The 72,089-nt window shown below is 37.4% G+C and overlaps 2 protein-coding genes across 2 annotated transcripts; one reads left to right on the top strand and one right to left on the bottom strand.

The window, feature by feature from the left end:
• The first annotated feature begins 32,954 nt into the window (after positions 1 to 32,954).
• Positions 32,955 to 40,358, top strand: LOC107785490 (auxin response factor 4). Its single transcript, XM_016606813.2, has 12 exons — positions 32,955 to 33,943; positions 34,043 to 34,099; positions 34,511 to 34,696; positions 34,801 to 34,885; positions 34,953 to 35,043; positions 35,296 to 35,460; positions 37,262 to 37,381; positions 37,469 to 37,544; positions 38,418 to 38,577; positions 38,662 to 39,407; positions 39,490 to 39,680; positions 39,929 to 40,358. Exons 1-12 carry the CDS (start codon positions 33,563 to 33,565, stop codon positions 40,110 to 40,112), a joined length of 2,442 nt encoding a protein of 813 aa, XP_016462299.1. The 5' UTR covers positions 32,955 to 33,562; the 3' UTR covers positions 40,113 to 40,358.
• Positions 40,359 to 41,379: 1,021 nt separating this feature from the next.
• On the bottom strand, positions 41,380 to 51,614 carry LOC107785489 (isovaleryl-CoA dehydrogenase, mitochondrial). The gene is made up of 15 exons (XM_016606812.2): positions 51,413 to 51,614; positions 49,776 to 49,859; positions 49,634 to 49,691; positions 47,747 to 47,871; positions 47,614 to 47,658; positions 46,421 to 46,469; positions 45,980 to 46,089; positions 44,696 to 44,772; positions 44,450 to 44,500; positions 44,293 to 44,357; positions 42,597 to 42,751; positions 42,461 to 42,501; positions 42,306 to 42,360; positions 42,130 to 42,186; positions 41,380 to 41,728 (listed from the first exon to the last, which is right to left on the bottom strand). Exons 1-15 carry the CDS (start codon positions 51,527 to 51,529, stop codon positions 41,582 to 41,584), a joined length of 1,236 nt encoding a protein of 411 aa, XP_016462298.1. The 5' UTR covers positions 51,530 to 51,614; the 3' UTR covers positions 41,380 to 41,581.
• Positions 51,615 to 72,089: the final 20,475 nt, after the last annotated feature.

Here is a 72,089-nt window from a genome sequence, read left to right as displayed (position 1 = left end):
ATGGTGAAAGTTGTGACCTTGAGACTCTTGTGTTGGCCGATAATCATCAAGTGGTTTTTCGGGACCATTGTGTTGCCCAAATCTTAGATAAAGTTGTTGTGGGCCCCCGACTCGGTCTCTTTAGCAATCCTATAGCTTATGTGGTGAGAATTTGAATTGCAGTCCAAGTCCCGAGCCATTAGTCTAGAACTTGCCCTTAATATTTGTCTAGGCAAAATTCTAAGTGTATATTGACTTGAGATGTTATTATAGGCTCTCCTTGATCCGAATGATGTCTTGAAAACTTCCATGGCCTACCAATGTTAATACCCCTAGTCAACCCTTTTGAGCCATAGACTTTTTTCTTTCAAAAACTACGATACAAGCCTTTACCCGTTCTAAAAATACCCTCTCTTGGCACCCGATATTTCCTTAGCATAAGGCAAAAACATAAGTTTGGGGAGAGAGACGAGGAATGCAACAAAGAGGTAAAAGGTACGAAATGAAGAAAAGGAAAGGCAATGAAAAAGAAAGAAAATCAAAAAGACAAAAAGAATGATCAATGTAGAAAAAAATGAAAGGGTTCAATAAAAGTAAAGAGATGAAAGGTGTGGAAAGTTGAGAAAGGAAAAAAAAGGTTTGAAATGAACAAGAAAGATGACAGTGTGTCTCTCTAACCCCCCCCCAGAAAGAAGTTAATGACTCAAAAAGTCAAGAGAATCTATGTCAAAATGAAGCAAATGAAGTGCTTAAGGGAAGATGGAACCTACCTAGACCAAATATTTCCTACCCTGAACCAAAAGCCTTCACTATATCTCCACAAAAACCCTATATGATCTTGAGTTGAATGAAGCTTACATTAGTGGTGACTCACATAAGGGGCAAGCTTATGGCACTTAGAGTCGGACTTGTGACCTTTCTTTGAAAGAGATGAGTGTGTTTCCACTAACCTCGTTCTGAGTGCTAAAATCTAAAAGTGAGGTTTGCTTAGGGAGAGTTGAGGAGTATGAGTTTGGATTCCACAATGACCAAAGTAGTAGAAAGAATTTCTTTGATGAGTTGAGTCAACTCTTGATGCTCTTGTGTCGCACTAAATCCATGGTGTTTAGAAGGCCGAATGTTGTTAATGATTCATTTAAATTGAGGGCAATTGTTAGTCCTAATTGATGCTAGATGAGGTCACTTTAGGTCAGCTGAATTTTCTTGGTTTTACTCTTAAGGAGGTGGGTCTTATTTTATTTGATTGAGGACAAGCAAAAGCTTAAGTTTGGGGGAGTTGATAACTAGGGATTATAGTTCATTTTACACTCCTTCTTACTTGAGTTTTGATTAAAAATGTATACAAAATAGTCCCAAAGGCTTACATGTTGTACTTTGTTGCAGGGTTTGATAAAAAAGGTGACAATTAGTCAAAACCAGCTCAAAAAGGAGTGAAACATGCACAAGTACCAAGAACAAGTCCAAGCACAGTTAAAACAGATCCACTACGGCCGCAATCCATTTATCGTAGTTCGCAGTGAGAAGAATCAGAGAGGTGCACTTTTTAAGCCTAAGGCAATGCGGACCGCGGAGGATTTAGTGCGGTCACAGTGGCCTCTTTGCGGCCGCAACCCATTTTCTGCGGTCCATAAAGATGGGGGTTCAGAGAGTTAGGAGTTTGAAGATGAAGGCCAATGCGGTCCATGGTCCTTTTTGTGCGGACCGCAATTGATGCTACCGCGGCCGCGGTGCATTTTATGCAGCCCGGGGTGGCCAGATTCAGAGAATGCATTATCAAGCTAAAAAGCCTCAGTGCAGTCCGCGGTGCATTTTGTGCGGACCGCACTACCTCGTCAGGGGTATTTTTGTCCAGAAAATTTGGCCTAGTATAAATACTTTCTTTTCCTATTTTTTGTAATCTACGAAAGACTAGAGCACATGAACAGTTGTGTTTAACTATTTTGAGTAATTTTATAGTGGGTTTATCATTGAATCTTCAATTCTTAGCTTGTAATTAAATCTTGTAGGTTATTCTTCATCTATTTCTCTGTTTTTTTTCATTATTATGAGTAGCTAGACCCATTATCTAGGGTTGTGGCTCAACCCTAGTGTGGGTATTTGATGGGTCTTTTGATTTAAGGCTTAGATGTTTATGGGTAGCTGATATTTGGACTGGTTTGTGTTGTCCATGTTGAATTAGTTGTTGCAAACACTAATTTGTGCCTATTTGACTTGGGTTCTTCTTGAGAAAGAGAACTTAAGTCTAGGAAAATCAGTCCAACAAGGAATTGGGGTGTAATCATGAGATTGATAGCCCCAGTTAAAGGGTTAAACCTAGAGATAGTAATACCCGACTTGAGCCTATATTGCTTGCACAATTTTGACACTCAATTGGTCTTGAGAAAGTCAATTAAGGCAAAGTCACTCAAGCTACCAAGAGGTATAGAGTGAGTAAATCCATGCATTGGCTATATCACAATCCCCAACATAACGTCTTTGCCTTAGGCTTTAGATCCCGTCAAGAATTCACCTAGGAGAAAGTCATTTCCCTAGTGCCTCTTTAACTAATTAGAAAACCCTACAAGCAATCATTCTTAGTTTAATATAGCTTATCATTAGCATAAATATTAGAAGTAATATCCAACAAAAAGATGATTGGATGAGTAATTAAGAGCACTACGCATCTCTAGTTTAGATAGGAATCCAATTCCCACTTCTAACTCCCTATGGATTCGATCCCGACCATCTTGGGTAAAAGTTGTTTCGACCGCTCTAGCCACTCCGTAGTGGTGTAGGGTTAGCTCTGATCACGCCCGGATGAATAGAGTACCGGGAACTATGGGCTTCCTCTAAAATCAATTCTCGGAGCCCATCCACATTAGGCACACAAACTCGACCCTGCAGCCTCAAAACTCCATCATCTCCTAATGTAACCTGCTTGGCACCTATGTGCTGCACCGTGTCTCTAAGGACACACATATGAGGGTCATCATACTGTCGATCTCGGATACGCTCCAATAAAGAAGAACGAGCGACTGTGCAAGATAACACACGGCTGGGCTCAGAAACATCCAACCTCACGAACTGATTGGCCAAAGCCTGAACATCCAAAGCAAGAGGTCTCTTACCGACCGGAATATACGCAAGACTGCCCATACTGGCTGACTCCCTACTCAAAGCATCATCCACCACATTGGCCTTTCCCGGATGATATAAGATGGTGATATCATAGTCTTTCAACAACTCCAACCACCATCTCTGCCTCAAATTTAGCTCCTTCTACTTAAACAAGTACTACAGACTCTTGTGATCCGTGAACACCTCACATGACACGCCATACAGATAATGCCTCCAAATATTCAATGCATGAACAATGGCAACTAACTCCAAATCATGGACTGGATAGTTCTTCTCATGAATCTTCAACTGCCACGAAACGTAGGCAATGACCTTTCCATCCTGTATCAATACCGCACCAAGTCCAATACGAGATGCATCACAATAAACTGTATATGGAGATGAACCTATGGGCAAAACCAACACTGGTGCCATAGTCAAAGCTGTCTTGAGCTTCTGAAAGCTCGCCTCATACTCGTCCGACCACCTGAACTGGGCACCCTTCTGGGTCAACCTGGTCATCGGGGCTGCAATAGATGAAAACCCCTCCACAAACCGACGATAATAGCCTGCCAAACCCAAGAAACTCCGGATCTTTGTGGCTGATGCTGGTCTAGGCCAGTTCTTGACTGCCTCTATTTTCTTCGGATCCATCTGAATACCCTCTGCTAATACAACATGACCCAAGAATGCAACTGAACTCAACCAGAACTCACACTTCGAAAACTTAGCATATAACTAACTATCTCTCAAAGTCTGAAGAACCACTCTTAGATGCTGCTCATGCTCCTCCCGGCTGCGGGAATAGATCAAAATATCATCAATGAAGACTATCACGAATGAATCCAAGTAAGGCCTAAACACTCAATTCATCAAATCCATAAAAGTTGTTGGGGCATTTGTCAATCCAAATGACATCACCAAGAACTCATAATGCCTGTAACAAGTGCGGAAAGCTGTCTTAGTGACATCGGATGCCCTAATCCTCAACTGATGGTAGCCAGATCTCAAGTCAATCTTCAAAAATACCTTGGCACCCTGAAGCTGATCAAACAAATCATCAATCCTCGGCAATGGATACTTATTCTTGATTGTAATCTTGTTTAACTGCCGGTAATCTATACACATCCTCATCAATCCGTCCTTCTTCTTTACAAACAACATCGGTGTACCCCAAGGCGAGACACTAGGTCTAATGAATCCTTTATCAAGCAAGTCTTGCAACTGCTCCTTCAACTCTTTCAACTCAAGCAGGGCTATACGATACGGCGGAATAGAAATGGGCTGAGTGCCCAGAGCCAAATCAATACAGAAGTCAATATCCTTGTCGGGTGGCATACCCGGCAGGTCTGAAGGAAAAACCTCAGGAAACTGATGAACTACAGGCACAGAATCCATAGAAGGAACCTCAGCACTAGAATCACGAACATATGTCAAATAGGCTAAATACCCCTTCTCGATCATACGCCGAGCCTTCATATATGAGATAATACTACGGGTAGAATGACTAGGAGTCCCTCTCCACTCTAAACAAGGTAAACTCGGTAAGGCTAAGGTCATAGTCTTGGCATGATAGTCCAAGATAGCGTGCTAAGGTGATAACCAGTCCATCCCCAATATGACATCAAAATCAACCATGTCAAGCAGTAATAAATCTACACAAGTCTCAAGACCCCCGATCACAACTATACATGAATGATGGACACGATCTACCATAATAGAATCACCCACCGGTATAGACACATATACAAGAGCACTCAAAGAATCACTAGGCATGACCAGATACGGTGCAAAATAAGATGACACATAGGAGTACATAGACCCTGGATCAAATAAAACTGAAGCATCTCTACTACAAACTAGAATAGTACCTATGATAACTGCATCGGAAGCCTCAGCCACAGGCTTGGCTGGAAGAGCATAACATCGGGGCTGGGCCCCACCACCTTGAGCTACATCTCTGGGATGGCCTACTGTTGGCTGGCCTCCACCTCTAGTGGCCTGACCTCCACCTCTAGCTAGATGAATGGGCTGTGGAACACTCGGTGCCTGAACTATGGCACGAGAACCCTGATGCTGAGAGCTACTCGATGCTCGAGGGCAAAATCTAGCAATGTGCCCCATATCACCACAAGTATAACAAGCCCTCGGCTACTGAGACTACTGACCCTGATGACCTGAATGACCACCTCAAAAACTCTGGAGCGGCGGTGCACTGATTGGAGCTTATAGTGTACTGTAGGACTGCAAATCAGAATACTGCAAATGAGAACCACAGCCACCTGAAGCACCGTGAGAACCTGAAGTGCTGACTGAAAAGGCCTAAGAGGATGGCCTCTACCATACGAATCCCTACCTCCAGACGAGGCGCCACTGAATCTGTCTGAATGACGAGGCCTCTTATCAGACCCTTGACCACCTCCCTGTGATAGAACCATCTCAACTCTCCTGGACACATTGGCCGCCTCCTGAAAAGAAATCTCACTCCCCGTCTCCTTAGTCATTTGAAGTCGAATAGGCTGAATGAGTCCCTTAATGAACCTCTTCACTCTCTCTCTCTCTCTCTCTCTCTCTCTCTCTCTCAGTAGGAAGTATAAGAAGAGCATGATGGGCCAAATCAATAAACCTGGTCTTGTACTAAGTAACAGTCATAAAACCCTGTTGGAGACGCTCAAACTGCCTCCGATAGATCTCTCTCTGAATGACCGGAAGAAACTTTTTCAAAAATAGTTGAGAAAACTGATCCCAAGTCAAAGCTGGTGACCCAACTGGTCAAACCAAACAATAATCTCTCTACCAAGTCTTGGCGGATCCAGATAAGCGAAAAGTAGCAAAGTCGATCCCATTGGTCTCCACTATCCCCATGTTCCTGAGATCCTCATGATAGCTGTCTAAATAATCTTGGGGATCCTTAGAAGATGTACCGCTAAAAGTGGTAGTGAAGAGCTTGGTGAACCTGTCCAATCTCCACAAGGCATCAGCAGACATAGCTGCTCTATCACCGGTCTAAGCTACCAAATCCGGCTGAACCGCTCCAACTGGCTGAGCTGCTGGAGTCTGAAACTGGGGAGCCATCTGCTTCAGAGTGTGAGTAGTAGGAGTCTGGGCTCCTCCTCTAGCCTGGGAGATGGCTGGTGCTACAGGAAGCAAACTTGCCCGGGTGACACTCTCCATAAGGCCCACTAGACGGACCAGAACATCCTAGAGTACTAGGGTAGCAATGAACCCCTCTAGGACCTGAGTTGGGCCCACCGGAACTACCTGGGCCGGAACCTCATCATCAAAGTCAACTTGAGGCTCCGCCGCTAGCGCTGATGCTCTGGGCTGAGCTCTTCCCCTGCCTCGGCCTCGCCCTCTACCCCTCGTGGGAGCTGCTGCTGGGGGCTCGGGCTGTTGATCAGTTGATGAGGAAGCGCGTGTTCTCGCCATCTGCAAAAGAACAGAGTAGAAATTCAATTAGTATTGAGAAACCAAACCGTACGGCAGGAAAGAATAGATGTGAAGTTTTTCCTAACTCTGTAGCCTCTAGGGGATAACTACAGACGTCTCCGTACCGATCCCTCAGACTCTACTAAGCTTGTCCATGAATTGTGAGACCTATGTAACCTAGAGCTCTGATACCAACTTGTCATGACCCGGATTTCCTACCCTCGGGAGTCGTGATGGCGCCTACTAGTGAAAGCTAGGCAAGCTAACCTTTTGAATAATTTATCCTTTTCCCATTTTTAATCCTTTAACAATTAAGAGTCAACATTATATAAATAGCAAAAATTTAAAAGTAGAAGACTGAAACGTAATATAATATTAAAGATGCCAACACCAATTCATACATAAACTACCCAAGACTGGTGTCACAATTTCACAGACTGTTGAGGAGTACTACAAATAAAGTTCTGAAAGAATTATTACAACACCGTCTCTGAAATACATGAAAGAAACAGAATAAAAGGAGTGAAGGAGACACCAAGGCCTGCGGACCCTGGCAGGACTACCTCGGATCTACAGATGGACTGAAGGCAGCAACCCCAAAGCTAAGGTCCAAAAGCTACTGCACCGGGATCTGCACATAGTGTAGAGTGTAGCATCAGCACAACCGACCCCATGTGTTGGTAAGTGCCTAGCCTAACCTCAGCGAAGTAGTGACGAGGCGAGGACCAGATTACCAAATAAACCTGTGCAGTTAAATCATATACAATGGAGAATAAATGCAGGATGTACATTTAAGAATGGGATGGGGAGACATGTTGCGGGGAAACATCAATGATAACAGAAGGACAACAGGTAAATATAAGGAACACCATAACTCAATTATCAACAAGAATCAGAAATCAAACAAGTGCACGGCATCACCCTTCGCGCTTTTACTCTCGTCCTCACCATAATAATCAATATAATCTGTACGGCATCACCCTTCGTGCTTTTACTCTCGTCCTCACCATAAAAATCAATATAACCGGCACGAAATTGTACATCGTGCAACACGACATCACCCTTCGTGCTTTTACACTATTCCTCACAAAATCATATACGGCATCACCCTTCGTGTTTTAACACTCTCTCACCAAAATAATGCACGGCATCGCCCTTCCTGCTTTAATACTCCTCCTCACCCAAACAACAATCACAAGCAATAAGGGCAAGAAAATAAATAAATAAAATTACAATAAAATCCCGGCAAGAGAACAATAGTACAACAATCAAATCCCGACAAGGGAACAATATCAAAGCATCAACATCCCGGCAAGGGAGATAGCATTAAAAGCAACAACATCCCGGCAAGGCAGACAATATAATAATCCTCTTCTCTTTTTTACATTTACTTCACAACTTAAGCCAATGCTCTATAAGGTTCAATTGCCAATTATACTTCCACAATTTATTTTACAACTTGAGCCAACGCTCTTCAATATTCAAATACCAATATTACTTCCACAAGCTTTGCTCCACAATAGAAATCATCACATAAGGCATGAACAATACAAACGGAGTCACATTAATCATAGTATAAGACTCACGGGCATGCTTGACACCAACATATAGATACTCGTCACCATCCCTATTCGTCGTACTCAATAAATAACACATAGAAAATAGGACACAACTTCTAATCCCTCAAGCTAAGGTTAGACCAAACACTTACCTCGATTCCACTAACACAATTCAAGTCTCAACTACCGCTTTACCTCTTGATTCCACCATCAATTCGCTCGTATCTAGCCACAAGTTACTTAATTATATCAACAAATGTTAAATGAATCAATTCTAATGCATGAAAATAAGTTTTCTAAAGTTTTTCTCAAAAAGTCAAAAATCGACCCCGAGCCCACATGGTCAAAACTCGAGGTTCGACCATAACCCGATTACCCATTCCCCCACGAACCCAAATATATAATTTATTTTGAAATCGGACCTCAAATCGAGGTCCAAATCCCCAAAATTTGAAAAACCTAGGTTCTACCCAAAACACCCAATTTCCCCCATGAAAACCCTTGATTTTGATTTGAAATCATATGAAATGATGTTAAAGATTGAAGAAAACGAGTAAGAAATGACTTATTATCGATTTGGAGAAGAACTTTTCTTTGGAAAATCGCCCAAGAGAGTTTATGTTTTGAAAGGGTTTGAAAAATGAAAGATTTTCGGCTAAGTCATGAGTTTGCAGGTCGCAGATGTCGCAATTGCGACTAGGGTTCGCAATTGCGAACCCTTCAGAACATGCTAATCTCGCATTTGCGATCACTGTTCGCAATTGCGAACTCGCATTTGCAACATTTCTGGGCCTCTTCACATTTGCGATCAAGCCTGCCCAGGCCTTATCTCGCATTTGTGATGGTCTATTCGTATTTGCAATCTCGCATTTGCCTGCGGCAGACCTGCAACATACCAGCAATTCCTAAGTGCAAATTTCACTCTATGGCCTATCCAAAACTTGTCCGAGCCCTTGGGGCTCCAAACCCAACATGTACACTAAGCTAAAAACATCATACGGCTCATGCAATCAAATCACCAAAATAAGATCAACAACCATGAATTTAAAATCAAAATCAAAGAAAATTTCAAGAACTTTCAAAGTTTCAAATTCTACAACTAATGTTCCGAATCACGTCATATGACCTCTGTTTCTTAACAAATTTTACAGGCTCGACTTAAATCATATATAAAACCTGTACTGGGTTCCAGAACCAAAACACGGGTCTGATACCATCAAATTCCAAACACATTTCATTTTCAAAAACTTATATATATTCAAGAAAATTATTTTCTTTAAAAATTTATTTCTCTGGCTTGGGACCTCGAAATTCGATTCCGGGCATACGCCCAAGTCCCATATTTTCCTAGGGACCCTCCGGGACCATCAAATCACGATCCGAGTTCTTCTACCCAAAATATTGACCGAAGTCAACTTAAATTCATTTTAAATGTGAAATTCATCATTTTTACAGATTTCCACATAATGGCTTTTCGGATACACCCCTGGACTGCGCACACAAATCGAGGTGAGACAACAAGAGGTTTTTAAGGCTTCGAAATACTGAATTTATTTCTAAAACAATTAATGACCTTTTGGGTCATCACATTCTCTACTTCTAAAACAACCATTCGTCCTCGAACGGACATAAGAAGAAAGTACCTGAGTCGGGGAAAAGATGGGGATAACAGCTTTGCATATCGGAATCGGACTCCCAGGTCGATGCCTCAGCAAGCTGACCTCTCCACTGAACACGAACAGTAGGGAAACTCTTCAATCTCAACTGACGAACCTGCCGATCTAGAATAGCTACTAGCTCCTCCTCATAGGACAACTCCTTGTCCAACTGGACAGTGCTGAAATCTAACACGTGGGATGGATCGCCATGATACTTTTGAAGCATGGACACATGAAACACTGGATGTACAGCTGATAAACTCGGCGGCGAAACAAGTATGTAAGCCACCTCTCCCACTCGATCAAGAATCTCAAACAGGCCAATGAACCTAGGGCTAAGCTTGCCCCTCTTCCCAAACCTCATCATGCCCTTCATAGGCGACACCCGAAGCAACACCCACTCACCAACCATGAATGCCAAATCACGAACCTTACAGTCAGCATAACTTTTTTGCTTGGACTGAGCTGTACGAAGCCTATCCTGAATGATCCTGACATTGTCCAAGGCATCCTGCACTAGATTCGTACCCAATAACCGATCCTTTCCCAGCTAAAACCATCCAACCGGCGACTGACACCGCCTACCATATAAAGCCTCATAAGGATCCATCTAGATACTCGACTGGTAGTTGTTGTTGTAGGCAAACTCTGCTAAAGGCAAAAACTGATCCCACGAGCCTCCAAAGTCAATGACACAGGCTCGGAGCATATCCTCCAAAATTTGAATAGTGCGCTCGGACTGCCCGTCCGTCTGAGGATGAAATGTTGCGCTCAACTCAACCCGTGTGCCAACTCTCGCTGAACTGCTCTCCAGAAATATGAGGTAAACTACATACCTTGGTCCAAAATGATAGACACGGGCACACCATAAAGATGAACAATCTCCCGGATATAGATCTCAGCTAACCTCTCGGAAGAATAGGGGACTGCTACCGGAATGAAATGTGCTGACTTGGTCAGCATATCAACAATAACCCACACTGCATCGAACTTCCTCTGAGTCCGTGGGAGTCCAACAACGAAGTCCATAGTGATACGCTCCCACTTCCACTTAGGAATCTCAATCTCTGGAACAAACCACCTGGTCTCTGATGCTCGTACTTAACCTACTGACAATTCAAACACTGAGCCACATATGCAACAATGTCCTTCTTCATTCTTCTCTACTATTAATGTTGCCGCAAATCTTGATACATCATAGCGGCGCCCCGGATGAATAGAGTACCGGGAACTATGGGCCTCCTCTAAAATTAACTCTCGGAGCCCATCCACATTAGGGACACAAACTCGATCCTACAGCCTCAAAACTCCATCATCTCCTAATGTAACCTGCTTGGCCCCTCTGTGCTGCACCGTGTCTCTAAGGACACATATATGAGGGTCATCATACTGCCGATATCGGATATGCTCCAATAAAGAAGAATGAGCGACTATGAAAGCTAACACACAGCTGGGCTCAGAAACATCCAACCTCACAAACTGATTGGCCAAAGCCTAAACATCCAAAGCAAGCGGTCTCTCACCGACCAGAATATACGAGAGACTGCCCATGCTGGTTGACTTCCTACTCAAAGCATCGGCCACCACATTGGACTTTCCCGGATGATATAAGATGGTGATATCATAGTCTTTCAACAGCTCCAACCACATTCTCTGCCTCAAATTTAGCTCTTTCTGCTTAAACAAGTACTGCAGACTCTAGTGATCCGTGAACACCTCACATGACACGCCATACAGATAATGCCTCCAAATCTTCTACGCGTGAACAATGGCTGCTAACTCCAAATCATGGACTGGATAGTTCTTCTCAAGAATCTTCAACTGCCACGAAGGGTAGGTAATGACCTTGCCATCCAGCATCAACACCGCACCAAGTCCAATACGAGATGCATCATAATAAACTGTATATGGACATGAACCTGTGGGCAAAACCAACACCAGCGCCGTAGTCAAAGCCGTCTTGAGCTTCTGAAAGCTCGCCTCACACTCGTTTGACCACCTGAACTAGGCACCCTTCTGGGTCAACCTGGTCATCGAGGCTGCAATAGATGAAAACCCCTCCATAAACCGACGATAATAGCCTGCCAAACCCAAGAAACTCCGGATCTCTGTGGCTGATGCTGGTCTAGGCCAGTTCTTGACTGCCTCTATCTTCTTCGGATCCACCTGAATACCCTTTGCTGATACAACATGACCCAAGAATGTAACTAAACTCAACCAGAACTCACACTTCGAAAACTTAGCATACAACTGACTATATCTCAAAGTCTGAAGAACCACTCTTAGATGCTCCTCATGCTACTCCCGGCTACGGGAATAGATCAAAATATCATCAATGAAGACTACCACGAACGAATCCACTAAGGCTTAAACACTTGGTTCATCAAATCCATAAAAGTTGTTAGGGCATTTATCAACCCAAATGACATCAACAAGAACTCATAATGCCCATACCAAGTGCGGAAAGTTGTCTTAGGGACATCGGATGCCCTAATCCTCAACGGATGGTAGCCATATCTCAAGTCAATCTTCGAAAATACCTTGGCACCCTGAAGTTGATCAAACAAATCATCAATCCTCGGCAATGGATACTTATTCTTGATTGTAACCTTGTTCAACAGCCGATAATCTATACACATCCTCATCGATCTGTCCTTCTTCTTTAAAAACAATACCGGCACACCCCAAGGTGAGACACTAGGTCTAATGAAGCCTTTATCAAGCAAGTATTGCAACTTCTCCTTCAACTCTTTCAACTCAGGCAGGGCTATACAATACGGCGGAATAGAAATAGGTTGAGTGCTCGGAACCAAATCAATGCAGAATTCAATATCCCTATCGGGTAGCATACCCGGCAGGTCTGAAGAAAAAATCTCAGGAAACTCATAAACTACAGGCACAGAATCCATAGAAGGAACCTCGGTACTAGAATCACAAACATATGCCAAATAGGCCAAACACCCCTTCTCGACCATACGCCGAGCCTTCATATATGAGATAACACAACAGGTAGAATGACCAGGAGTCCCTCTCCACTCTTGACGAGGTAAACCTAGCAAGTCTAAGGTCACAGTCTTGGCATGACAGTCCAAGATAGCGTGGTAAGGTGATAACCAGTCCATCCCCAATATGACATCAAAATCAACCATGTCCAGAAGTAACAAATCTACTCGAGCCTAAAGATCCTCGATCACAACTATACATGAACGATGGACACGATCTACCATAATAGAATCACCCACTGATGTAGACACATATACAAGAGCACTCAAAGAATCACTAGGCATGACCAGATATGGTGCAAAATAAGATGACACATAGGAGTACGTAGACCCTAGATCAAATAGAACTAAAGCATCACTACTACAAACCAGAACAGTACTTGTGATAATTGCATCGGAAGCCTCATCCTTAGGCCTGGCTGGAAGAGTATAACATCGGGGCTGGGTCCCACCACCCTGAACTACATCTCTAGGATGGCCTGCTACTGGCTGGCATCCACCTTTAGCGGCCTAACCTCTACCTCTAACACCTCTACCTCCACCTCTAGCACCTCTACCTCTACCTCTAGCTAGCTGAACGGGCTGTGGAACACTCAGTGCCTGAACCATGGCACGGGAACCCTGATGCTGAGAGCTGCTCGATGCTCGAGGGCAAAATCTCGCAATGTGCCCTATATCGCCACAAGTATAACAAGCCCTCGGCTATTGAGACTGCTGACCCTGACGACCTGAATGACCACCCCGAAAACTCTAGAGCGGCGGTGCACTAATAGGAGTTGATGGTGCACTATAGGACTGCTGATTAGAATACTGCATATGAGAACCACAGCCACCTGAAGCACCGTGAGAAACTTGAAGTGCTGACTGAAAAGGCCTAGGAGGATAGCCTCTACCATACGAATCTCTGCCTCCAGACTAGGCACCACTGAATCTGCCTGAATGACGACGCCTCTTGTCAGACCCCTAACCACCTCCCTATGATAGAACCATCTCAACTCTCCTGGTCACATTGGCCGCCTCCAAAAAAGAAATCTCACTCCCCGTCTCCTTAGCCATCTAAAGTCGAATAGGCTGAATGAGTCCCTCAATGAACCTCCTCACTCTCTCGCTCTCTCTCTCAATGGAAAGTATAAGAAGAGCATGACGGGCCTAATCAATAAACCTGGTCTCGTACTAAGTAACAGTCATAGAACATTGTTGGAGACGCTCAAACTGCCTCTGATAGATCTCTCTCTGAGTGACAGGAAGAAACTTCTCCAGAAAATAGCTGAGAAAACTGATCCCAAGTCAAAGCCGGTGACCCAACTGGTCAAGCCAAACAATAATCACTCCACCATGATTTGGCAAATCTAGATAAGCGAAAAGTAGTAAAGTCAACCCCATTGGTCACCACTATCTCCATGTTCCTGAGAACCTCATGACAAATGTCTAAAATAATCCTGAGAATCCTCAAAAGATGCACCGCTGAAAGTGGTAGTAAAGAGTTTGGTGAACTTGTCCAATCTCCATAAGGCATCAATAGATATAGTTGCTCCATAACCGGTCTGAGCTACCACACCCGGTTGAACTACTCCAACTGGTTGAGCTGCTGGAGTCTGAAACTGGAGAGCCATCTACTCCGGAGTGCGCACAGCAGGAGTCTAGGCTCCTCCTCCAACCTGGGAGACGGCTGGTGCTAATGGAAGCAAGCCTTCCCGGGTGACACTCTTCATAAGGCCCACTAGACAGACCAGATCATCCTAGAGTACTGGGGTAGCAATTAACCCCTCTGGGACCTGAGTTGGGCCTACCGAAACTGCCTGGGCCGGAACCTCATCATCAAAGTCAACCTGAGGCTCCGCCGCTGGCGCTGCTGATCTCGGCCTCGGCCTCTGCCCCTGCCTCGGCCTCTAGCACGGCCTCGGCCTCGCCCTCTGCCCCTCGTGGGAGCCGCTGCTGGGGGCTCGGGCTGCTGATCAGTGGATGAGGAAGTGCATGTTCTCACCATCTGCGAAAGAATAAAGTAGAAATTTAATTAGTATTGAGAAACCAAACCGCACGACAGGAAAGAATAGATGTGAAGTTTTTCCTAACTCTGTAGCCTCTGGGGGATAACTACAAATGTCTCCGTACCGATCCCTCAGACTCTACTAAGCTTGTCCATAAATTGTGAGACCTATGTAACCTAGAGCTCTGATACCAACTTGTCACGACCCGGATTTCCCACCCTTGGGAGTCGTAATGGCGCCTACTAGTGAAAGCTAGGCAAGACAACCTTTTGAATTATTTATCCTTTTCCCATTTTTAATCCTTTAACAATTAAGAGTCAACATTATATAAATAGTAGAAATTTAAAAGTGGAAGACTACAACGTAATATAATATTATAGATGCCAACACCAATTTATACATAAACTACCCAAGACTGGTGTCACAATTTCACAAACTGACTAGGAGTACTACAAATAAAGGTCTGAAAGAATTATTACAACACTGTCTCTGAAATACATGAAAGAAGTAGAATAAAAGGATAGAATGAGACGCCAAGGCCTGCGGACGCCGGCAGGACTACCTCGGATCTCCGGATAGACTGAAGGCAGCAACCCAAAGCTAAGGTCCAAAAGCTGTTATACCGGGATCTGCACACAGTGCAGAGTGTAGTATCAGCACAATCGACCCTATGTGCTAGTAAGTGTCTAGCCTAACCTCAGCGAAGTAGTGACGAGGCTAGGACCATATTACCAAATAAACCTATGCAGTTAAATCATATACAATGAAGAATAAATGCATGATGTACATTTAAGAATGGGAGGGGGAGACATGCTGCGGGGAAACATCAATGATAACAGAAGGACAACAGGTAAATATAAGGAACACCATAACTCAATTATCAACAAGAATCAGAAATCAAACAAGTGCACGACATCACCCTTCGCGCTTTTACTCTCGTCCTCACCATAAGAATCAATATAATCTGTACGGCATCACCCTTCGTGCTTTTACTCTCGTCCTCACCATAAAAATCAATATAACCGGCACGAAATTGTACATTGTGCAACACGGCATCACCCTTCGTGCTTTTACACTATTCCTCACAAAATCATATACGGCATCACCCTTCGTGTTTTAACACTCTCTCACCAAAATAATGCACGGCATCACCCTTCCTGCTTTAATACTCTTCCTCACCCAAACAACAATCACAAGCAATAAGGGCAAGGAAATAAATAAATAAAATCACAATAAAATCCCGGCAAGGGAACAATAGTACAACAATCAAATCCCGGCAAGGGAGATAGCATTAAAAGCAACAACATCCCGGCAAGGGAGACAATATAATAATCCTCTTCTCTTTTTCACATTTACTTCACAACTTGAGCCAATGCTCTATAAGGTTCAATTGCCAATTATACTTCCACAATTCATTTTACAACTTGAGCCAACGCTCTTCAATATTCAAATAACAATATTACTTCCACAAGCTTTGCTCCACAATAGAAATTATCACATAAGGCATGAACAATACAAACGGAGTCACATTAATCTTAGTATAAGACTCACGGGTATGCTTGACACCAACGTATAGATACTCGTCACCATACATATACGTCGTACTCAACAAATAACACATAGCAAATAGGACACAACTCCTAATCCCTCAAGAAACACTTACCTCGATGCCACAGACACAATTCAAGTCTCAACTGCCGCTTTACCTCTTGATTCCACTACTAATTCGCTCGTATCTAGCCACAAGTTACTTAATTATATCAACAAATGCTACATAAATCAATTCTAATGCATGGAAATAAGTTTTCTAAAGTTTTTCCCAAAAAGTCAAAAATCGACCTCGGGACCACATGGTCAAAACCCGAGGTTTGAACCAAAACCCGATTACCTATTCCCCCACGAACCCAAATATATAATTTGTTTTAAAATCGGACCTCAAATCGAGGTCCAAATCCCCAAAATTTGAAAAATCTAGGTTCTACCAAAAACACCCAATTTCCCCCATGAAAACCCTTGATTTTGAGTTGAAATCATGTGAAAAGATGCTAAGGATTGAAGAAAACGAGTTAGAAATGACTTACAATTGATTTGGAGAAGAACTTTTCTTTGAAAAATCGCCCAAGAGAGTTTATGTTTTGAAAGGGTTTGAAAAGTGAAAGATATTCGGCTAAGTCATGAGTTTGCAGGTCGCAGATGTCGCAATTGCGACCAGGGTTCGCAATTGCAAACCCTTCAGAACCTGCTAATCTGGCATTTGCGATCACTGTTCGCAATTGTGAACTCGCATTTGCGATGGGAGATTCGCATTTGCAACAATGGGGATTTCTGGGCCTCTTCGCATTTGCGAAGAAATGATCGCATTTGCGAAGAAATGATCGCATTTGTGATCAGGACTGCCCAGGCCTTCTCTCGCATTTGCGATCTCACATTTGCAAAGCCTGCAGACCTCCAACATACCAGCAATTCCTAAGTGCAAATTTCACCCCGTGGCCTATCCAAAACTCACTCGAGCCCTCGGGGCTCCAAACCAAACATGTACACTAACCTAAAAATATCATACGCACTTGCTCGTGCAATCAAAACACTAAAATAACATCAACAACTATGAATTTAGCATCAAAATCAAAGAAAATCTCAAAAACTTTCAAAGTTTCAAATTCTACAACTAAAGTTCTGAATCAAGTCATACGACCTCCGTTTCTTACCAAATTTTACAGGCTCGACTTAAATCACATATAAGACCTGTACCGGGCTTTGGAACCAAAATACGGGCACGATACCATCAAATTCCAAACACATTTCATTTTCAAAAACTTATATATATTTCAGAAAATAATTTTCTTTAAAAATTCATTTCTCGGGCTTGGGACCTCGGAATTCGATTCTGGGCATATGCTCAAGTCTATATTTTCCTACGGACCCTTCGGGACCGTCAAATTATGGGTCCGGGTCTGTTTATCCAAAATATTGACCAAAGTCAACTTAAATTCATTTTAAATACAAAATTCATCATTTTCTCAGATTTTCACATAATGGCTTTCCGGATACACGTTTGGACTGTGCATGCAAATCGAGGTGAGCCAGGAAGAGGTTTTTAAGGTTTCGGAACACCAAATTTATTTCTAAAATAAGGTCATCACAGCTTAAAGTAAGGAGATCCTCTAGCTCCTTCCATGTTCATCATTGGAGTTGAACTTCTGTCCAGAATGCTCAACAACCTGAGTCATGATCAATTTTTTAATGGTTTCTATATCCAAAAGAGGGGACCTCAGATTAATCATCTCAGCTTTGTAGACGACATCATCATTTTTACCTCTGGAGACAGAGTATCACTTCAAAAAATCATGACAATATTGAGGAGTTATGAAGAAATCTTTGGACAAAAGATCAACAAGGATAAGAGTCATTTCATGACTTCACCTGGAGCATTACAATCTGCCATCATGAGGATCAGAACAGAAACTGGCTTTTCAAAGAGGGAATTGCCTCTAACTTACCTGGGATGCCCATTGTTGTAGGTAGGAAGAAGATCATTCATTACAACAACCTCACAGCTAAAATTGTCGGCAGAATCAAAGGTTGGCATGGAAAAATGCTATCCTATGGCGGTAGGGCTACCTTGATAAAACATGTTCTACAATCAATACTAATTCATCTCCTGTCTGCAGTGTCTCCTCCAAAAACTGTTATGAAGCAGATTGAAAAATTGGTAGCAAACTTCTTCTGGGGCCTGGAGAATGACAAACTGAAGTATCATTGAGCTTCTTGGTAGAAACTGGCCTATCCAATGAATGAGGGTGGTCTAGGATTCAGAACAATTGAGGATATGTGTAAAGCAATGGAAATCAAACAATGGTAGTATCTAAGAACTTCTCAATCCCTATGGAGAAATTTCCTTAGAGCCAAGTACTGCCAAAGGTCCAATCCAATATCCAAAAAAATGGAATCTAGCCAGTCTTAAGCATGGAAAAAGATGATGATAAACAAAAAGGAGGCAAAACAGGCAATTCAATGGAAACTTCACTCAGGAAATTATTTATTCTGGTGGGATAATTGGCTAGAATAGGGCCTTTAGCTGACCAATGAATTGGGGGAGGCAGACCTGGCAACATTCCTGTTTCCTTTTTCTGGAGGGAGGGTCAATGGGATCTGTAGAAACTAAATGAAGGGGCTCCATATCACATGATCCAAGATATCATCCAAACTCCTATTCATTTCCAACCTCAAATCTCAGATGTTGCCATTTGGACTCTAACAACTAATGGGAAATTCACATGTGCTTCTGCTTGGGAATTAATCAGAAAGAAGAAGCAACCTAACTTCCTCGATCCCTGGTACTGTTCACATCCACTGGAGAAGTTGGCTCTCCCTTGGTCGCTCATCAGCTTTTTCAAGTGTCCTTGGTGAAGCATGTTCACACCTCTTATCTTAAGGCGATACAGACTTCGATTTTGTGACCCCGCTCCTAGTGGAATTCACAGAGGGAATTTGACTTTCTGGTGCTCGGGTCGGATCTCATCTTCTGCGGCCATTTCACTTTTGGGCCGAGCTTCTCCAATGCACAGACTATTTCTGAGGGGGAAACACAGAAATTGTGAGCATATAATAAGGGGGAATACCTCTCTCACTTCGGTAAGTTCCTATTCGTGGCCTGGGTGGGCCTTCGTCATGGCGAGGGGGCGGCATGAGGGTGCCTCTGAAGTAGGGCTGATGTCTTTCCCGATTAGGTCGGGGTCCTGCTATATCTCTCATGTTGTTGTTTCTCCGGTCCTTTCTGGACTTGGCTTATACCGAAGTTAGCCGTTGGGTTGGACCATATAGATCATCTTCGTCAGCTCGGACTTCGGTGCAATAGGCATTATGTATTTCGTCCCAAGTGGTCGGGGGATATTTCATGAGGCGGCTTAGCGGCTTTCTGGTGGCCCTCGAACCGCTTCTGTTTAGCCCGTTTAGAAAGGCTTCCACAACCATTCCTTCCGATACATTTGGTAAGGTCATCCTTACTCGGTTAAATCGAGCAAGGAAGTGCCTTAGTCTCTCTCCAGGTGATTATTTGATGGAGAATATGTCATTTACTCTTGCCTCCGCCTTTTTTGCTCCGGCGTGGGCTGTTACGAACTTGTCGGCCATTTCCTTGAATGTTTCAATCGAAAGTGTGGGTAGCTGTGAATACCAAGTCAACGCGCCCCCGGTGAGGGTTTCGCCGAACTTCTTCAGTAAGATGGAGGATACTTTCTCTTTGGCTAGGTCGTTGCCTTTTACTGCGGTGACGTAGTGGATCACATGATCTTTAGGGTCCGTTGTGCAGTCATATTTTTTTAGGTACGACGGCATTTTGAAGGTTTTGGGTATTGTATGTGGTGCAACTTCGTCGTTGTATGGCTGCTCAACAAACCGACCGGCGTCCCTTTTTGGTAGGAGTTTTGGGGCACCCAGTATTTTGTCTACTCTTTCTTGATGTTTTTTCATTTGGTCGCGGAGCATTTTATTCTCGTTCTCCATCTCCTCCATTTTCCTCAGAATGGCTGTGAGGGTACCGTTACTTGCATCACTAACATCGTGAGAAATACATGTTACAGGGGGGCGTGTTGCTCGTTTGTCGCTGACGCAACGCCAACTCCTGCATCTTCTCGGTTCGGCCTTTGAGTGGGCTTGTCGAGAATGCTGGTCAACGTGTTTGTTAACCATGCCTCGAGCATCTTTTTCACGATTGGTGGTACCTCTTCTTTTGCAGACGTAGAGGCCCCTTTACTGTGTGAGGTTGTGATGCGGCCGTGAGGAGGGGGAGTTGTTTCGCCTGGGAGAGATATTTGGTGTTATGTCTTCACCCTCCATTTCATTGACTTTGTTGATGGTGTGAAGGAGGTTGGTGGTGAGGTTGGCTATTGTTTTCCTCTTTTCCTCACCGTTACCTGCCATGTTAAATTTTTGTACACAAGTGTAGGTTTTTTGCATTTTTTTAGATCTAGAATAAACTAAAATTTTAACTAGAAAATTCCCACAGACGGCGCCAAAATGTTTGACTAAAAAGTATGAAACTCTTTGTTAAACTCATTAAATAAAAGGATAATCCATTTGTAAGTTCCAAAGTTATACTAGCCGTTGTTTATGTCCATTACTGCTCGGCCTCGGCTCTGATGAGCCACTCAACGGCTCGTCCCGTTCTCCACTGATCGGCCTCGGCCGAACTGCCCATGATAAGTTACAATTCTCACAATGATCACCTCCTCGTGCTGAATTTCGTTCCTCGGTCGGATTTTGACCCATACAATAACAACAAACTCAGTATATAATTGGATTTGGAAATATGCAAAAACGAATAAAATTAAAATCTATACATATAACATGATTACACTTATTCTAGAGTGGACCAACCAGATTGAAATCGTCTCTATATATGCGAAGGGGCTAGCTGGACTATAAATATAAATTGAAGAATGCTACAGTCGACAGTTATTTCGTTTGAATACAGTACGCTCATGGAGCTGCCAATCTCTTGTTATTTTAGCAGCATTAGCTAGCTGGCTAACGGTAGACAATATAGTATGAACATGAGTAATTAAAATTCTATGCATTCGTAATATAAACAATATAATATTTATACAATCATATCACTTATTAAGTAATTATAATTAAAAAGTTTGGTAAGCAGTAACAAATTGATAATCTATTAAAAATAATTACTCACATACTATCATAGGTTAAAATTCACTGATTGTTTAAAAGAACAATTACACGCAATGGCAGAGCCACATGTATTCGCCAGAAAATTATGCTATATATTCAAGAAAGATGCTTTTTTTTGTTTGTATATATACCATATATTGACTCCCCTTGACTTTTCATGGATTTACTTATTTATATTTTGACCTTCCATAGTAAAAATTCTGACTTCGCTACTAATTACACGACCAATGTATATCTTAAATCCTAACGGTACTGTTACGACGCGAAGTAACATGATGCACCTTGAATATTACGTATCCTTATGATTAATTATGAAGCTAGCCAGATGATGAGAAGAGTAGGCAGTTTCATAGAGTTAGCCATAGCCATATAGTTGTAAATATGTATAGTACTTTCGTAGAACTCCACATATATTTCCCTGTTTGAATACTGTGCTCTTGCTTGTGGCCCATGCAACTTCTTTTGTAAATGCATGGCTAGCTCTCTGTAATAAGTAACCTTTTTTTTTCCGGTCTGTGTTTTTTTATTAACAGCCAGGAGCAAGGGCAGCCAATATAATTAAAAGAATTTATTTGAGTGTTTATAATTGACAAAAAGTTCCTTATATTTTCCTACTATATGATTGTTTATCAAGAAAAATTTATATTTTTATATTTAGCAAGTTTTTTATTTAATATTTTCATATATCTTAATAACATTCTTTTATAAGAATATCACGACATATTTAAGATCACAAAAATTAAATAATATTCTTAATTTTAGATGATTTAAATATAGCTCGAGGTTGAACGAACCAATAAAGAGGAGCAAAAGAGCTGGCTGGTCGTCCCTAGGTTGCATCTAGTCGATCTTTTTTATATTCTTAAATTTCGTGTTCAATCAAATTAAGAGTAGATAAATGAAATGAATAGAGTTTTTTATTTTATTTTTTGAAATACGTGTTTCATCCATTATATATATCTTTCTTTTTTTCACTTTGGATAATCGAGAGGGGTATACAAGGGGGAAAGTGTCAAGTCAGGAGTGGTGGTTATCAAACAGTGAGAGGGTAAGACAGTTGCCAGCATGAAGTTCGAGGGTTTCTTTTCTTTCCCTATCTTTCTTTTTGTTTTTTAGAGTTTGCTTTGTTTACAACGATCCATTCCTTTCCCATCTCTCGCTATCATACTGCTCTTCTCAGACAAAGCCACTGTCTTTACATATCTCTCTCTCCTTGACAAAGACACTACCCAAGTCTCACTTTATTAAAGTTGCTCCATTATAGGCCTCGACAAAGTCTTGGTGTGACATTTCATATTTTGTATGTATCCTATGCTACAGTCAATCATTTTTACATTTTAATCAAGAAACAAATAATACTTGAGTACTATATGTCATAATGACCAATAAAGTGAGATAGAAAATTATTATCGATGTTTAATATTTTGCAACGAAGGGAAGTCTCGGAGTAATGCTAAAGTTATTTCCGTGTGACCTATAGGTCACAGATTCAAATCGTGGAACCAGTCACTAATACTTTCATTAAGGGTAAGTTGTCTATATCATACCCTTGGGTGCGGCCCTTTCTCGGACCTTACATGAATATGGAATATTTTATGTATCGAACTGCCTTATTTCTGTTCAATATATATCTGATAGAGACAAAAAATGTATGATAATTTCTTTCCATGCATTGCTAAGTATTTTTGGGGGGTAGAATTAATGTACCGTCTAATTATATATATTGATGGGTGATAGGACTGGAGACAGAACAATTAAAGAAAGAAAAAAGACAAGATGAAATGTACCAAAAGAAAAAAAAAATAGAAATATTAGCCGAGGAGTGGGCGTGAAAGTCAAGACCAACCTTATCCGCCAATCTATGCTTCTATTTATTCTTTAATTTTTGTTACCAATTGTATTAGTAGACCTTAGTTTTCTCTTGAATATTGTCTTTAGTGAATAAAGCCTTATATATTACCAATAGAGAAATTTAAACAAATAAGCTAATTAACATGAATATGAATGTATGTTTACGTTAAAATATCGCCCAAAAATATTAAGGTGATAAAAAGAGGATGTCAAAGTTGTGGACAATCTAGGATATATGTTGTCACAGACAAACTAACATTATGGCTCTATAGGTGTCCATCTTTTGTCTGGTCGGAGGGCACTCAAAAAATGAGCATTTTGAAAATTTGACTTCTTTTAACCAGAAATTCCTATTGCCCAGAAAGAGACACCAATAATGCTAGAGAAAAGAATCTCATTCTACTATAGACCGCATATTTTACAATAATAATAATAATAATTCTACGTTTACTTTGAAGTATTATGATTGTAATTTGTAAATTAAAGTGGATGAGACAAATGACAGTACTAAGTTTATGTTATAAAACTATTCACATTCTCTTTTCTTTTCTTCACATTCACGAAAAGAAAAATAAGCATCGTGTCATGACCCGCTACATCATCATGCCACGCAAGTGTCACTTGACATATATTTTTGTCATATGAAAAGCTTATATAGGAAAGAGGCTAGAACTTGTAAGAAATTTTTAGAGAAATATAGATGTTTCCCTAGGAAGACCCTAGAAACTTATGAATTTGCTATGAAAGTCCTTGGAAGATTCTAGCTATGTTGAGAATTCTAGAGAGGGGTCTTACTCGTAAATAATAAGGGACTTGTGTAACAATTAATATTTACACACTAGCCCATACGAGACTAGTATATAAAGGGGTCATTCATTTGTAAAATCATCAAGCAAAACAATCAAGTTCTCTCTAGTACAAAAGTTTCCTTTGGCAATTCTCATGTGTTCTAGCATTCTCTTAGCGATCTTTAGTGTAGTAAGGTTAACTTGGCATGGCAAGAACGTGAGCAAATTGTGCAAGATCGTGAGAAAGATGTCAAGTGCCGCACAACGCATCTGCTACATAATTTATTTATTTATTATTTATGCAAATGATTAATAGATTGACTAAATAATTGTTTATACAAAAGTATTTGAAACGTATACAAGGGGGAAAAGCAACACCAAAAAGGAAAAATTGAAGGAAAGAAACTACAAGGAAAAAAGGGAGAGAAAGAGATGATTTCTTTTACAAAAGCAAGAATCTTGGCCTACTTATACGACCTTCAAAATGAAAGAAAAGTAAAAGTAATAGAACAAAGGGAATTAAGAATCATAGCCTACTTGTTTTGGTAAAAATGAAGACAGTGGAAATTAAAATGCAATACGGGCATTCTTGAGTAAGAACAATGTTAGGCAATGTAGGGTTCTTTATTTTAAGCCCTATTATCAACTCTTTATTCCTCTCATGCTTTGACACAATTATGAAGAAATAAAAACTCCTCATTCAGAATATCTCTAAAAAAATTCCTTTTTTTTTATTTTCAATATATATATGAAATTAATGGTCCAAGAAATAAGCCAAATAACCTCCTACAACGGAGTAAAATTTTAAATACACTAATAATTAAAGATTCTTTACCTTGTCAGTGTAGTTAAATACTTTGTACACTCCCGGTCATTTTTTTTTTTTTAGAAAATCTAGTTTGGGTGGAAATTTTTGGCTCAGCATACTGTTTTTCTTTATCTCAGTTGTACATAGTTTGTATACTTTGGTAATAAAATTGTTTAATTGCCAAAAAAAAAAAAATTATCTTCAATCTTTTAAGGGTACATGCAAAGCTTTCTTCCAAGAATAAAGCAATATGAAGCAAAAAGGGTTTATGTGGACACGAATTCGGATCAATCGAGACTCCAATATAGATATCTGACACCGAATGGGAAAACACAAGATGGGGGAGATCATCATATTCGTGCATGGGAGCTCTTGTTAAAGGCTGCAAGAATGCCACTATATGAACTGAGAAGAGCTTTTAAGACTAAATTGATTTCCATCATTATCTCTGAACTTTGAAGGAGTTACTGGTTTGAAGTTATAATTGATCTTCAATTGATTTCCAACAGTCTGAGATTTGAATTGTCTTTGCACTATACACTTCTCTAGCTATTGAACTAGCTATATATTTTATGATTTTCATGAGAACAATAGGGTATAATCCAAAATATAATGTATAAGATTCTCCCGTGCGAGAGCTGCTCGGGTCTCTGGAGCGGTAAATCCATCTCAGAAGTAAGTTGGTTAATTAGTTGTAGCAACTTTTGTACCTGTACCAGCTTGAGCAGACAGAAATATTAATATTGGAAAATTTGGGATTGGCTAAAACACTCAAAGATACACATTTGGGGATTCGACTAAAGATCGGAAACAATCTCACTTTTCTCCTCATATTCGATTTGACCTATATATTCATTCGCGCGGTGAGCAGAGCGGTATACTGAAAAAAGAAATGACTATTTTATTTAAGTATTTCTTCTTATTCTTATAACTTTCGTAGCTCAAGTTCTCCTTCAATGGATTTACCCGATGAGCACAACTCTTGCTCGGGTAAGTGGTGCCGATTTCCGGCAACTTTCCACATTCATATGCCTTAATTACCTTGCTTGTTAATTCTACTTGAGTGATCCCACAAAGATTTTATGTAACCTAAGTATGATGTTTATACTTAAATAGTGTATAAAAAGACTTTAAAGTGTCAATATATATAGGGATTTTTTTATTTTTTAGCCCGCGCTAGAAACTATTTATATTCGGCTGCCAAAAGAGTATATTAAATTTTTATAATTTTTGTATGTACATATATATATATATATGGAACACTTGAAATGTTAAAAAGGTGAAAAGGATAGTTAAGGGGCTGATGGGCCATGAGGGTAAGATTGTCGAGCCCAAAATAAAGCAAACAAACAGTACCTTTGAGCCCACTAAAAGTAAGTCTGAGATAGATAGAGAGATGGATACCCTTCCCATGTTTTAACAGCTTTTTTAAATGCTCGTGCGCTGCTAAAGTCAGTTAATAGTCTCAGTGTGTCATAAAGAGACTGACCAGTGGCACTTCCGTAATAATTTGCTACCAGGAGGTTATTTCCGAACGGCAACTACGAGGAATGTTGTATGTAATAGTGCAATACGTATAATACAATAACTTCACTGGTGTACCTCTCCACTACTTACCTGTTATCTTTCGTTAACAAAATTATTGGGTAATTTTATTCAGCAAGTCTCAAGGACGGGAGAAGAAATCACTTGCTCTTTCCTTTTCAATATATTTGAACATTTTCATAGTACAGAGGTCAAATTGAGTATTTTTAGTCTGAATTGAACATAGTTAAATATTTTGAAATAAAATTTAGATATTTAGAAACTACATAAAAAGTACCATAAGTAACAATATTTAACAATTCAAATGTAAAATATATAATACAAAAAATCTTGTTTAACTCTCCAAATAGTACTCCAATAAGTTCTTTTTCTTTTAAACGAAAGGAGTAATATTTTTTGCCTTCACTAAAATTTGAACATGATTCTCAATTGACATCACCACGCCTTCGTATTTAACATGCAAAAAAACATTTACACGATAATTTATATAAATTAAAGTAATCATATACAAATACGTATTAGATAGAAAGTACATTGAAAAGGTTGGGGTTGGGGAATAGGGGGAGAAGAACCCGGGAGTAAAAGACTGATGGTAATGGGGAATTGTAGGTGGGGGTGGGGGGTTGGGGGGGCAATTACCGCAGCGCCAAAAGCGCAGGCTCTTCGATACACTTAACTTTCTGTGCTCACTGTAGACTCTATACCATTTATTCAACTCTCTTTCACGAGCGTGGCAACACGTTTTTAAGATTTATTTAGGAAGTTTTTAGAGCCCGTTTTGGCCATTAAAAAAATTCTTTGTTCGAATTAACAAAGTCACTAAGATTTATTATTATTCTCTAACTTTATTTATCTAGTCGGACTGAAATTAAAATTACCTTATGCTTGATTTTTCTCCTCTTAATGCTTCGTCTGTAATAATTTTCGGAACATTTAATATCATAGTATGTAAAAACAAACAAATAAAATAAAACAATGATTGTATAACTTGTAAATAACAAGATTTTAAAAGAAAAATATGGATAAAATTATTTAAACAAATATTAAGTAACACAGAATTTAACAAAAAGAATAAAGCAAAGCTATAGCACGCGCCGCCTGAGGAGAGTAAGTAAGAGTATACTTTTTAGTTGTTGATAGCAACAATATAACAGCAGAGATATAGTGATGAGACATGAGAAACGTTTGAAGTTAAACATATATATAGCCTGTTTGGCCAAACTTTTTTTTTGGCCAAAAATAATTTATTTATTTTTTGCCAAAAGCACTTTTGGCCAAAAATTGAGATGTTTGGCGAATCTTTTGGAAGGAAAAAAGTGTTTTTGAGGAGAAACAGAAGCAATTTCGGAGAAACAGAAAAAAGTAGCTTCTCTCCAAAAGCACTTTTTTGAGAAGCACTTTTGAGAAAAATACACTTAGAAGGAGTTTTTTTAAAGCTTGGCCAAACACTAATTGCTGCTCATAAGTGATTTTCAAACTAATTAGCCAAACACAAACTGCTTCTCACCAAAAGTACTTTAGAGAAAAATACTTTAAGAAAAAACACTTCTCAAAATAAGTTGATTTTTGCAGCTTGGCCAAACGGGCTAATAGATAGCACCCTCACCCCACCCCACGAAACTTGTTGCCATTCACTCCCCATCCTCCTCCTGTTCCCCTACTCCCCTCAACCGCCGGTGACCCAAATTTCTTGCCGGTGTGTCTCTTGAGTTACTCGCATTATGTGTTTAAATCAAATCAATGATATATATTTGAAGTGACATGAATTTTTATCACTTAACTATACTATAACAACAAGTATGTTTGGATCGACGATATAAATACTCATTTCCTTCTAGTCCCAATTCTTACCATCATGCCAGAATAAATAAGAATAGTAATATAAATTAGTTAAATAAATAAAAATGTTGATAACATTAAAAGTTTTGTAATAAATTAAAAGCCTATTATTAACTAGTAAGTATAATTCATATGGATTTTTTTTTCTATTGTACCCTATTTACAGCTAAGTTTGCATTATTCCAAGGATTTATACTCACCATAGTTTCACATCTACTGACCGGTGCCTCTTTAGGCGACACAAGATATGACCAAATCATCTCAAACAACTTTTTAAAAATTTATCTTCAACGCGTGCTACTTGCACCTTTTGAGTAGTATAATTAATATATATTTTTTATTTCATTAAATTACTTAGCTATAATAAATTGATATGGATTGGTTAGTATCTAAAGGAACAATTTTTTGATGAGAAAATACATAAAATGCCCATCAAACTTGTTCGGAAAAATTATTTACACACCATAACTTTACGGGCAACCTATGTTTCCCCTATTCTTGCTTGGGATGAATTTAATATCACATCGGTAACATATAGTCAGTCTTGTGGTGGGATGTGTAGTACACGCGTGCCACGTGTCAAAAGCTCCTTTATTTTTTTCCCACTTATTTCGTTACTTTTTTTTTAACTCTTTTTTTTTTTGTGTCATCTTCATCACCACCTACACCACCATGGAAGATCCAACACTTTCAGCTTTAAAAAGTATGGGAAAATTCCTCGTCAAAAAAATGAAGCCGGCAAATCCCAAACTTTTCGGTCAGTTAAAATCCCTCAAGCTCCGGCAAAATTTATGTCCAAACAGGCCAGATTACATTATTTATTCAATTTTTTCAACGAAATATTACAAGAAATAAATTAGAAAGACAGAATTTTTTGTAGCTAGTACAAGTGTGTGTGTATATATATATATATATAGGTGTGAAAAGTACACGTGATATTGCTATTACTAAAAGGTGGTGGGGAGAATTTTACTCTGGTAAAGAAAAAGTAGAAGAGAAAATGAAGAAAAAAGAAAAAAAGTAGAGGAAAAGGGAAATGGCGACAGGAAGAAGAAAAGCTAGAGAGAGAAAATAAAAAGACAAAAAAAAAAAAGTAAAAGAAAAAGGGTTGCAGACCATAAAAATATATGTTTATTTTTAATCCTTTTACTCTTACACGCGAATTTGGGAGAGTGAAATTACTGCATTTGTCATGTCACCATTAGGAATGATATTAAATTCACCTCAAACAAAAATAAGGAGGACATAGGTCGCCCGTAAAATTAAGGTGTGTAAATAATTTTTCCGGACAAGTTTGATGGGTAACTTATCTATTTTTTCTTTTTTGATATTAAAGTAACCATGTATGGTTATTATCCATCGATAATAATACGGTGATGTGATAGTTAGAATCTCTTTATTTTTAACCATTCAGTTTAAGCCTTAATATAGAAAATCTTTCACGAGGAAGGATTTTTCTCAATTATGAGTGTATCGAGAGAATCTAGATTAATTGTTTGGTTAGTGAGTTTTGAATATTAAATGGATAACTCAAAGTTATTATTTCATATGTTAAAGATTTCATTGACATAATTTGGAAGTTTTTTATACGAAATTTAATACGCACAACTTACAAAAGTACATCTAATTACTCCCTCCGGTTCACAATAAGTGGTTAATTTGCTTTAGACACACCTATTAAGGAAATACTAAATTCTAGATAAAAATAGTTAGTGTGACTAAATTACCCTTAATTAAATATTGCATCATAGTTATAATAGCATTTACTTCTCTTCTCAAATTTGAGGAGTAAATAACTTTTTAGGGATACATACATATGAGTAATTTTAGAAAAATAAATTGAATTTTTTCTTGATTATATAAATGGACACTTATTTTGGACCAAAATAAAAAAAGCAAATTGGTCACTTTTTGTGGATCGGAGGGAGTACTACCTAGGGTCTTTTTGAAAAGCCACCTGATAATTGAAATTTGTGTAGTTAGTAGGGTAGTAATTACACATCCCATTAATTACACGGTATTGCAATTACCATGACATGTTTGTTTGTCATAATATAATACAGTGTAATTACAAATATATTGTTTGGTTGCACAAGAGTAATTACACAGTTAGATTAAATTTTAAATAAAGAATTGATTATCAAAAATTAAAAATTAAGATATAACAAATATATACCTTTATAAATAATATTCAATTTGAAATTTAAAATACATATTATTTATCGAAAATATATTAATTATTAATCATATATTTGTAACTAATATTATAAAAATAATTGATATATATTTTTTAAATTAATAATAGTTTACTTTAATCAATTATAAAAACCAAAAGTACATATTTTGCAAGAACATCATGAACTGCATGCTTGATAAAATGATTAATATTTCTAAAGATAATGCCCTAATATTATTCAAATATTTTACGAAAAAATAATCTATCAACTTTTACTGAGAAATGAAAGGCATGCAATTTGAATTAATAAGTGAATATTACTAAAGCAAATAAAATGGAAGCAGAATATAACATAAAATTCAAAATCCAAAAGAAAAAAAATATAATACTCTTATGTAAAATTACAATATAACATAAAATAAGTTTCAACATAATTTAAGTAAATATAATTTAAAAGAAAAGGAAAACATAAGTCTATAACCTCATTCAACAATGAGATTTTACTTTAGTGACATCACTCATTATATGCTAAGTTTATTAATGATTCATTATATCTAATATTAGGAGTAGTTTCAAAAGTAGAATAATAACACAATTATACTAAATGGAGAAAAAAAATACGACCAACTACATGGAATCACAAAAAATAAAGGTTGAAAAATAAAAATATTATTTAAATATTAAAAAATAATATATCATTTTAACATAGTTAAGTTTGCATATAGCCTCATCCAATAATAAAGTTCAACTTTAATGACATCACTTAAGTCAAGTTTATGGAAGACTTATTCTTTCTAAGATTATGGGGTATGACTTTTAAAAAAAATTAAAATAATAAAATAGCTAAATGTAATAAAAAATATAAAAAAATTAAGAAATAAATAAAATATGAAAAATTATATAGAAATACATGATGTAAAAGTTGGGAAATAAGAAATAAGGAAATAAAAATAAATAATGTAAAAAATAATATTTGAAAAAAAAGAATTTAAAAACATAAAAACAAATTTAAAAGAAAAAAGAATAGAAATAAAAAGTAAATTAAAAAAAGAAAAGAGATTCAAAAAATAACCTGGTAATTGCACCATGTAATTACCCATTCCAATTACAACATATTACATGCTAAGCAGGTAATTACTTGGTCAGATAAATATGCCAAAATTATGTAATTACACCCAATTACACTTAAATCCAATTACAGGATAGCTTTCCAAATAAGCTCCTAAGATTTTTAAAATGAATTAAAAAGAAAATAATATGTATAAATTAAATCGAATAAAATATACAAACTTTAACGCATTTCGTCTATGTATTATCTAGACACTTTTTTTTTATTTGTGGAATTTACGAATAAAGAAACTTAAAGTATATATGTCAAGTCAAAAAGTGCATAATATATGTTTATTTATGTAAATTTTCATTGTTAAGAACATAATTTTATATTAAAAATTTACTAGCTTAGTACATGACAAGGATTCATCGAAAGAAAAACAAAACCCTGAATCTATAACAAGTACATTTTTAAATAGTTAAATTGAATATTGTGCATATATTAATTAGTGTACTAAAGTTTTTTAATTGAAGGGTACTTCACTAGCCCTCGTCAGAAAGACAAAAGGCTTTTTGAGCTCATGAGAGAAAAAAGAAAGAGAAAGAAAACAGCTCATGAGTTTTAATGAAGGTATTCTAACTAGTAAATGATATAGGTATTTGTTTATGTTTTTTCAGGAAAAATGATAAATACTGTTGTGGGTATCTTTAAATCCCACTCAACAAAAAAGATAGGTAAGGCAAGAAGCATAATTAAATTCAGTGACCAAAAAGGGATAGTGCTACTAGCTTAATTGAACACCTATAAGTGTTTTTTTTTCTTTTCAACTTCTTTTTTTGGGAGTTAAAAGCTGCATTTGTTTGCATTCAATGAGAAACTCCCCTTTTGTCTTGGTTGATGGAAATGGGGGGCCTCGCCTCACTTTTGCTTAGTTAAAAAATTATTTTTCTAAATTTTAACATTACAATAATATTTATGACTCAATCTCAAACAAGTTAAAAGGCAACTCGGTGCACAAGGCAATAACGCAAGATTTGGAAGAGGGTCGCACCCCAAGAGGTGTGATGTAAATAACCTATCGCTGCTTTCACAGCTCGAACCTGTGACTTATATGTCACATAAAAATAACTTTACCGTTGCTCCATGGCTCCCCTTCACATAAGTTGAAAACAAGTTTACCGTTGTCGAACCCGTGATTTATATGTCTCAATTTCAAATAAGTTTAAGACTAGAAATTAACTAATTTTACGATGACGGTTAGTCTACTGTAACTTTTATCTTTATTCAGATTAAGATGGATAATATGAACAAGTTGATAACAACAAAAATAATAAGAAAAATAGAGAGGAAAAAGTATCAGCAAGCAATAAGTTGATATAAATAGAATTATTTTTCCAAATCTACGATGGAGAAAAGAAAAAAGAATCGATACTATGATTATGTTTTTTTAAAAAAGGAAAAAACAAAGAGAAAAAGGCAAAATGCAAAGCAAAAGAGAGAAGGTTGATGAAGATGTGTGGGTTCTGTACTGTCTTTAACCTGTCCCCTCCACTCAACACAGTATTTGTTGGGGCTATCTTTCTCAAAAAAAGAAAAAAAAAAAGAGACAAGAGTCTTGAATCCAAAAGGGCACTAAACACATTGGCTTTTTTCTAACTTTTGCTTCTGTGCTACCTTAGCAATTGTCTATGTCTTCTGCTCCCTCTTCTCAGAACTGCAAATGGGAAGATGAGAAATCATACTTTGAATTTCTTGTTATTATTTGATACCCTTTTAACTTCTTTTCTTCTCCTCAACTTTTCCTCCTCCCTCTTTACTTCCAAAAACATGACTTTCTTCTTCTTTTTTATTCAATCTCTTTTCCCTGTTCTTGCTTTAAAGACAACCCCTTTTTAAATATTAACATTTCTTAAGCCATGATTTGACTTCATTTCCAAATTTTCTATTACTATTTCTCAACTTGGTGACAAGTTCTTGATTACTCTCCGCTCAACTTTTAATCTGCTTTTCCCCCTATTTCTTTGTTTTGTTGAGGGTGTAATGCTAAACTAAGAACAAAGAAAGCCAAACCAAAAAAACCAAAAAAGAACAATTTTTTTGGGTTTAATGGAAATTGATCTGAACCATGCAGTAGTAAGTGAAGTGGAGAAGAATGCATGTTGTAATGGAGAATGTGACAAAAGGGGTGTTGGTGGTAGTTGTGTTAATTGCAATTTGTCCACTACTTCTACTTCTTCTTGTTCCTCAAATGCATCTTCCTCTTCTTCTTCTTCACTTACTCTTTCCTCAATTTATATGGAACTTTGGCATGCTTGTGCTGGCCCTTTAACAAGCTTACCAAAGAAAGGAAATGTAGTGGTTTATTTCCCTCAAGGTCATATGGAGGAAGCTGTTTCTGTTTCTCCTTTTTCACCCATCAAAATGGATTTTCCAACTTTTGGTCTTCAGCCTCAGATCTTCTGTAAAGTGGAAGATGTTCAGTTGCTTGTAAGTTCTTTATTTTTTCCCCTTTTGGATTAAAAGGTTTTGGCTTTACTTGTGAACTCCTTACAATATGCTTCTTTTTGTAATCTTGTGAATTTACAGGCAAATAAGGAAAATGATGAGGTTTATACACAGCTCACTCTTCTCCCTCTTCCAGAGGTAAGACCAATTGCAGCTGCAGCTATTTTATTGTCCAATCTTGATTTTTTGCTGTTCTATGTTCAATTTGTGGATAAAGGTGTTAACTTTACTGTGTTTTAACTGCTGTTCTATGTTCTAGTTGTTGATAAAGGTGTTAACTTACTGTGTTTAGCTGCTGATTTTGTTCATTTTTTAAGGGGCCTTTTTCAGTTCTTTTAACTTGAACTGATCTTTGTTTTTAGCTATGTTGCTCGGACTCTCCGAAAATGTTGCCTGGTGCGTGTCGGATCCTCCAAAATAAGTGTGTTTTTGGAGGATCCGACACGGGTGCGGCAGCATTTTGGAGAGTCTAGGCAGCATAGGTTTTTAGCATGACTTCTACAATGAGCTAGAATTGAGTTCTCCATGATTTGTTGGTACTTTGCACAGTCAGTGGCTATAAGCTTAAAGGGAAAAGAACATGAAGATTTGGGGGTGGATGAGGAAGGGAATGGAGTAAATCCAGGAAAATCAGCTTCTCACATGTTCTGTAAAACCCTGACTGCTTCTGATACCAGTACCCATGGCGGCTTTTCAGTTCCCCGTAGAGCAGCTGAAGACTGTTTCCCACCTCTGGTGCGACTCCATTGTGCGATTCTTGCTAAAAGAGATTGTTAGCTGATTACATGTAATTGTCTGGTAAATTTACTTCTAACTTGTTGCTACATTATAAAATGTAGGATTACAAAGAGCAAAGACCATCTCAGGAGCTGATTGCTAAGGATCTGCATGGAGTAGAGTGGAAATTCCGTCACATTTATAGAGGTATTAAGTTAAATACTTAGATACTTGCTCAGTCTGAGATTCTTATGATGTGATGCTCTTCTTTCAGGCCAGCCGAGGCGACATTTGCTAACTACTGGATGGAGTATTTTTGTCAGCCAAAAGAATCTTGTCTCAGGGGATGCAGTTCTCTTCTTGAGGTATACATATCTTGACACAATGATAAACTCAGAGTGGTTAACTTTTAAGGCGTTAGAACATATGAAAATATGAAGTCGTCGTGCTTGAAAGCTGTCAGGATCATTAGGTCCAATTCCTAGGTTTTTACTATGCAATAACCAGTTAGGACATCATTGCCAAGATTTTAGTTGTTCCGATATTCAACTTTTGAAGCTTGTTCAGTTGCCATAGTTATTTAAATTTTATTGAATTAGTCACAACGATCTTTGTAGGGGAGAAGGTGGAGATCTCAGGCTGGGAATAAGAAGAGCTGCTAGACCTAGAAATGGGCTTCCTGAATTAATAATCAAAAGTCAATATTCTGGTTCTGATGTTCTTTCAGCAGTTGCTACCGCTGTGTCAGCCAAGAGCACATTCCATGTTTTCTATAGCCCAAGGTAATTCGCTAAATCTGTGTATGGTTTTTTGTTTAGTTATTGCCTAATTTACATAGTAAAATCTGTGGTGATATCCCATGTCTGTACAATTTTACTATTTAAGGCTGTACGATGTTAATTAGATTTGATATTCACGTGCCTTAATTTTAATTCCATTTATTTTATGAAGTCAAAACAACCAAATATGTATTAATAAGGATTGCTAGTTTCCATCTAACTTGTCGTTGGTGAAGATTGAAATGAAGTATCTAAGTTTTAGATAACCACCATATAATGCTTCCTGTTAATATTTTAATAGATACAAACGGTGTAGCCTTCTACATGCAGATAAGTCGTATTAGAAGATTTGCTTAGCTTTCTATAAGGAAATAGTTGCACTAGGAGTAAAGTTGTACTATTTACGGTCAAACTTAGGAACTGAGTTATTTTTGAAGTATATATTGATTTACTATCTCCTTTTCAGATGGTTTTGAGTGTTATCTTTTCTATTTCTTGAAATAAATGTCAGTGCATAGACAATACGGAGACGACTTTATAAGACGGATGACACTAAAACATCAGTGATTGTTGTCATTGTTACATATTATTGTGTTGTTTTAGTAAGAATGATGTGATATTACACTGAAGCATGAGGTTAGATTTGGACTGTCTTTGGCGGGAGCGCCAGAACAGAGCGGAATGGTTGCATGGCGGTGTGGCAGTTATTTGGCTCTATTGCAATCCACCTTTATTCTATTTGTCAGTTGTTTCTAAATCCAGGAACTACTAGGGGTTCTTAATTCAATTATGTGGCATCAGCTGTGAAACAAAACAGAATTGAGGCTAGTAACTTATAAGAGCACCCCAAGTATTTGATCCGAAATTAAACTAGGTAGTGGTCTTTTCATTTACGAAAAAGTTAATGACCTTAATTAAGTAGGCATTTGGACATAAGAATTGTAAAATTCGAAAAACTGGTGAAAATTTTTTTCAAGTGAAAATGGTATTTGAAATTTAGAGTTGTGTTTGGACATAAATTTCAGTTTGCGTTGTTTTTGAAGTTTTGTGAGTGATTTGAGTGAAAATTTTAAAAAACAGCTTTTTGCAGTTTTTCAAATTTTCAAAATGCATCTAGTGAAAATTGGAAATTTTATGAACAAACGCTGATTTCAAAAAAAAAGTGAAATTTTTTTAGAAAAATCTTCCATCAAATTTTATGTCCAAACGGGCACTAATAGTCCTGGATTCCCAACTTCCAGTAGTCAGATGAAAAATATTAGGTGAGACAAAAATAGGCTTGTTCGATTAATATGAGTCGTTCAGATGCATTCTGTGCTTACTGTACAAATGTGGTGCATGTATTCTAAAGTGGCTCATGTCAAGTATTTTTGCCTAGTAAACTAATTCTGTGGAAGCTTACTTGTGTACGAGTAGTCTGTACCTCTAATGGCTTGTTTTCATGTTCGCTAAAGCAATCAATGGCTCATCTTCTTGATTCAGTTAAGAAGATGCACGAAGCATGATTTCTGCTGCTTCCCTCAATTCATGTGTGTGTCCCAGGCAGAGTCTTCTTCTGATTATAATACCTTTTATATCCTAAGAAACAACAAAGAATTATGAATTCTTAAAAAAAAAAAAGAATCTAATGAATGAAAAAACCTCATATTATGTGCAATCCTGTAATCAAATTCCTTTATGTTAAAATGTGTGAAATTTTCTTCAAAGTCACTTTTGCAGCCTGCAGGAGTTTGCATTCATGAATTTTCCAGATATTATTAATGCTACATAGATGGTTTTGTGATGAAGTTTGCTTGTAATGTAGGGCAAGCCATGCTGATTTTGTTGTACCGTACCAAAAGTACATGAAAAGCATCAGCAATCGGATTCCTGTTGGAACAAGATTTAAAATGAGATTTGATCTAGATGATTCACCTGAAAGAAGGTACTTATATCCTTACCAAATCCCATATTCAGCTTTTCTTTGCAGAAGGTTTATGTTGTAATAGAAAATTTCCACTACTGCATGCAGGTACAGCGGTGTAGTGACTGGGATAAGTGATATGGATCCCTTTAGGTGGCCCAACTCAAAATGGAGATGTTTGATGGTACTTCTAGCATATACTTGACATTAAATTGTATATAGAAGTTGTTATGCTCCACTTATCATTTCATGTTTTTGAGCCAGTTGGAAATTTGTTCTATTTATCTAGGGTGCTCTTCTTTCTTCCTTGTTACTTTCAGACCCCTTTATGTTCTTGAATTTTCTGCCGGTGTTCCCTTGTAGCAGTACCCTGTTTATCCAGACTCGGCAGTTTTCTAACACCTTGATCTGCTTGTTGAATACCACTAGGAACACTAGAAGGAGACGCAGGACCATATGCTCGTTTTTTTTTCTTTTATTAATTGTATTTGTCGAAAGTCGGCAATTTGAAGAATTGGATAATTCAAAGGCTTGACCGGGAGTTGACTTCGGTGTTGTCGGACTCCTATGGTGGTTTTGATACCTTGGATAAGTCCATTTAGTTGATTGGAACTTGTGTGTAATGTTTGGTTGTGAACTGGATCGTCTAAGTGTGATTCAGACGAGTTCAGCAAAGTTGGAATGTTTGAAAGTTAAGAGAATGATTTTGATGTTCGTTTCTTGGTTTTGATGTTAAAAAATAATAATTAGAATATGGATGTGCATTAAAGCCTGTATAGCCCTTCAGGGCTAAGATTAATTATCAAACTATTCTTGCTTTGATTGTAACTACAACGAGAAATTGCTAAATGCTCAGTTGTTGTAAGATGCTTGATAGATTTTTCCTGTCAAGACTGATAAAGTTTGCTTTTGGCATAATATTAAAATACATCCTTGTATTGCATATCTTGAAATAATTTCTTCTAACCAAAGCTGTTACAAATTTATAATAAGTATTGTGTCCGTTGATAACTCGAAAACTTTTTGATCTAAGTATCCTTGTTATCAACTATAATAGGTCAGATGGGATGAAGATATCATGAGTAATCATCAAGAACGGGTTTCTCCGTGGGAAATTGATTCTTCAGTTTCCTTACCACCACTGAGCATTCAGTCTCCAAGACTGAAGAAACTGCGGACTAGTCAGCAGGCTCCATCATTGGACAGCCATTTTGCTGGTACTGATCAAACTTTTCGAATATTATTTTGATTATGTTGTCATTATGTCATGATTCCACTAATGTTCTTGTTCTTTTTTACAGGAGGGAGTGCTCTTTTGGACTTTGAGGAGTCGGTAAGATCCTCCAAGGTCTTGCAAGGTCAAGAAAATTTAGGTCTGATATCACCTCCCTATGGATGTGATAAGACAGTCCGCCCACTGGATTTTGAGCTGCAAAATGTAGCTCGTCACAATCTCATGCCAACTGGTATAGAGAACATAGTTGTTGGAGACTTTGTGAAAACTCAGCCTCCAACAACCTACACAGGCTTTCTGGAATCCAATAGGTTTCCAAAGGTCTTGCAAGGTCAAGAAATTTGCTTGTTAAGATCCCTTACTGGAAAAGGTGATGTTAATTTTGGTGCTTGGGGAAAACCTGAATTTGGTTGCAATGTTTTTAGCACATATCAGAGGCCGAAGACCAATTTCTATCCCCTTGCTTCTGAAGGGGTGAGGAATGTGTTTCTACCATATAATGCGATGTATAGAGCTGGACAAGATCCTGTAGTGCATTCCTACATTAATAACAATTTCCAAAGAGAAAATCCTACCTTAAACCAGAATTCAATCCAAAATGGGATTAGGAGGGAAGAAGATGGAATGCAGAAGTTTGCAAATGAGCAGAGGCCACTGGAGATGTCCAAATTGTCTATTCCGGAGACAAATTTCAAGAATGAGAACGGTGGCTCCTTAAATGCACAGGCTTCTTGTAAACTATTTGGCTTTTCCTTAATAAAAGAACCCTCTACTCCTAGCTCGCACAGTTCTGGTAAGAGGAGCTGTACAAAGGTAAGCTTCGGTAAGTGCACTTAATGGATTGGAAATGCTTTCACTTCAGACTCTATTGCTAATATTTAATAAATGGGTGAAGGTTCACAAACAAGGCAGCTTGGTTGGACGAGCCATTGATCTCTCACGGTTGAATGGCTATGAGGATTTGCTGGTTGAGTTGGAGAGGCTTTTCAACATGGAAGACCTCCTAAGAGATCCCAATAAGGGATGGCGAATCTTGTATACCGACAGTGAGAATGACATGATGGTTGTCGGAGACGATCCATGGCAGTAAGTCTCTTTTTCATGCATTTGAGTTCTCATTGCTGTCTCAATTATTTTATACCAAGTTCAAAAGATATTACTCAAAACGACGTATATCTATGAATCATGAGAACCCCACAAAATTTCTCTTCCAATTAGCTTCTTGAGTTTTGGATGTTAAATCATCTCTACAGAATCCGAGTTTTCTTTTACTTTTCTCCTCCCACAAGTGATTGGTCGATACACTTATGGTTACCTTCTAATGACTGTTGCAGCGAGTTCTGTGAGGTAGTATCCAAGATCCATATATACACTCAAGAAGAAGTGGAGAAAATGACTATTGAGGGGATAAGTGATGATACTCAAAGTTGTTTGGAGGAGGCGCCAGCATTCATGGATGCCTCAAAATCTTCTTCAGTAGGCCAGCCTGATTCTTCTCCAACTGTAATCAGGATATGAAGAAGCTGAGGTCCTATGAATTTCGTGCTTGTTATATTATATATATGTGATACTATTCTACCTACTAGATGTTCTTGTTATGTTAAATAAATTGTTATTCCTTAGTCAACTTGTGAAGTTATGTTGGAAGTCTGTTTTCAACTTACAATGGGGCTTGTAGTGATAAAATTATATGGCGACTCATATGCCATAACTCTGAATTCTGATTATGTTCCACTATGTATAATATTGAACATTGTATGACTACTCCTCTCCATCCCCCCCTCCCCAGCCCAACTCAACCCCCTCAAGTTGTGCCTGGGAAACACTATATCACCTACTTTAACTTTGTTTTCACCTTCTAACTTATCTAATCTCTTATTTAGGTAGGAGGATATAAATGAGAGAAAGTGTGAGTTAGCTTCTGATGGAATTTGGAGCATTTTAATATTAAAATCATATTTTTATGACTTTTCATTTGTTAAAGATAGTAGTGATATTATGGTGTTAGTGCATGCTATTGCAAGTTTTTGTAAAAAAAAGGTTTGAGGCACTTATTCCAGAAAATACAGTCAAACCTCTTTATAACAGTCTCGTTTATTTCGATATTTTTTTGTTGTTGTAGTGAGGTGCTGTTATAAAGAACATATGTTATAACATAAAAATCTGGTCCTAAAAATCTTGGCTTATAATGAATGATTGTTATATAGAGCTGTTGTTATAGAGCGTCTGACTGTACTTCTTTATTGCCCAGTAACAAGTCTAGACACCACTAAATATTTTTGGTGGGGAAGGGGGTGGGTTGTTAGTGCCATCTAATGCCTGCCTAGATTGCACTGGTAGTGTCAATAATCAGACTATAAACCCTACAAGTAGCCTTACTATTTGAATATTTTAATGAAGTGGATCACCAATAACAACCCTATAACTAGTTTTGTCAATACTAAGGTATAAAAGCACTGAAACCAATTTTCATAGGCTATCTTTGTACAAAATTCTTTGTTCTTAAAAATGGTATTATCTGGTACAATTCCTAGAGCTACATGCGCTAAAAACACGATTTGCTGTTTTTTTTTTTTTTTTTTTTGCCTTTTACATTAACTCTAAACGCTTTACTACAATCAAACTAACTAAATTTGGTGCATGCATCGCTTAGATTAAGTTTTTTCCCAAAATACTACCCTGACTTCTCAGAGTAAGCTCATTTCTAGCCACAATCACAACTCTTCCATTTCATTTGTTAGGAACTCCCGAAAATATTAGCAGATGATGGGAATAAAGAGTATTAGCCTTCCAGAACACTTGAGATAATGGCTTTCTTTCCCAATAGACGAATTTAATTCCTTTTTCACGTACATAAAGCTAAAGGGAACAACTTCACTTTTTTTTTTCTTTTGTTCCAAAAATGTAAAGAAAAAAAAAAGGGGGGGGGGGGGGGCTCAATATGTGATATTTTCCCAAGAAGCTCAAGAAGCCATCGATTTCAATGTTTATTGTTCTTTAAAGAGTTCACGACCTATTATCATTCTTCTGATCTCACTTGTGCCTGCCCCAATCTCATACAGTTTGGCATCTCGGAGAAGACGTCCTGTTGGGTACTCATTCACATAGCCGTTGCCTCCAAGGCACTGAATCGCCTGCACCACACGCACAAGCCCATAAGCATATCATCTTCCCTACTAAACCTTTATAACCGAGAAATTCTCAGGAGCCAGATGGCACACACTGTTTGAACCTCGAGTGATTATGGGCCGGCCCTCTACCCTATTATCTTTCCAACTAAATGCTAGCAGCTTGTGTGCCTTTAATTACGTTAACATTTTGGCATTACTAGAATAAGCCAAGACAAAAGAAATTTGTGAAGAATCCGCTAACTGCTGCTAGGGGATTCTTTCAGAAATGACAGTCATTTTCTGTGCTCTTAAACCAGTCAGAAATAATAATAGCAAGTTCCGAACTAAAGATGACCGCGTGAACACAGCCGATGTGAAGAAGAACTAATTATCATAGAGGAACAGAAAGCAATTAAGTTTTTCACCTGAAGAGCTACTTGGGTTGCTCTTTCAGCAGCAGTGAGTATAACACCAGCACAATCCTGAACAAACATAATTTGCATGTTAAGTGCAAAGGAAAAAATGTTTCTTTGGTTAAGTTTTAGCTTTTATAGAGTAAAGAAACTAAAATTAAACCAATGAAAATTTCTACTGCAAGGACCTTTGTGTTAATATTCCCGCTGTCACATTCCCTTGCAACAGAATAGACATATGATCTGTTGTGAACAATGAAAAAGAATAAGTACATGATATTATCGATCAGAGTGCAGTAACGAAAACGATAGAGAAGAAGTATGACAACAAAGAACACCTGACCTTGAAGATTGCAAAGCTGTGTACATGTCAGCAACTTTTCCCTATATTTTCAGGTCAATAGGCAAGATAAGTTTAAGAATTCTGACAGACAACGAACAGCAATAAAAGTACATTCATCCAGAAGGCAGTTAGGAACCTGTATAAATTGAAATTCTCCAATCGGTCGCCCAAATTGTTCTCGTTGTTTAACATAGGGGAGAACGACATCAAGACAGGCTTGCATAAGTCCAACAGGACCAGATGACAAAACAAGTCTCTCTAGATCGAGCCCCGACATCAGGACATAAACACCTGAAGCAATAGAAAAACTTTACTAAGAGAGAGATAGGAGCAATGACATCGTCTAGGTGTGACACTATGATAAAGGATTAAAAAAGAGACGAGGTAAACCAAAAATAACTTCAAAGGAAGTCGCTGCAAAAGACCTACAATCTCTCGCAAGCTATGCAGACTTACAAAGAACTTAACAAATACTCCCTCCATTTCAATTTATACGATGGTGCTGGACAGGAAGTTTAAGATATTAATGTTTATGTATGGATTAAACTAATGCTGGTGGAAGAAAATAGTGAAGTAACAGTTGAAAAGTTAGTTCGATAAAGAAAAATCACATCAAAGTTTAAAATATGGATAATTTAAGGAACTGAATTCTGGGAAATTGAAGAAGTTGACAGAAATGAAACGGTTTTAAACATTTTGGAACGTCCCAAAAATAGGAGTGCCATATGATTTGAAACAAAAGGAGCAGATGCAAAATGAAGTAGCATTCTCCGACGAAATTCTTCGAGTACTGTCTTCATTACAGGATCGCGGGGATGCGGATCGGTCAGACCGGCTCTGTCTAACTGCAGAATTATATACTCTAGGATTTCTGGCCTTTAAGCCTTGTTCCCTAAAAGGGGATTCGCATAAAATCGGAAGAAACTCGCCGTCCGGTTCATTGAGAAAGAGATTAAAAAGTTGTACGCATTACCAGCTAGTTTGGATTAAAGCTCAGTAATGTTGGTTTATAGGATTGGCATAAGACTGAGTTTTAGTTCTTTAGAGATTTTTTGTATAGAATTTCTATTGTTGGAGAATCCCTAATTGTTTGAAAAAAAAATTTATTAATTATTGGAATAAAAAAGGTCTGGATGGCATAGAATGAATATTGACGATTCATATAGCCAACCAAAATAGTTTAGGATTAGGCTTAGTTGTAGTTGTTGTAGTATTCTGAATTAAATCTCCATATTTCACTTGGCATGCTCTTTCAAAAGTTAAAGAACATCTGCCGTTTAATCTTACTGCAAATAAATATGCAGGAGACTACCAATCAAGTGCTATGCAATCGATAAAAAAAGATTTTTCTCTTTAGGGAAAGGAACATTACTTGGTGCGACCAAAATAAAAAGGAGAATATATAGTGTGCGAGGAAAAAAAGGGTATTATCTCAGAAATAGTACAAGTAGGTGCAGTATAGCAGAATGAAGAAAATGGTTCGAATTCAAAACCAGTGAAAGCTTAACATAAATCTTTTGAACTTTACCTATACATAAAAATCTAGACAAAAACTTTGTGCAACTCTAAGATTAAGAACTCTTTAGCATAAGCTGTATTTAAAAGGTTAGACAAATGCTGCACTCTCTTTGCTTGAAATTTTTGTAGCTCATTAGATCACACCCTTCAAGTTTTTACCCTTCTTTGTTCAGATTCTCCCCTACTTATTCTGTTAGATAAGCTAGTCCCTCTTTTTTCGCTTTCAATACCGAAAGCGGAAGTAAAGTGTAATCTTAAGGAAGAAATGAGGCAAGATATTTGGGCCAACATAGAAGTTAATTCAGAACTCTTACCTTTTCCTACCTGCCCCAAAACATTTTCTTCAGGGACGAAACAGTTCTCAAACACAAGCTCACATCTACAGTTAAGATCAAAGTTATTAGGCCACCTTCAGCATAGTAACAAAAGTATAAATCCAAACAGAGCAACACTTGGGCAAGATGTACATACGTATCACTCCCTCGCATCCCAAGTTTGTCTAATTTCTGGGCCGTAGAGAATCTGTATATTCAGTTAAAATAGATGAATAAACATGTCCCGAGCTCACTGGCATATCTAGTGTTTTTGTTATAATAAATCATGCTTTACTATTTGTGTCATGAAATCAAGCAGCTACGAAAAATAAAACAAGAAACAATTAGTATTTTCTCTCCCTTTTTTCATTTTCTATCGCAAGTATCAGTACAGGGAGCATACCCTGTCATCCCTTTCTCGATAATGAATGCTGTGATTCCTTTCGAACCAGCTGCTACATCCGTTTTTGCATAAACAACCTGATCCAGAAATAGATTTTCTAAACTGAACCTTAAAATTAAATTGCCGTTCAGAAAAAGACCAGAAATACAAATTCTAGATACACAAAGATAACAATTAGCCAAAGGATGTAAGAAAAATTGACAGACCGCTATTTCTAAAGCCAAGTTTTAACAAAAAAGCACATTTTCATCTATTAACGATATCAGGTAAATTGAACTTGTAAGAGAATCTCACAGACAAACCCCACTCACAGCTGAAAGTTCAGGTATTTGCCCAAAAAAACATATAAAGGTAGGTGAACTCAAAAGAGGAGGAGAAATTTTTGTAAAACCAAAGAGTACATAGACTTTGCTGGTGATCAGTAGTATATCTCAAAAGTAAGTTTTCAATAGCCATCAGCTGTGATTGCACATGTGCCACAAGTGATTATAGCATACTGCTAAAAAGAAACCAGACAATCTGTCTTGCAAAATTAATAGTCAATAAGCAAATTTAGATGAGTACTTCTACTTAGCTGATCAACAGACAAACCGAATAAATGAGAAAATTATAGATGAAGAGTGCAAGAAAGAGCTCTGGGCAAAATGAAAAATAATCCAAGGCTGTAAAGAGAAACTCAGTTACAGGAACCCAAGTAGTGAATCAAATTCAACTAGAATAAAGTATTGCATGTTGAATGATTCATTTAGCACAACGAAAGTCACTACTCTCAGGAAAACAAACTAACTATTTTTATTTAATCCTTCACTTAAAAAATTCTTTCCCACCCTTCCTCGATGTCACAAATGAGCTTCTCCAGAAATCAGCCCTTCACCTTTGCAGGAAAAGAGCTGAACTGATGTCTTTTCTCTTATTGTCCTTCAACAGTTGATTTTCATATGGTATTAGGTTTACATGTGGTGTATATGACCTTTGCCCATCTTCCAAATTTCTAACCTAATAGATTATATCAAATCTAAAATTCAAATTCTTAAGACTATTTTTAGAATGAGGTAACAAAAATTACTATTACTACAACGAAAAATTAAGAACAATATCCTTTTTTTTTATTCATTATCTGTGATACAAAAGATAAATCCTCAGGAACTAATGGCAATCAAACGATGTAAAGTGAGAAGGAATCTTGATAAAACGGAGAAGTACAACAACAAAACGAGTGTAAACCCACAAGTGCAGTCTGGGTGATAAAATTGAAAAGTAAGGAGAGATATTCAAGAAAAGCACCAGCGTCTGAGCAGTTGGACCATTTGTGCACCACATTTTATTTCCATTCAGAACATAACCACCCTCAACACGATCAGCTTTGCACTTCATGCTAACAACATCTGACCCGGCTAAACCATGAAAATGAAACTATTCAGTGACACTCAACACATAAAAATTCACAAGCCTTTCGCTCTCTCATAATAGCTGACCACCTCTCCACCCAATGAAAAAGGAAATGGAGATTTAACATCCAAATTAATATGATTGACGAGAGACACAAAATGAAAATTAACAGTAGTTGGGGATTCAGGGTAGAGCTCAATTGGTGAGCTATCCAACCTCCACCATGTGCGTGTGGGTTCAAATCCCCATATGTACTCCCCTTCCCCATTCCCAGTCCCCTTTCCCCTATGTATAACAAAAGTAAAAACAAAATAAAAAGGAATTAACAGTAGTTACCATTAGGTTCACTCACAGCTAGAGCCCCCACATGTTCACCACTGATTAGCTACATCCAATCAAGTCATAAAAGAGTTAGCCACTATGTTAGCCATTCAGACATTTTATTTAAAAAATAAGGGATTAAAATTAACTGAACAAGGATATAAAAAATAAAAATAACGACTGTCCCGCTTTTTTTGCCCTTATATTAAAAGCCAAATCCGTGCCAATTGAAAGCCAGAAGAAATTTAGGGGCTATGTTTGAGCAAACTATAGCTCAACTTGCTCTCCGTAGAACTTCTTGAAGAGAATATTAGTGACGTAAATTTACAAAATCCAACCATATGAATAACCTTCATCTATAACTCGAAGCCTACATCTTTCCTAATATTCCGACTTACAAATCCATATCAGCTGCTTGCTATAAAAGTCTAGAAATCATAATTGTAATTTATTGGTGTTATACATTTGGTACCACATGATTTCTGCCATTGATCATCTGAGCTAATCCAGTTCAGAAAATTTCTAGAGAAGACTCATCTAAGTGTGGATGTTGTAGATGACTTGTAAAATGTAATAGACTTAAGTATTTGAAGCTTCAGTAAGTTAGTATATTCAAATACCTAGTTCTTTGTGAATCGAGCTTGTGCCATTACAATGTGAAGTTGTTGAATTCATAAAACTATGGCCTACCCTGGGCAAATGGAATACTCACTCCAACAGTCTATTTTATTTTTTCCTTTTCTTTCTTTCTTTACCTTTTTTCCTGATAAAACACCAACTCCAACAGTTTCAAGTAATCTGGATTGCAGATCCACCATCAAAGATTTGAAGCACGTATGAGATATATTTTGGTGAATCATGATATCCTTAAGGAATACAAAACTAAAGAGGAACTTTCATGAGACTCCAACCATTGTACTAAAAATAGCATGTCTGAACCAATAAATTTAATAGAATTTGTGCAGGGCAGGAGTAGACCGAATGGTAAAACATACATGATATAAAGGAGAGTTTTTAACATGAATAATTTCCTCTTTCAATTATCAGGTGATTTTCTGACAGAGATGATGTAATTTTTGGTTCATTGAATATGAAGGGTGGTCTATTGAAAGACCACGGATGTAAATCACCTATAGTGGAAAAAACATAGCAGCTGGCAGGAAATGTAAATATACTACTCTAAACAAAATGTGATTGTGGAAGATAACCTTTGGTAGATACTTTTGCTTCTGCTCATGCGATCCATTTCTAACCTACAAAATCATCAGTAATTGTTAAATATTTGGCATGTGCCACAGAGAGACCACCTATATACAAAAACATGAGTGGTGAAACAGTTACCAACTGATTAATGCATAGGTTCGTGTGGGCACCATAAGAAAGGCCAACTGACCCTGATGCTCGACTAATCTCTTCCATGGCTATGCAGTGATACAGATAACCAAGGCCAAGTCCTCCATATTCCTCTACACAGACGAAAGGAGCAATCTCAGACATAAAAATTTAGCCGCTGTCACAAGTCCCAGTATGTAACGGCATTTATAGCTAAAGGAAGAAGAAAATCTGAAGGTCATAGTGCTTAAAATGTTATGAGCAGGAAAAAAGAAAGGAACGAAAACAAAAAGAAAGATAGCTCTAAAGTGAAAGAAGTCGAACTACACGGTTACTCATTCCCTACAAATAACTGCTTTCATAAACATATTTTGGACATGGGATATTAATTTCTTAATTCAAAAGGCAAAGAACAGTATCTATTGAGAGAAATGAAGCATATTATTAGCTATATGCTTCTGCAACCCAAAGGAAGAGTAGGATAGACTCCTGTCTTTGTTTAACGCAAGTCAACTCCCTTAGAAGTATGGGCTTCAGCAGGGATAAACAATACCACCAGAAAAAGATATCCTGATTGAAGCTTTATTCAAGACATCAGGAGATTCCAATTTCCCCTTACTCTATGTGAACCAAACTCCTGTTACACATGTTAAGAATATTGAAGCTCATGATCACCAAAACATTATACTCTAATCTGAATTTGAAGCTTCAAATTACATTGGCAACTGATAAATCCCTATTCTTAATCTGTAAAGCTCATACGGCCAGTGATTGAGTGCTAGATTGATCAACGACGAAGCAAACAAAGAAATTGTACAACAGCTTTTTAGTACACATTCACTTGCATTATACTATCTTCAACCAATTTCCACCACGGCAAGTGGTTGAAACACCCCATTCATAATTAGTGAATTAGTAGTTCAGCTCCTATTGGATGCATGCTAATGAGGATGCCTCATCAATTCAATTCAAAGGCAAATCCATTTCCTAGTCACACGGCTAAACACATATTGGAGTGAAACCTTAAAGGGTAGAGGGAGACTAAAGAGCATAATAAGAGAGACACTGGAATTTATCATATTTTACATCTTCCCCTTTTAGCTGGAGCTACAAATAGGTGACTTTACAAATCTTTTTACTGCAGTGACTGTCTCTATACCAGGTTTCCCTAGAGCAAAGACAGGTTGATCTAGTTACATGAAATAAAAGAATTGACGCGTGATAGCTTAATCCCCAGTTAAGTGAGATTTCCCTTTTGGTATTGGTCCATGCCATTTCATGGCAAGCTGATCATTTATGCTGAAGGCAGCGAACATAGTGGTTTCAAACACCACACAAGTGAAAGGCTGGTGGACAATAGACTGATCCAGACATTGGATAATGTAAGGTATACAAAATAAGAGCTGAGATACTGTTTCAAAGTTTGCACGCCCAATTATTAAAGAGTGTAATTGTCAGCTGGTAGTATGTTGATTCACTTGGGAAAGAAGTGTTCACTGAAATAATTTGTTTAGCCCTATGACAGCTTCGGCTGATATAATGTCCAGGCATAAATGTCCATCTTAATGAACAGATTAAGCCCTCCGACAGATTACTGTTTAGCCAGAATATCTCCAATACTATGTATGTAAGTGCACAAAAAATCAATTAAGATAATATGAAGTATTAAGTTCCTTTTTTATTCTCAGATACCAGGAAAATAATGCAAGTCAAGAAAGAGTATAAAAGCAAGTACGGCTTTTAACATCAAGAAGGTTAAACTATGGTGTCTATATCAGTGTCTGGGTTATTTAAAATATAGCTCTCTAGAGGAGTGTTAGAGCTTTCTTCTCCGCCCTCTCTTGACCGTAGTATATCACATCAAAATCAATAAAAAGAATATGATCAAAGGCTTACCTGGCACTGTAATACCATGGAGATTAAAATCCCCCATTAGTTTCCACAAATTAACATCCTGATATCACAAGAAGAATAGAGGTTTAATATCATTTCTTGTTAATAGAATACTCCTGAGAACAAGAGCAGATATTGCATGTACCTGCGGGAAATAATTTGTTTTATCTATCTTTTCGGCATGAGGGGCAATATTCTCTTGAGCAAATTGTGCCACGCTTTCTTTAAACTGTAAATTTGCATATGGAAAAATTAGAATACTGCCATAGTGCATTCGAAAAAGATTACATTCACATGTGATGCAACCAAAATTATTGCCTTAAAGTAATACATATTCTTAAATGGCTTAAGTAAATAGGAAAAGATTTCAGCAGTGATGTACTAACCGCTGAATTGCATAGGAAAATGCTAAATCAATTTTTAACCCCATTCCCAGACCTCTATAGTGGTTCCAACCAGTGGTGGAACTAAGGAGAGAGAAGGAGGTTCAATTAATCCCCTTCGCGGAAAAATTGTACCAAGCAAATAGGGTAAAAATGATTTTTTTTGGTTATATATAAACTATTGAATCCCCTTGACATGAGGAAAGAATCTGGTGTTGTGGCAAAGGGGGGTTCAAAAATTACTTTGGTCGTAGGTTCAAATCTTAGGTTTGATATTCTAGTATTTTTTGAAACCCCTCGTATCAACTTATGGCTCCACAACTGGTTTCAACTTATCCATGTGACATGAACCACCAGCCCCCCCCCCCCCCAACCGACAGGAGGCGAGATTTTGAACCTACTGCAAGAGGGACGGCTCATGAGCATAGCTTATAGAAATGAGGCCTTTTAGCGCCCCTTTTACGGTATATAGGATGAAAGAGCTTTCTTAAATAAAGATTCAGTGAAGTTACATAATTTCATTGACAATTCAGAAGATTGACTACTGCAGAAGTCATAATGCAGCTTGCACAGAGAATGAACACATAAATTTAGCAATTTATCAATTCCCAGTCTCAGTGACATTTCAAGAATCATCCAAAACCTTGATAACACCTTTCACAAATAATTCATATTTTAGGGTTATAAAAAAAAATCAGATTATAGAGCATCACATATGACTATGTGAACCGGTGGCGGAGACACATGCAATCAAGGGTATTCGATTGAAATCCCCTTTGCCGAAAAGTAATACTGCATAAATGGAGTAAAAACAATTTTTATACATAAATAGAATTTTGAATCCCCTTAATATAAGAGAAATACATATCAGCATTTTTTTATTTTTTTTAATCCTCTTGTCAGAATTCATGGCTCCTTCACTGATGCAAACCAAGAATAACAGATCAAAGACAAAAAGCAACTCAATCAAAATTGCTACAGAAGGGGCCCACAAAAGGGAGAGAAAATCAAAAAGAAGAAAGTAAAAGTAAATGAGTCTCCATTAAAATCTGAAACAAGACTACCCATATAACATTAATCACCTAAACCAAATACCTCCATATAGTCATAGACTAATCGCAGAGCCTGGAATTACCAACCCAGTTGTAAAAACCATAAATAGGCAACTATATTTATAATCAAAAAAGAGAAATTGTACTATATTAATGGCTAGCCTAAAAATACTAAGTGATTTGTTCCTATCTAACCAGTACCCAGTGCGTGCAAGGTGGCCGAACACCACCATAAAAAACAGGAAAGAAATAGAGGAGATTAAAGCACAGTTAATTGACATTAGATAGGCAACTAAAAATACATGCAAAATAATTGTAACTTCATTAATATATTAATTGGTTAGGACCTGTTTTTGAGTATCATCGAAGAGTAAGGAAGTAGAAAACGCAGCAAGCTGTGGCTGCTGCTTTTTGGTTCTGCACAAAGCAGATGTCAAAGACCTCGCTGCAAACAATTTATGCATATCTTTTATTTATGCGTATTGTCACACAGTTTTTTGAAAATGGAGAACAATTGGAAAAATATGACTAAATGATGCGAATTTATAGTTCACACATTATGTGTACTTGACAAAATAAAAATGGTGGTTGGACTAGTCAAGTTGTGGACGCAACTGTAATTATGCAAACTGGTAAAATAGACTTGGAGTTGGGACCTTTCTTTGTCCCTAAAATATAATTAATTTTAGCTGTGACTTTTAATTAAGAGGTCGTGTTTTTTTGGGTAGACTTTAGGTGTTCGATTTAGAACTAGTCAGAAATTATTTATATAGTGAATAATAATATACTTTGACTCTAATAAGAAATTATAGAGTTACTCTGATGCACATAGTATTCTGTATTCATATACGGGAAAAGGTTGCACCTCAAGAGGTGTGATGTAGACAGTTTACCATGATGTAAGCATTAGTAGCAGTTTCCACGGGTTCGGTCACACCCCAAGAGGTGTGATGTAGACAATTTACCATAATATACATACTAATAACTGTTTTAACGGCTTGAACTCGTGTTGGTTAGATAATTTATAAATTTTATAAATAATAAGATTAGATATTGCTCAGTTTCATACTTTTATTAATATAATCTTGTGTCATGTACTAAGAAATTGTGCATACAAGATAAATAATAGTATACTAGTAGTACCAGTAAGAATTATTGTGCAATGTCTTAGACTTTATGTGTTTGATTTGAAGTTAGGTAGATAGAATATGTTTAGATAGTGAATAATAATATACTTTGACTCTAATTAAAATTGTTCTTTTTTTAGACTTTACAGGTTGTTTAATTTAAGGAGAAAAATAATAATATAGTAGTAAGAATTATTATGCATTTTTTTTGTCTGATTTAGAGTTAGGTAGGCATAAATCGTTTATATAGCGAATAATAACATACTTTGACTTATATTAAGAGATCACTTTTTGGTTAAATTTTACGAAGTCGTTTGATTTAGGCCTCTGTGAATGACAAGATGCGGGAAGCGAGGCTCAGATGATTCGGGCACGTGCGGAGGAGAAGTCTGGATGCTCCGGTGAGGAGGTGTGAGCTGCTGGCTTTAGGGGGTACGAGAAGAGGTAGAGGACGACCTAAGAAGTATTGGGGAGAGGTGATCAGGCAGGACATAGCACGATTGTAGATTTCCTAGGACATGACCCTTGATAGGAAGGTCTGGAGCTCGAACATTAGGGTTGTAGGATAGAGTGGTAGTCGAGCTTCTCCTTCTCCATTCCGGGGGTGAAGCGAGTTTGAGTAGGTTGGTCCTAGACGGCTTGTAGTTAATGTAAAGTTCACACTAACCTTACTGTTTTTCATAGCTTTGGATCTTAGTTGCGGGTTATTGTTATTGTATGTCATCTATTTTATGGTTTTTAGGATGATGTCATTATTTCTATGGTTATGTTGATGTTCCTGATGAATTGTCTTTTCTTGGTTCCTTGTTTTATTTCTATCTTCTTGAGCCGAGGGTATATCGGAAACAGTCTCTCTGCCCTATCGGGATAGGGGTAAGGTCTGCGTACACACTACCCTCCCCAAACCCCGCTTAGTGGGACTTTACTGGATCGTTGTTGTTGTTTGATTTAGGCGGCAACTGTCGGCTGTCTATATAAAAAAAATAATCTATCTATAATTAAAAAGAGAGGAAGAAGCATCCTCATTAAGCCAAATGGCATCATTATAATAAGTCATTTGGCACTTTAGGACAAATTAGTTATTTTAGGTAAAAATAGTTTCTTTTTTTAAATTTTGAATTTGAAAACAATTAAGTAGGTATTCTATATTTTTTAAAAAAAATAGTTTCTATATTTTTTAAAAAGAAAACGCCATTCCTATGTTACGTATTCTATACTTAAAAAAAAATTAGTATCTACACTTTTTTAAAAAAAAAACAAACAATTAATTAGGTATTCTATATAAAAAAAAAGAGAGTAGTTTCTACCTTTTCTAAAAGAAATTGCCTCTACATTTTGAAACCTTAAAGAACGGCAATTGGGAACGCTATTTTCGCCTATTTGCCCTAAAATTTTATCCTTCAAATTCGGCACTTCAATGCCACGATGTCTCACCGCGATTTTAACTCCTTACGCACGAACTCTTCTGCCCTGGATTCCGGTAACATGATTTCAAATTTTTGTCATATCAATTCTAAAATCAGTTACTTTTACATTATTGATATCTCTTCTTCAAACGGCTCTACAACTTCTCACACCAAATTCAATTTCTAGGCAATTTGATACGGAAGAACAGAAGAAACTCACAGGAAAAAAATTAAATATGCATACGGAAGCAGAAAGGGGCTAAATATTCCTCGTGTAAGAATGGTATAAACTTTTATCACTATATACAGATTTGCACTATAAAATCATATACTATTGTTCTTAAAGTTACAAACAATTAAAACTGATCATGACTTTTGATAACAGATAAATTTGATTGTTATGTAGGCTCTTTAATCCATTGCAATTGTCCTCTGTCTTTCTTCTTTAGCGTAAATTAAATATACCCTTTTAACCTGATTTGGCTTTATAACTGCCTGTTTATTATGCCCAAAAGTTCAGATTATGTTTCTAAGTCTATTTAACATACATATGTTAACTATGCTTGAGATTGTTACTGAAGTTACTTTGTATGTCTGCTACTTGAACTTTGATTTGTGATGCAAAATTTTATTTTAAATTTTATTGAAGTTGGTTGCAGAAGTGATATATGTTGTGGTATTTAAATTTTTTGACTAAACTAGCAATTTCACAGAATGTGATGTCTTGAAGTTGTGGTCATTGCCTAACTTTATTAATTAAAGATTTATATATAATTGAGTTCAAAAAAGTAAAATTTTATTTTAAATTTTATTGAAGTTGGTTGCAGGAGTGATATTTGATTTTTTTAAACTAAACTAGCAATTTCATAGGATGTGATGTCTTGAAGTTTTCATCATAGCTTAATTTTATTAATTAGAACTTCTTACACAATAATTAGAGAGTAATGGTGTTCTTATTTTTGGCATTGGGTTTATATTTTGTTTCTTCTTTGATCATATTCTAGGAAGGAATTGCTATTAGCCATCGGTTGTTACAACAATCTACCAAATGCATAGATAACTATTTTCACGTTTCTGATATTCTTTTCTGTAAATGCCTTCTATCAAAAGAGTTGTGGCACATTTTATCATCTCAGTCTGAGCCACAATGTTCAAATTCACAACAAGAACAAAATTTACAATATGGTTTGTCGGCTTCACATATGCATACAGATCATCATCTACTAGATTTGAATGAGCCACCATTATTGTAAGGTTATTATTTCAGTTAAGTTTATTTATATAACATGAGTCGTTGATAAATACCTAATGCATATTATTATAACTTATTGTTACAATTTAAAGATGTCAAACTTATGCGTCGTTGTACTGGCGCTCCACATAAATAATGAGGTTATAAAGTTAAATACTCATACCTCCTACACTTCAAGGACTAGCTAGAGAATAATTTGTAATATCGTTAAATCAAATTATTATTTGTTGCGCTATTTTTGCTTCTGTTCAATTTTTTAAGTAGTAGATGTTTGTTAAAAATGAAAAACTATGGTTATGCGTGATTTTTATTTTTGTGGTGGTGCTTCAGAAAATTCTTTATGTTAAATAGTACTATCCAAAAATAATAGCTATGCTGTTATAGTACTATTAAAAATTATAGTGATACTCATGTATCTATAAGTCATATGGTCTTTTAACTGCTGAAACTTAAGGCTGAAAGAGGAATTTTCCATGCCTTATATTTCTATTAGTTAAATGATAGTATTGTAAGCTCTTAAGTTATATGTTTAAATTAATTAATAGATTATAAACAGTAAACTAATCAAAGGCACGTGTTATTCATAGTAAAACAAGTGTATACCATTATTTGTTCTTCGAAGTAACTTGGAAGTACAAACAAATCACAATTTAAACTTCATTCTTTTAAACTTACCTTTGGAAATGGTTATTGGCTTTAAATTTTCTTCAATTTCTTTGTCCATATATTTGGTATTCTTTCTTATAGATATTAGTCTTGGACCACACATACAGATTTGTGATTTTTCTACATTTGCACTTTGAGCCTAAACCCCCAACAGAACTTTGAGCCTTTTTGCGCTTTTCGGCTTTGATAATATTGTTGGCTTCTCTGGTGATTGGTGGTGAGTTCGAGTCTCCCCAAGAGCAAGGTGAGAAGTTCTTGGAGGGAAGGATGTCGAGGATCTATTTGAAAACAGCCTCTCTACCCTAGGGTAGGGGTAAGGTCTGCGTACACACTACCCTCCCCAGACCCCACTAAGTGAGATTATACTGGGTTGTTATTGTTGTTGTCTCTGGTGATTGTTTCTTCATGTGCTACTAGAATGTTGCTCATATATTATATCCATATTATATTCAATAATTTAGGAATGTTTTAATATATACTCTGTTATTTCATGGACTTGCATAATATACAGGCAGGCCACTAATGTATTAAGGTGCCTAAACTTAGGTTCATGTAATTACTTTGGTTTTATTGCATTAGATGAATATTGTACACTTCGCGTCATTGAGTCTTTGAAAAAGTTATATGTCACCATTTGTTGTAGACTGATGAGAATGTAGCAAGGGAGATCATTATTCATCAATCTCTTTTTTGCTTCAATGAGACTATTTTCTGATCTTATATATTGTTAATTTTGATGGCACTGTTGTATTTAAGTTGGTTTGTTTTGATAATGACAAGAAAAAGCTAACGATTTATTTGTCTAACTATTTTTCTTTTACTTTGTGCGATACAGGTGATATTAACTCTCATTTATCTTGCCATTGTTATTGAATATGCGGTTGGCAAAAAAAAATGTTAGGTGCATTTCTAATGCAGAAAGCTTAAGCTAATATGAAGTATATTTTTTTTTTATTTTGGCAATAATCACTTTTCTCATATACTACTATTATGAAGGATAATGAAATGGTATTTGAGGCCTTTTATCACAATTCTATGATTATAAAAGGCCAAAATTTTTATGGTTTTCAAATCATTGGTTCCCTATGTGCAATGCTTCTATCATTTGGTTTGATTTTGTTGTCATTTCAGGCTACATGATGATTATGTGGGAACTACAACCTTTCCCCTTTTAGGCACTTTTATCTCCACTGTACTATACCGGTAGTAAAAATTAGTAAGTTGCAGAATACCCTTATTGATGAAAGAGTAGCTCCACACTTGAGGATCTATGATATTGGATACTCAAAGTTTGATGCTATTCTGCTGATTTGTATATATTTATATTTCTACACTAGGAAAGAATAAGGTAGTCATAGTTTTCCTCCTGCAATTATTGTCGACCCTGTTGTATTCAAAGCCAAAATCAACTGCTCATACTCCGACTTATAGTGCTCCAGATGTTCAATCTAGAAAAGAGTATTACGGCAAGGTAACTATGCAATTACTTTTGTCATTTTCTTTATTCGGTGAAGGGTATGGATGTTGGCATTTCTATAACAGCAATATCTCTTTTATGGTTCTATATTCTTTTCCTCTTATGAGTAGTTAAGAAGCTATTGTTATTGGTAGCTTTATAAGCTGTTGAAATTACTGATCATAATTCTAGAGTTGTATAAATAATTACATCTTATTATACCATCCCCCTTAATCAGGTTTAAGCAGGTGGCAGGGACGGAGGTTTAAGAAGAGCCAGCTAAAACCTACCAATATCACTCCTTTGTGTAATTATAGGGCAGTCTGGATTCAAAAGAACCATAGATATTTCAGGATAAAACTCTATCCTTGATGGAAACATTCAAATGCTTACGTACAAAATATATACTTTTGTAGTAATAGAAGCCCAGAAAGTGTTGGTTACTGACTATAAAATCTTAACTTACCTATAAAATTATATTTATGTGCATGTAGTGGGTATGGGAACTGTTACTACTCTGTTCATCTTCTTGCGCATGATTTTTTTTTTTTTAATTTGCAGCTGAAAAATACCTAGGGTCAAGAAAAAACATATAAATACTCGAGGGTTGGTAGTTGATTGAGCCTATCCTACATGAGTTGGATACTTGAACGAGAGAAGGTGAGTAATTTGATACAAGGTGAGTAATATTTTTTGTCTTACATTGTTGATTAAAATTTCCAGACCTTAACTTCTATTTTTTGGGTTTCGAAAATTTGCAATGACCCTAATGATGGTAAAAGAAAGTGTGAAGCATTCTGGCCCATATTCATGATTGCACATCAGAGGGGAAAATATGTTTGACCTTTAATATGGAAGGAATGAAATATCTAAAAGAGCGTATGAGGTCTATTTGGAACAACATTATGCAGATCGCAACTTGATTGAAAGGTTGAAGAAGGTGTTTGAATCCAACATCCTCCACAACTTACAAAATCTGTTTGTTTCTTATATTCAATTCTTTCCTATTTCCTGTATTTTGACATATAACCTGGATATGAGCATCTCTGCTGCTTGCACTGCATACAACCTCGGGATCACAATTTTGCAACTACTTGTGCATATCGTGTCTCACACACCTTAGGAAAGTTGTTGTAATAAAGTATGTACATTATGGATGTCAAGGTTGTGCAAGTGGGAAATAATTATTTTCCAGTATTGATTTTTTCAATCTTGAAAGACTAAACTTTGTTTGTGGCACTTTAGCTGGTATACATGACTTGCTTTTTCGAGGCTATAAAGAATATTATTGGACTTCATGAAATAATTGTATGTTTCTTTATTGTGTGTCCTTATGACTTCATTGTAGGAATATCAATTATAGTTACATGTTTCAAAAATAATAACATTTCCATACTCCTTTGTATCTACAGTATTTTCATGTTATATTTTCTTACAAAAAATTATATTTATTATTTTTCGCGCAACGTGCGGGTACGAATACAGTAGTAAAAATTATTATGTAATAAATAATAATGAAAGAACTGTACATGAAATATTATGTAGCATATTATGTTTAGAAGCTCTTGTTGATGTATTGCTAAAACGAGATATTCTTTCTTACCTTCTATTCATAATAAATAATTATATGTTATTATATAAGTTATTTCGAAATTAACAACTTAATTTTAAATAATAAAAATTTACACATATTATGCGGGTTTAATATAAAACAAAAAATATATTAATAATGTAAAAATCATACGATTAATTATACACTATTTTACACTGCATATCAATATATTATTTTATAAATAATAATGAATGTTATACAAAGATTAAATTATTGGGAATACTACAGGATAAACATCTGACTAGATGCAGATAGACACGTGAGCTGGTAAAGCTCCATTCCAAATATGAGGTTGTTCGCGTTTTTAATAGAAGATGCTAAGATTTTTATATTACTTGTTCCACAAGGATAATTGATTAAGGTTTAAAAAATGTGCTCATAGAAAATTAAAGTTATTTATTATATTGGTTTTAGTTTATTTGACATAATTTAATTAGGTACGAAATTAAATTTGTCATGATATTTTAATGACTATAAAAATATATCATTAAACGTAAAATGAAATCTAAAATTAAATTATTTTAAATGCTGAAAGATATCATATTTTCATGCTAAATGAATTAGTTAGAAAATAGTGACGATCAAAGAGAGAAATATCTATCATTCTATTTTTAATACGTTACTCATTAGGGACGAAACAAAAAAATTGGAAAGCTAAACATCAGACGTAACTTTATGTTCAAAATAGATACTGTTATCTCTTATAATTATTCCAATCAAGGCTGAGTGATTTCACATACCATATGTAATTTACAAAAAACAAAGTTTAAAAAACCCGTAAATAATGATAAGACAAGGTAAGACCCTCCAAAATCTTGGTCCACTTTAATTTATTTTTTAGCCTTTTTTTTATGGTCCACAATATTTGATTTTTTCATATATATAAAAGGAATTAGCTTCTTTTTTTTTTCTTCAAAATTGTCCGGGGAGTAAAAATTATTGGAGTATCTGTTATATTTTTAATGAACAAATTAAAGAGATAGTAAACGTTAATATAGTCAACTTCATTATTTATTAATATTACAAGGTGAATCTATACTATACTAAAAGCATGAAAACCTTTAACGAAATGCCGTTCGCCTTTTTTTTCCCCTTTAAATACATATTTCATATTGGATAAAATTATAATTTAATTATTTTTCTAATATTTAGGACTTTGAAATCAACTAAAATTCTGGAATATTAAATCTTTTTCTTATTTAAACTAAGTAACAAGTCCTAAAATTTAGGACTTTAGATTCAAATAAGATTTACCTTATATGATTTATTTCCTTATTTGAACTTTACAACATAATTATATTTCCTCTCATATTACTTTTGTTAAAATTTAGAATTTTGAAAAAGTGCACAATGAATTTGTTTGACCATTTAACAATGAATTATTATTTTAGATGGCATATTTAACAAATATTAATTTGAGTCCGCTTGCAGCCATGTGTGTTTGCAGATATTCAAGTTCAAATTTCCTAATTTTTTAAAAAAAGGTTCAAGTTTGGAGGAAATAATATTTCTATATATTTTCTTTTCTTGCGTAATGAAGAGCTTCAAACTTTTTTAATCTAGATATAATTTAGTACAAAAAAACTCCAAAAAGGTCTTGCACAAGTGCACAAACCCACCACGAAAATAAATAAACCAAGAATATTTAAGCATATTTGATCGTACAAAAAATTATTAAAATATATTTTTACTATATATATATATTTTAAACATTTTTTAGAAGTTAGTAATAGTATATTATGAACGTTGGTATTATTATATTGTCCATGAAGTATAGGCCTAATCATATATGTAATATGTTTGTATATCATATAGAACCATAACTTTCATAGCAAATTTGAAAACACTAAACTTACGGAAAATGCATATCTCAAGAGATTTTGACTCAACCTTCATTTAATTAGTCAATTTATAAATATTTAATACCCGCCTTATACATGGGTAAGACAAGATTTATTTTTAATAAAATTCGTTTGTGATTCCTTAGGCATGAATATGATAAGGAAATATTTTCATAAAATGAGCAGATGCGGGTATAGAATTTTTAGTTATTGGTAAACTATGATACATTAATTTTATGTAAAGTTGAATGACCTTTGTACCTTTCAATCAAACAGTATTCCTATAGTATTTTTGTACAAAGAAGCAAGTACTAGAACAAATTAGAGAAAGAAATATTAGAGTAGATCTATACCCTTAAACATGATTAACATTTATTATTTTGGAAGTTACAGTTATTTGCTAATTTTGTTTTAGAACACAAATGCATCTTTTGAATATTATTTATTTTATTTTAAAAAAATTAATTCTCATTAATATAGGATACACACGTAACGCGTATACCCTAGGACTAGTTCCTTAATATATGTGAAATTAATTAAAATAGACCGGAGAGAATAAACTTTCAAACGTTCCATACTAAAAATGCAACCTTTTAACTTTCTTGTCACGACCCAAAATCCCAATCCGGTCGTGATGGCACCTCTCGTGAGGACAAGGCCAGTCAATCAACAAAACAGTACATCTCTTTATAATTACTTAGCAGGAATAAGTTTAAATCATGGGCAATATAATCTTAAATGCGAAATAAACGTGATAGAACAAGGAAAACCCTCCCAACTCAGCCCGAAATCGGGGTGTTACAAGTCATGAGCTACTACAGAGTTTACTAATATTTTACAAAGTCTGAAATTATCATAAATAACATAGATAAGGGAGAAAACGGGATTGCGGACGTCAACAGCTACCTCGTTACTCCTGGTCACCGCCTGGTCTGGAAAGAATCAGCGCTCAGGTGCGAACTCAGCTCTGCCTGTATCTGCACACACGGTGCAGGGAGTAATGTGAGTACTCCGACCCAGTGAGTAATAAAAATAAATAACGACTGAAAACATGAAATCTCATAACGGCACAATATAGCGCTATCCCAAGCAGTAAAATCAGTTATACCGTAAAATAGTGAGTATCAGATAATTCTTCTTTTAAAACAGTAAAGACATATAATTTCCACAGTAAGGATAAATCAAAAGCTTGCCCTCGGGCTCAATATGTAAATCTCAGTATAGTATCAGCCCCTCGGGCTCCCTCCTAACTCACCAGCACACAACATCAGCCCCCGGGCTCACTCCCAACTCACCAGCACACAACATCAGCCCCTCGGGCTCACTCCCAACTCACCACACACAAGCAACGGCCTCTCGGGCCCACTCCCAACTCACCTAGGTACCCTGTGCTCACTGGGGGTGTGTACAGACTCCGGAGGGGATCCTACAGTCCAAGCGCAATATCAATAGGCCTGAAAGCCTTCACACATCACACTCGAGGCCTGAAATCCTCCTCACATAACACTTGAGGCCTGAAAGCCTCCTCATATAACACTCGAGGCCTGAAAGCCTCCTCATATAACACTCGAGGCCTGAAAGCCTCCTCATATAACACTCAACATATCCTCACGTATGGCCCTCGACCTCAATCAGTCCAGAAAATAATCATAAGCCTCTTGGGCATCAGTAAAACAATAGTGCTCAGCTCAACAACATTATAAATATCATTAAATCTCGAGTTGAGTATAAATGTAGCTGAGTTCACAAAATAATATAATTCAATTGGACTGAGTTCAAATAATATTTCAATTCGTGAGGAAAATAGTGATGTAAATTCACAAAAGATTTCAGATAATTGGCACGAAGCCCAAATATGGCAATAAGCCCCAATCATAGTGAAAAATAATAAATCTTTATCAATTACGCGGTAAAAATATCAACTGGGATGGACCAAGTCACAATCCCCAATAGTAAATGACCCCGCACTCGTCATACAACGCGTGTCTCATCTCAACATAGTAGTATGTTGTGCAATCCGGGGTTTCAAACCCTCAGTGCATCATTTAAAATCATTACTCACCTCTATCTCGCTATGCCCTTGCCTCTCTAATTGGCCTCCTTGTGTGACGAATCTGCCAAAAATCACACAAACCTCGATGAAGTTCGATTTCTAAAAGACGGGGTTTTAACCATACATATCTGAAATTCGCCTCTTAATGATACTATAATGATCCCATACAGTTATGTAACTTCAATCTACAATACAACACTCAATATGGCCAATATTAGTACTAGATCCCATAAATTATGCCATTTAGGCATATTATCAAACATCTTGTAGGCATAAATATTTACACCTCTTAACTATAGCATTGGTTCCTCCAACTATCACCATTAACCAACAATTCATCACACTATTATTCTTTAACAATTTATACTCCTAACATCACATGTGTGATCAACCATTCACACCCAAACCAACAAAAATTCCATCAAATAAACACCTTTAAATCCCTACCATGTTCATGTATTTAAATTGGGAATTTATGGCTTCCAACCACCATACAATAAGTTGTAATACTTGATTCATACTCATATTTTCATAATATATCCATATATGTGAGTCTAAGGTGTAGGATTTACCTTTTGGAAGAAATCTTGCAAAACCCTTCTTTGAGTTCTTGAAGGAATTTCTTGAAAATCTAAGGATTTTTAAGATCAATCCATGTTAATATAAGTGTTTGGGAGTAGTAATCAACTCAAAATACTCCAAAAAAATCTTACCTTAGGAGTGCAATAGGGTGCCTTGGTCGAATTGGGATGTAGAGGAAGACCTAAGCTTGAGAAATGACTCAATTCCTCTCATTTTCGGTCTTTAGAGTACTTAAAACCCCTCCAGTCGCGCGAGTTCGCGCGCTGTTCGCGCGTTGTTCGTGCGTTTTTGCTGAGCATTCTGCGCGTTACTTCGCGCGCTCTGACACCTGACCAGTGAAATGGTCATAACTTCCTGTATACACTTCCAAATGATGAACGGTTTGTTGCGTTGAAAACTAGACTCAAAGAGATTTAATTTGATAGGTTCTAGCTCACACAACTCCTTACATAACGAGAGATATTATCGTTCAAAGTGAGGCCTTGTGCGCACTCATTTACAACTTTCGTCTATTATGAAATTTCCAACTTCAAAAGTTCCCGTTAGCCATCCGAAATCATCCCGAGGTCCTTGGGACCTCAACCAAAAATACCAATACATCTTATAATATTATTCAAACTTGTTCCAATTATCAAAACACCTCGACTAACACCAAAATTATCGAATTACATCGAATTCAAGTCTAAGTTCCTTTAAAACTTCCAAAACGAGCATTCGATCAAAAACTCGACCAAAATATGTCCGAATGACTTGAAATTTTGCACACATATCCAAAATGGCATAACGACGCTACAGAAATTCTCGGAATTCCATTCCGACCGTCGGATCAAAATTTCACCTATCAACCGGAAATCGCCAAAATACTAACTTCGCCAAAATGAGCTAATTTCTTCACCGGACCTCCAAAATTAATTCCGATTGCGCTCCTAGGCCTTAAATCATCCCCCGAAACTAACCGAATCATTGGAATTCAATTCCGAGCCCTCTAACTCACAAGTCAACGTCCGGTTGACTTTTCCAAACTAATTCTTCCTTAAAGAGACTAATTGTCCCATTTCATACCAAACTCGATCCGAATTGACTCAAATTCACCAAGTACACATATTGAAACATGAATAAGCATTTAACGGGGAATACGAGACGAAAATACAGGAAACAATGGTTCGGGTCGTTACATTTCTATCCCTACGAGAAACTTATGAAAAAAAACTGATTTAACGAGCTCCCTAGCTTCCACTTGAGGTGGAGGCTTCAAACTCCATCGGTATCTTAGCATCTTATTTTTTTTCCTCTCATCGTTGATGCAAGTTTTTTTTAAATAAAATAAAAAAGAAAAAGGAAAAAGTTGACCACTCCCTCGTAGAAAAGCTAACACAGTTTCAAACTTCACAATCCTATTCCCATATTTATATTAAATCAATAAATACAAGTGTAACGATCCGATCGGTTATTTTACTTTTTAGAACCCCGTTTTCCTAAATAAGACTCTCCGTATGTGCTTTTACTGTTTTATGACTTGCAAGAACGGTTAGTTCGGGATTTGAAATGGTTCGGGTTGAAATCGAAACATTTAGTTCCTTAATATTGGGTTAAAAAGGGTAAGTTTGACTTGGATCAACATTTTTAGTAAACGACCTCGGAATCGAAATTTGATGGTCCCAATAGGTTCGTATGATGACTTTGGACTTGGGCATATATTCGGATCGGGCTTTGGATGACACGGAAGTGTTTCGGCACTTAATATTGAAAGATGGCACATTAAAAGTTTTAAAGTTCTTTAAATTTGGTTTGGAGTTGATTTTGGCATTATGGAGGTATATTCGGGATTCCGAGCCTGAAAATAGTTCCATATGGTGATTTAAGGCTTGCATGCAAAATTTGGTGTTATTTCGAGTAGTTTAAGTATGATACGGCGCGTTCGGGGTAAGTTGGAAGATCTTGAAGTTCATAAGTCGATCCGATTTGGTTTGGAGTGTGATTCTTGGTTTTGGTATTGTTTTCTGTTTTTCGAGAGGTCGAGCATGTCCGTCTTATGGTTACAAATTTGTTGGTATATTTGGGCGAGGTCTCGGGGGCCCCGGATGCCATTCGGACGATGCGCGGAACTCGTTTGGACTTGGAGAAAATGGCTGAAGCAGCAGAGCTTCTAGTGCAATCGCACCTGCGAGGGGCTAGCCGCAGGTGAGAGCTCGCAGAAGCGAGCCAATGACTGCAGAAGCGAAAAGGAGTGGACTGCCCAGTGGTCGCAGAAAGTGAGGAAGGGACCGTATCTGTGAAGGCACAGATGCGAGGAAGTTGATCGCAGAAGCGGGAGGGTGCACAGGTGCGACGCTCGTGCTGCAGAAGCGAGACCTCGCCCGCAGAAAAGGGAAGGGCAGACATGGGCATGGTCCGCATCTTCGAGGCTTTGTCCGCAGAAGCGGAACCACAAAAGCGGCCAATGTTCTGCAGAAGCGAAAATCGCTGGGGCAGTGAGGTTCATTTAAGACGGGAGTTAGGCCATTTTGGTTCATTTATTTCACTTGTTGGGCGATTTTGGAGCTTCTTAGAGAGGAGTTTTCACCTAGATATTGAAGGTAAGTAATTTCTATCCAATGTAAGTTAAATACATAGATTATGGATAGATTTTAACATGTAAAATTATGAAAATTATGGGTTTAGTTAAAATATCTATGTTTTGATAAAAATGGTATTTGACCACGAAAATGATTATGAAATTGGGTGAAAATGATATATTTGAATTTTTGAGGTTATGGGTAAAGATTATCTTCGAAATTTTTCGGAATTCGGGCATGTGGGCCCGGGGGTAAATTTTAGGGATCTTCCAATTATGGGTGGGTAATTACCTTAATAGTTAAATTATGAACTTTTGAGTATATATTGACTTATTTATATAAGATTTGGCTAGCTTCGGGTTGTTTGGTACCGAGTTGAGGATTTAAAGCGTATTGTGGACCGGAAGTGAGCTTGAGAACGAGGTAAGTCTCTTGCCTAACCTTGTTAGAGGGAACTCATCCCCTTAGGTGTATTTATCACGACCCTAACCTCGAACCCGGTTGTGATGGCGCCTCTCGTGAAGACGAGGCCAGCCAGACCAAAACAGAACACCTCTTTTAAACAGTTAAATACCATAAATAGCTCTAACACATGATATAATGACCATAATTTGTGGAAATAACGATAACAACGGTAGAAACCATCCCGACACAACCCAGACCGGGGTGTCACAAGTCACGAGCATCTATTAGAGTATAAATACAACTACAAAGTCAGAAATATACAAAACAGGACTGATGAGCAAAAGGGAGAAAAGCGGTGCTGCGAACGCTGGCAGCCACCTTGCTAAACTCCGATAACTCTACCACCGATTAGCCAAAACCTACTACCGGGTGTATAAATACCTACATCTGTACACAAGGTGCATGTTGTAAAGTGAGTACTCCAACTCAGTAAGTAATAAAGGTAAATAATAACTGAGCAGTAAGAAATTACGTAAAGCAAACCATCATGCAGTATAGAGCAGTCTAAAACCCGTTGAGTAAAAATAATGAAACTGTGAAATCCTTGGAAAAACACATCTTCGTTCAGTTTAAACCTCTTTTAAAAATGACTTTTTCAACGGTTACGCAAATGGGCAAAACAAATAGTGCAGATAAGCACGGAAATCCGCCCCTCGGGCACAACACTCAATTAATAGATAATGCCAGGCAATCAGATAGATATCACATGAAGTAGCTCAAACAATAGATAATGGCAGACAAATGAAATAAAGTAAACACATAGAATAGTACCAGCACCGCTGCGGCGTGTAGTCCGATCCATATATCTCGTCGACGGTGCTCACTCGGGGTGTGCAGACTCCGAGAGGGTCCCCTTACGACCCAAACGCAATATCAAGTCATCTCCTGACAACAAATCTAGGCCCGCGGCCTCATATAAATCACAAGCCACCTCGTGGCATACATATCTCTGACCCTCGACCTCATAATCAAATCAGTATCTCACTGCTGCGGCGTGCAACCCGATCCAAAAGTATCCTCACAATACAGGCCCTCGGCTTTACTCAGTTAAAAATCACGTAAGCCCCTCGGAGAGCAGTAAACATGATGCTCAGCCCAAAAATATTATTGGAAATATCATTTCAAGTGTTAAAGCGAAATAAACTTGGCTGAGTTTTGAAAACAGTGGAAAATACATGACTGAGTTCAAGTATAAAATCAAAACAGCGAGGAAATATCAACAACATTCCCCGAAGGGTTCAAATAGCTGACACGAAGCCCAAATATGGCAATCAGCCCAAAACATAATGATCGCAAATAAGTTTCAGTCAAATACGCGATAAAATTATCAATCGGGACGGACCAAGTCACAATCCCCAATAGTATACGACCCCACGCCCGTCATCCAGCGTGTGTCTCACCTCAATATAACACTACGATGTGCAATCTGGGGTTTCAAACCCTCAAGATATCATTTACAATCATTACTCACCTCGAACCGGCGAAATCTCTAGCTCGCGACGCCTTTGCCCCTTAAATCAACCTCCACGCGCGTTGAATCTATCTAAAATCAGAACGAATACATCACAATATGCTAAGGAAACAAAGCCCAAGCAAAAACAATTAATAACGGGCACAAATCCCGAAATTACCAAAATCCGAGCCTCGGGCCCACTTCTTGAAACTCAGAAATTTTTACATTAACGAGTTCCTTATCTCCTCACGAGTTCATACATATCAAAAATTCTTAAATCTGACCCCAAATGGTCCTTCAAATCCAAATCAAATGTCCAATTTCACAAGCCTTAGTTCTTCAATTTTAGGCTTAGTTTCCATAATTTTCTAGGTGGATTTCACAATATAATTGAGTTTTGATATAATTGAGTTTTTAGTCCAAGAAATCTTACCTCCAGGTGATTCCCCTTGAATCCCTCTTCAACTCTCTTCAAAAATCTCTCAAAATGAGCAGTTATGGGTGAAAATAGACCCAAAATCGCGGACAAGACGACTTAAAAACATTCTGCCCAGGCCTGATCTTCCTTCTTCGCGAACGCGGTCAACCCCTCGCGTTCGTGTAGCACAACCTTACTTTGACCAAAAATTCTCCTTCCCCATCGCGAACGCGATGCTTTAATATGAACATCCTTCCCGAATGCGTCCTTACCATCGCGAACGCGATGGGCAATTTGGACTCCACATAGCTGACCTCTACGCGATCGCGAGGCTCCTGCCGCGAACGCGGTGCACCACTGGTCAACCCTCCGCGAACGCGAAGCACCACTCATGAACGCGAAGGCAAAAATCCTCAGCCTCTTCTGACTCTTCGCAAATGCGAGGACCCACTCGCGAACGCGAAGAGTAAAACCCTGCTACTGTTGAACCTGCATTTTCTGCAAACTTTCAAACTCCAAAATGGTCCGAATGACCACCCGAAACTTACCCTAGGTCTCTGGGACCTCAACCAAAGACACCAACGCATCCTAAAACCTCATTCAAACTTGTTCCAATTATCAAAACACCTCAAACAACACCAAATCCATCAATTCACCTCGAATTCAAGCCTAAGTTTTCTAAAAACTTTCGAAATACGCTTTCGATCAAAAACCCAACCAAACCACGTCCGAATGACCTAAAATTTTACACACACATCCCAAATGACACAACGAAGCTACTGCAACTCTCAGAATTTCATTCCGGCCTCTATATCAAAATCTCACCTATCCACCAGAAAACGCCGAAATCTCACTTTCGCCAATTCAAGCCTAAACCTTCCACGGACTTCCAAAATGCATTCCGATCATGCTCCTAAGTCCAAATCACCCAACGGAGCTAACCAAATCATAACAAATTTCGATCCGAGCTCATATACAAATAAGTCAAATCTTGGTCAAACATTTCCAATCTCAAGCTACAAACTGAGAACTGTTCTTGCAAATTCATTCTGATTTCCCTGAAAATCAAAACCAATGATTTACATCAGTCATAATACATCACACGGGGTAAGTCATGCCCGAGAAGTGGCGATCAAAGTGCTAACGCTCAAAACGACCGGTCGAGTCGTTACATCCTCCCCCACTTAAACACACGTTCGTCCTCGAACGTACCCAGAGTTGTTCTAAAAGCCAACCCGTAGCTGAATAACTTTACCATGCGTATACCTGGGGATGATCCCACATCACCCTATCTCATATAGGGCCGATAGCACATTGCAACTGAAATTACACAATCCAATCTGGCCCATAAGCCATAGAACCACATTTCCACTTCCGAAACCATCAATACGATCAAAACCTCACACCTATACTCTGAGTAGACCCGAACCAGCTGTAATAACCCATGCCTGCAACCTCGGGAGCAATACCATGATATACCACATAACTCAAACACTCGTAGTGATAACTTCTATTCACAGCAGCTGCCCACAACAACCGACTACTGGTAGAAAACCACTTATCAACTAAAGTTTCATTCCAACACTTTTTATATATACTGCAAATGATAACTAAAACACGCAGTAAGCCATAACCATTTCTCAAATCAACCATTCATGAAGCCATTTCTCCTTGGCAATTACCATGGCAATTTCCGAGCCGAACCTCGATATTATCCGTCCAATACATTGAAATCGAATCCGTTCGTATTCATTAATGATCCCAACGATCCCCTCTAATCCAACACACTACTCTGGCGACATGACACATCAATACAGGCCTATGCCACAACTTGTACAATACACGCACCAATAAGCAACAGTCCGAACATACTCAAATCATGAAAATGACTCAAATGAAAGAGTTGTACCTCAAGCTCACCAGAACCACCACAACACAAGGCTGAGGATCCGTCTCACATCATAGGAATAGAGCACACGAATCTAACCCGAAGGATCATACCTCCGTATAATCTTCGCTGCAATGCGCGATCCTATCCATACACTGCTCCACATGAGACACCTCAAGTCACTATGCTCGAAATTAACAACCACGCACAATTTGATGTCTGAAACCAAAGCAAATCATTACACCCATGGTGAAACAAGTAACATATACCATGCAAACCCGATAGGACATAACCGATACGTCATTCACCGAGCAACGCCCAATTACTCTTCCCGCTCGCTTCCACTATGAACCCCAAATGAACCGCACCATATGTGCCCATAACCAACAAATCATAATGTCTTGCAACACAGAAAGGTAACTCATAGATCTCCCCAGATCACTAATAAGCTCAATAACGGTCGAATCAACCTATCCCTCAACAATACAATTCGGGGCCCACCAAGCCGACTCAAGCTAGAACACACCCCCATAGGCCTACCATCGAACTCTTTATCACAAAAATCCTGAAGCTATTCCCTCAACTCCTTAACTCTGCCGATGCCATACGATACTGTGCCCGACACCAAATCAATACCGAAATCTACAACCTTGCCCGACGACATGCCCGGCCACAAGAAACACATCCGAAAAGTCTCTCACCACCAGAATTGAATCAATATGAGGAGCCTCAGCACTGGCGCCCATCACAAGAGCCCAAATAAAAAAGACAAATCCTTCCCAACTGTCGCTGGGTCTTCGAAATATAAAACCACTCTACCAGGACATACTCTGATGCACCTCGCCACTCAACCCGTGGCATTTTCAGCATAGCCCATAGCGCAATAGTCCAGAATAACACGGAGACAACCGGTCTAAACCCTAATATCACATCCAATATCTAACATACCAAGCAAAGAAAGATCCACTCGGGCCTCCAAATCTCGATAGTCGCTAATCAATGCCGATACACACAATCTACAACCACAACATAGCCTGAATATGAGAACTTCCGTCTCCAAATCCACATGGCACATGAATCACCATATCCGATCCCAATTTTGCCGTCCGAATACATGCCACACCTTTAATACCCAATCATTTCACGAGAGATACTCTAAAATTCTTCTGTTCCACTAAGCAGACTCGAATATCAATAGTCAATCTAGCCAAAGAGTGCCGCAATACTACCGAAGTGCCATCAACTTAATCACATTGCCCTTTTTCTGAAACATATACTCTTGTCAAATCACTTCCAATTAGCAGTACCATTTCTTTAATTATCTGAGGCTACCCGCTGCCTAAGAGTTTTATGAACTTCCTTTCAGCACTGAACTATAACCTTACACACGCAAGTCTTGATCTTCCACAACATACCGCATACACTATACCATCCCAGGATAACATGAGAACTTCATATCCCTTCCGAGCCACATAGATCTACGCACTCAACTAGTCAAGAACTTTCTATTGGTCCCATCTAGAAGAAAAATTACTATACATCCCATGCTCCGCATGTACATAGAAAATATACATCTCCAAACCGCGATAAAAACCATAATGAACTCTCCGAGTTCCCGTTGCACAAATCAGACCTGCCAGGACTGAATCCTTCTAACTCGACCAAGCTAAGCAAATCATCACAACCTAAGAGAATTGTTGCAAAATACCTGTAAGAACTCATCACCTCGAACACACACAATGAATTAATCATATCCTTACTATACTGGTTCGGTCTACTACTTGCTACTCCATCTATCTAAATTTCCTTCTGATTCGTCTTTAACTGGATATTCCCTCTTGCTGTAGCACCACAATGCCTCAACCCAGGCTTACCCCACGAGACCCAAGCATAAAATTACACTATCTAAGACCCATAAGCCGCTGAATACTCTCTCAAATATTCCCAGAAGCAGCACATTCCATAATACTTTACTCTGAAGAACTTCCTGCGAATCTAAATCCGTTACCTCCTGATACTGATACATAGAATCCCACAATTAATATAGAAAACACCACAAGTCTTGACATCTTCCAATGAAAACTCAGACTCTAACCACATATACAACTTTAACTTACCCTATTGTTATATGTAGAATCTTGAACACATTAGAACCACTCCCACGAGTTATTCACTCTATTCAAACTGCAATTAATCTGATCAAATGAACCGATCAATCTGTGCCTCCTTAGCACTCCGACACCGCAGAAT

Source organism: Nicotiana tabacum, chromosome 18 (assembly GCF_000715075.1).
Source record: "Nicotiana tabacum cultivar K326 chromosome 18, ASM71507v2, whole genome shotgun sequence".
In the NCBI taxonomy this organism is placed as follows: domain Eukaryota; kingdom Viridiplantae; phylum Streptophyta; class Magnoliopsida; order Solanales; family Solanaceae; genus Nicotiana; species Nicotiana tabacum.
Note: the sequence above shows the minus strand (reverse complement) of the source record. Positions and strands in the feature narration are given on the sequence as shown.

Bases quoted from the DNA above. Each gene is read 5' to 3' on its own strand.
- LOC107785490 (XM_016606813.2), top strand. From the start codon at position 33,563: ATGGAAATTGATCTGAACCATGCAGTAGTAAGTGAAGTGGAGAAGAAT. The intron at 35,461-37,261 runs GTAATTCGCTAA...CTTGTAATGTAG, and splicing joins CATGTTTTCTATAGCCCAAG to GGCAAGCCATGCTGATTTTG. The intron at 38,578-38,661 runs GTACTGATCAAA...TCTTTTTTACAG, and splicing joins ATTGGACAGCCATTTTGCTG to GAGGGAGTGCTCTTTTGGAC.
- LOC107785489 (XM_016606812.2), bottom strand. From the start codon at position 51,529: ATGCATAAATTGTTTGCAGCGAGGTCTTTGACATCTGCTTTGTGCAGA. The intron at 46,470-47,613 runs GTTATCTTCCAC...GATTGGATGTAG, and splicing joins AGCAAAAGTATCTACCAAAG to CTAATCAGTGGTGAACATGT. The intron at 41,729-42,129 runs GTGAAAAACTTA...CGTGTGGTGCAG, and splicing joins CAACCCAAGTAGCTCTTCAG to GCGATTCAGTGCCTTGGAGG.